Consider the following 70138-nt stretch of genomic DNA (forward strand, 5'->3'; position numbering starts at 1 on the left):
AATGTCCACTGGAGAGAAAATGGGCACGATTTCCTTTTATCCTGTGACATTAAAATGTCACCCAACCTCTTGTTACAGACCACTGCTCATTACCTGTCCCTCACCGCAGGCGAAAAATACAGCTAATCACGTATAGAGCCATCCCCGACGCAAAACACATAATCCTTTCTGCTGTTTTTCAGGCTCCCCTAACCAATGTCAGGCATTTAGCTCGGCACAAACGTTGCCTCAAACTGAATAGAAATAGAAAGACAACGGATAAATAGCTTAACTTTGTTAGGAGAGAACAAAAAACCCCTCCTAAGTTATTACTGTCAGCTTTAACACAAGGCCCGAAAAGCATGTAGACAAAACAGTGCGAGCCCCTGGTAAGTCATTACTGTCAGCTTCTACCAGACGCACAAGGGGCACGGCACACTGAAGGACTACTGTTGCTACACCTGTCAGGAAGCAAGAAAGGAGGCGTGTCGAGACGGGAGGAGAACAGAAGGACGATGATGGCGGGGGAGAACGGCAGGATGCAACGTCAACTCTAAGAAGCCGCTGACGTCACCAGGAGTCGGTTGGTGTGGAAGCCGAATGCAGCGGGGTTCAGCCTTTGATATTGGCCGGGCGCGTTGTTAATGAGGAGCCCCTATTGGGTCACCAGGGGGTCTGAGAAGCTGCCAGTGCACACGCACACACTAAGCAGGTACTGTCTGCTTAGGGTTTTTAATACCAGAGAATGATTCGCTCTGTGGAGGTGCAAGTTTCAACAAATAAAATATAATACTTTAATAATACAACAGGCAGTCTCTGAAGACAAGGTATTTAAAAGAAGGAAATCCACCAGAAGGAAGCGTCACACTGGCATGCTGAGCTGTGACCTGCAGCTTCAATCTGATTGGTGGAAACAACTTGGTGGACAACCTCGCATACCTATTTTTTCTTTAGATGAAACATAAGAAATAGAACGTTTTTTTGTTTTCCCTTTTATCCTGACAACAAAGCAATGTTCCATGTGGTGCTTGTGAGTGCTCAGGTCCCCAGGCTGCAGTGGTGTGCTCTGTAGATGCGTGATCAGACCAAAAACACTTGAACTTAAAGGGGGCTCAATCAACACCCAAAAGGTTTTTTAATTAATTTGTCTGTGTGTGTTTGTCACAGTAGGAGGTCCTAGATGCATTAAAAAAAACTCTGAGAAGAATTTGATAGTAAGAGACTCCAAGGAAGGTGCAATGAGCTGCAGCAATATGCAGTCCACACATGGCTCTGTATCGAAGGAAAAGAGTTATCAAAGAAAGTCCACTGAGAGTGAACCACCACTATCTCTCAATCAGTATCGCTGCTTCAATTATGTCTCTTTCCAGCCATGGGAATAACAGCACTGTGAATCTCCCAGATGATATGTCTTATCGGCCAACAGGCGTCATCTGGCCAAGAGAGATAGATTGATAAACGGAAACCTGAGTCTACTGAAGCAAACCGGCCTCTCACTACAGAAGACAAACAAACCGGCCTCTCACTACAGCAGACAAACAAATGTTTCCCATATGTGCCAAGCCACTGCTCCCGGCTCCTCAATCATACATGAAAGGACCGGAAACTGGCCCTCCAGACTCAACTCCCTGTCAGTCAACCACAGCTCAGTCACAACCAGCATTTGTCATGGGGTCAACTCAAGGTGTCTTGTGCCCGATATGCCAATAATTGCTAAATAGCAACCGCAAGATATCCCGTCAGTTATCAAAACATATCAAGGAACCTATATAGCTAGCAATGTGGTAAGCACCTGACTTCAGATTTTTTTTTGACAGGGAAAGTGAAATGTCGCTAAATGTATCGACAAAGCATGGTTTGGCATCCCCCCGAATATTCAAATCTCGTCAAAATGTCCCCCCCCAATATATTATTATAAAAATATAAATCAAATATAAATCTGCTACGCTACGACAGGCAACCACACACGCTGTTCGAAATCATCATAAAAAATGTATTCATAACTAAACGTAAACAGTTCAGGGGGGGGCCCTCAGACTCCCCAGCAGATTTCGTCCCCCCCAATGTTGACTCCATGGATACGACCTTGCATACGGCCTTGATACAATAGCCCAGTGGTTCTCAACCCTGGTCCTCAAGTACCCCCTGCCCTGCATGTTTTAGCTGTTTCCCTGCTCCAACACACCTGATTCAAATGAATGGGTCGTTATCTAGTTATGCAGAAGCCTGTTAACGACCATTCATTTGAATCCGGGTCGGCTGGGTCATTAGTATTAGGCGAGGGAACGAAGTAGCAAGCGGTTGGTAGAGTACAGACGTTGTTCATCATTTGATGTTTTCTTCTGGCGGCACCTTCCTCAAGGCGAGAATGAGAGCTCACTCCCAGAATAGCAGTTATCCTTCATATGAACTCGAGCTCAACTGAACAGAAAAACATCTCAAACTCTGATAACTCACGCCAGGAACAGTGCAGATTTTGAAGGCCTTTACAAACCCAGCAAGTCTCTCGTCATATAAACTTTCAACGAGTATCAAAGGTTTTACTGAACGAATTAGTGGGTCAAGTCAATTCAAATTAGTCCAATTACAGTTGGACAAATGAATCCCAACTTGTTTCGGTGCTGCAGTCACTTTCCTAGCTATCCTTTTACAGGAAATGTAAGCACTAACATGTAACTGCCCTCATGAAATATTCAGTCTTTTTCCATATAAAAAGGAGAGCTTTTTTATGGCAGACCACCAGAATACTAAAACTCCTTCCCCACAACCTAAGCCTCCAGGGTGAAGAGTGCACTGACTACAGCCTTAGACAGAAAAGTGATTGGGAAGAATGTCTGCACTGCTGGAAATGTTCTTTCACTTGAAGAAGGCACGGGAGACAGCCCCTGGCTACCCCTCCAGCACCCACGCTCCATCCAGCCTGTGATTGCAACCATTAATCTCCTCACAATAGTGCCGATGTCATTCAGCTGACTGAGCTAATCGAAGACGATTAAAACCGGTTGTGGGACTCTGGAGTCCCTTTTCTCCCCAGCTCAACATCTTGACAAACAGACACACTGATGATGAACAGTTAGGGAACGAACACAGGAACTAATTCAGACCTGCCATCAATCGCCATTGTTTGGTAGCTTTAACATACTTTTAATATGCATCCGACTGATTTAAATGCAGTAATGTGTGTATTTAGAGGAAAGTTTGTTTAGCCCCTGAAATTCTAAAATGATAATGGCAAATGGTGCTAACCACTTTTCCAGTGTATGGGGAGAAAATACTATTTAGGTGACAAAGCCAAGAATGATCTAGGATAACCTGGAGAAGGTTAACTCACCGTGTACCGTCGGCCTTCCAGCTGACCTTGTAGGGCTTCTGCTCCAGGAAGCGAAGATTCCGCCTGTCCATAGAAACTGGTTGTGCCCCTGGGAACCCAGACCTGCAACACCAACACACAACATGACAACTGTTTCCATCGACTACCACCTTCATCAAGCATCAGGGACAGGTCAAGCTTAATCAACTACAGGGAGTCAGGTGGCTGAGCGGTTAAGGAATCGGGATACTAATCAGAAGGTTGCTGGTTCGATTCCCAGCTGTGCCAAATAACGTTGTGTCCTTGGGCAAGGCACTTCACCCTACTTGCCTTGGGGGAATTTCCCTGTACTTACTGTAAGTCGCTCTGGATAAGAGCGTCTGCTAAACGACTAAATGTAATGTAAACTACATTCCCCTGTGACATTTGGAAGTTGCGGTAATGCGAAAATGATGCGAACATCTGCAGAATGATCTGGCGGAACATTTTATTTCACTGGAGAAATTACTATTTCATATCCACTCCTATTCTGGACTGGCTTATAAATTCTGAGGGAGCACTTCATGAATGACTCACATATACACACAAGACACGAGTACAGAAACGGCTAATAAATCCTTACTTTTCCCACTCACTGAACTCCTGACACTTGTGTTGAATCGCTCCCAGTTTGGGCTGCGAGGTGACCTGTTTGACACCATTCACTGTAACCCCCTCCAGGAATACAGCACCCTGGTAGGGACACACACACACACACACACAACTTGTTGGAACTTGGCTAACTGTAAAGAAGAAACATTCACAGACTCCTACTCAAACATATTCCTTCAAACACTTTAACAGCATAGATATTACTTTGGGGAAATAACACTGCAAGACTTAGACACGATGCTATCCTTACCAAAGCATTACTGGACTGAATGACTATGTTTCAGTTAAGAGGGCCTATATATTATCATAATTAAAATATTTTGCTCCTCTGGGGATTTAAGCCCATTTGCTTCGTTTTGTTCAGTACGGCAGCTCTATATCCTCCAGGACTAAACATTAGATGCTCATTTGCACAGGCTGTCTGACATCAGAGCAGACCCCACATGGCACACTGCAAGGGCTTAATGTCATACGGAGCGGAACCAATGGAGGAGCAGCCTCCTTCCTGCTTCCTCCTTCCTGCTTCCTCCTTCCTGCTTCCTGTCCCAGTGCTTCCCTCTCTCACCATTTTCAACCTCTCTTTCTTCCGTTTCCCCGGCGCCGACCCGGAAGAGCTGGGGCCCGACTCCTGGCCAATCACGTTCCCGTCGTCGTCCACATCACCATCGTCGTCGTCGAAGCACCACTCGGGCAATGGCGGGGCGGCGGGCGCGTCCTCCACGTCTCCATAGCGACGGAAGAGTTCCTTGAGGTAGTCTCCCTTGTAGATCCCGGGGGCTCTGGCCTGGGAGTACGCAGCCACTGCCGCCTCCACACTGACCAATGGGGAGGAGACGCAGAAAGGAAACACAACTTGGAACAGATATATTCCAACAAAGAAGGTCACCAATGGAGATTTACTCAACATGTTAATTTCCCCCCTTATTTATTTCCTTTTCAATATTCTTATGTCTTAATTTATATTCTTGTTATTATTATTACTACATTTTAGTAAATATCCTTACTGAGGTACTTTATTACTGATTTAAAAATAATATATATACAATTATCGAAATTGACATTCCTAACATCATGAGGCACTCTGACCTCACTGCAGCACCCTACATAGTGTCTGCAGAGCACATCAGTGTGCATGACCTGACTGCATCTCATCAGATTACTGCTGGTAAGGAATGGGGACAAAGGCCATTTCTCTTAGTATGTTTCCAATGTCGATAGTCAAGGACAAGCAATTGGATTTGATATTGTGATTGGGAGGAAATGAAGTTCCCAAAGAGAGGGCAGAGAGGGCTCCATCATTTATCCACAGAGAGATCAGAGAGCTTCTACCTCGAACCTTTCCAGTTCGGAGGATATAAGCTCATTTAGCCCTGCTCTCCTCAGTCAATTATTCAGCCCTTCAGTCTTCACCAACCAAGGAGACTTTAGTGGTACTGACAACATCTGTACGGTGTAGAGAACCAGGCGTGGGCCTGAGTCAGCTGTCCCCACTACACACACCCAGCTTCTCAGGAGACAAGAGGGGGTCAATCTTCTACCAACGAGTGATGATGAAAACTGCTTAGGGATTTACGCCGTGATAATGTTAGGAATCCCTTTAAGACTTTCTGACAGTGGGTGACACACGCAGAGCCCACCTCAAGCAGAAGGCAGCCCCAGAGCTGAGGGGACCTGTCGACCTGGCCTTACCTCCAGTCCATCTTCTCCACCAGGTACGCACAGACCAGAAAGCCTGTCCGATTGAAGCCGTGAGTGCAATGGACACCTGTGGGAGAACAAAGAGAGCTCAGCTGTCTCACTGTGTGTGTGTATGTGTGTTTGTGAGTGTGTGTGTGTGTGTGTGTGTGAGTGTGTGATCAATTAAATAAAAAGAGGCAGAAGAACTCCAATAACCCGGTCAGCTCTATAGCATCTCATTAAGTGTTCTCGTCTGCAGGATCAATATGGTGGAGTCAAGAGGGGTGGAGCAGTGTCCAGTGCAAATAGGGTTGCGGACAGGCACTCAATTGTCTCCCAGGCAGTGCTCTTCTTAGTGAGAGCTTCACAGTTAAAACCAGTTCATCTAGTGTCTGTTGGAGCTTGTCTGGGGAAATACACGACAAAACCAGTCGAACACTGGAGGTGCTGTAGAAGAAGTTTGGTTCTGACCTTTGGTGACAAGGTTTATTACCAAACCTTGGTGAGAATTTTCAAGAAAGCAAAGGTTGGTGGATCAACACATCAGCTCAACAATCAAGTAATCTGAACAAGCGTTGATTTAGCCCTTCTCTAAAAAAATTAATAAACATAGAATGCATTCCATGGCAGTCTGGCACTACACCTCCCACAGCCTACCGTAGACCTCCTCAACCCACTACAAGGAGGATTCCAACATCTCTATATAGCTTATTGCAACAATCATGAGAGAGCAAGTCCTCCCAGTCTCCCTCTCACTGACCTTCAAACCAGGAGAGCGGCAGAGAGAAGGACTGTCCCCTGGTCTCGGACACAGCTGGGAGAGGGCTGCATGTCTCACAACCACCCTTCACTCATCAGCCACAGGCACGACAAAACGCTAGCCGTCTACCAAAACTAATGGAATATGGTGTCTACACCAACAGAGATGGAGGTGATGATAACAGGTGTTGAAAATCACCAGCCCCCATTTCTCATTTCAACGTCTGGACCAATTCAAGATCCGGTCACGAACACGGTTATCAGCAGGAGGTGGCAGGATTGGGGGACATCTTTAAAATGTATAGTCTTACATCTAGAAAGATCCCAACAACAACCCCGCACTAGGAGGTTGGCACCGTTATGTGGTTGGCTTTGAGGCGACAGGCTGAAAACAGGGTTCAGTAGAGCCCCCTGGTGGTCTACACGTGAACTACATGAGTCTCTGTCCTACAGGCTGGTTCTTGTAGGCAAGGTGTTTCCACTGTCATTAGACACAGGTGCAGTGCAGCACAATTCATTAAATATGTATTGATCATTGAATTAGTTATGTTACTATCACAGTCACAAAATATGGTAAGTACCAACAAAACTATCTATGGATGGAGAACCTCCACAAAATACATTATTATACAACTTTAGCTAAGAAATTGTGCCATATATCTCATGCAACAAAGTCAACCAAATGGAACGAAAACAAACGCATATTTTCATCAACATTTTGATGAGTGAAAGTGAAGGGCTGTCAGGAAAAGCCCCTTGTTGATGCAAACCACATTAGGCAACCACGCAAGTGCATCTGTACCCATGTATCCGAGACTAATTCAGCTTGTCATTTCTCATCATTGAGGGCTAATTACCAGGGGTTAACGACAGGGCTTTCTGTCAACTACAAACATGGAAAAAGTTATTTTCTAGCTCCCTCTAGCGTCCCATGCCAACATCAACTTGATACAGTCATGAAATATCCTGCACTGGCTTTGTGAGTTGAACCCATATCTAACTTTATTGAGAAATAGCAGACCAACAAAAAAAAGGAAATACTCTAACCTCACACTCTATCCTACAACTAGTGATGCACCTCAATGAATATTTATTTATCTATTTATTAATTGTTATTTAGCTGTGGCAGTTAATGTCCACAGCACCTTAAGTTTTTAGCTGTCTGTTGCTGCCTCTACTGTTTTGTTGTTTTTGTGACAATGACATATAAAGTACTTTGAACTTACCTATTAATTCTGTAGGATTCTTCTCGATGAAATGCCCACACAGTCTAATAAACATCTCGGTGGTTTCTGTTGAGGGGCACTCTCCATGGCTAAGGACCAAGAACAACAGAATGGAGGATAAATATCTTAGTCACTCTACTAATTCAACCATGCTTTTAAGGGTCTTAGAAACTCAAGTGTCTTACCCTTTACATTGAAGTTTCACATATTTAATGCCCTCTTTTTCGATTTCGTTCCGGTCATAAAAACGTGTAGTGTTTGTTAAGTCGACTAACAACCCCATTTTTACCTGAAAGAGAGCAAGAGTGAGTTGTAGGCCTGTTCTTTGAGGACAGAAACAGATATGTTAGTGCTTTTGTATCGGGACTGGATTTTGGGGTATGCATGCACAGCACAGAGAGAGAACAATTAAAGCCTTTCAAAACATTGCCATCACACTGCAAGATTGTTAAACTTAAAAATACTTTCATAATAATTTTTACTAGAACAGAAAAAAGGAGAAGAGCAACAAAAAAAATGTCTTACCTTGAGACTTTTTAAATAGTTTGATAACATGCTTGGATTAAATCTGTTCTCCTCTGGGACTTTGTCATCATATTTGGGCCCCAGCATTGTTTTCATTGGCAGGAACTTAGCTGAAGGGTATTACAGAAATTGGGTTAGGGGGAATCACATTATAACAAGGTACAGGGGGAGTCAGGTGGCTGAGCGGTTAGAGCTATGGGCTAGTAATCTGAGGGTTGGCTGTTCGATTCCCGGCCGGTGCACATGTCACACATCACCCTACTTGCCTCGGGGAGAATGTCCCTGTACTTACTGTAAGTCGCTCTGGATAAGAGTGTATGCTTAATGACTAAATGTAAATTAAACTGGCTGATTAAATTTAGATTATTTAAATTATTGTCTTATTTGCCAGCTACCGGTGTACAGTTGATGTACACCGATGCTGGAAAACTCTTTCTTGGTCAAATATACTGATTTGTTTTGACACGTGACTCAACCCTGTGTTTAGTCCCCATCATTCACTCGGTGACGATCAGAAACTAGATCTCAGTGTTTCATAGGGGTTTTCTCCACTATATCATGTAGACTGCTATCTAGGTCACAGGGCAAGATAATAACAAGTAAACATTGCCTGTGGCTAGCTGACAATTAAGTATTTTTGTTTTGGTAGCCCAAGACACCCGGCAAAATGCATACGTTTGCAGCTGGTTTCTATCTTTGTAAGTAGCTGGCTGTCCCGTTTTCACCTAATCAACAGAATAAAGTCATGGCAACTGGATACCTTTAATAGCCACAAAAAGTATGATGTAATCATAAACATTATTACTAACGTTAAGTTGTTAAAGTGCAATGGTTACATTTCAAGCACCAAAGAAAGATTATATTATGTTGGCAACTCTACTCTGGGACTGATCTGATTTCAGATAACCAGGTTTACTCCACCGTCACCGTCCTTACGTTGAGCGCGGTCAATTGTATACGAACGTACGTACAACATGCAATGCGACACAAGCTAGGCTACCTAGCACTCTGTGCGAGCAGCTAGCTACGTAGCTAGCTCAATGCTAAATAATATTGCCTTACCTGCAACTGGTTGTCCTCTTCTAGGACAATTCCGCCATCGAGGTGGAGGTTCAGTATGTGACATTATGTCCAGCAAATGAGGCTACTGTAAATTTTCACAAGCCGAGGTTAGGTCGGCTAGCTTAGCATCGGTGTGTACTTCTTTCTCCTCCAGCCCCTGAGATCACTCTTCACCGCGGGCTGACAGGCCTTCGCAATTAGGAGTGAATAAAGAGATTAAGGGGCCTATCTACACCTAAACCGCCTCACCTACAAAGTGAGATAACGGTCCAAATAATAAAAGATTACTTACAATAGGTAAATGTCCCAGAAGAATAATGTTTTGTCTGTCTCAAGCATCTGGTGCACTGCTCATGATTGTGAACTACAACTAAATTCTCCACATTGCTTCCAAAACAGACCAGTGTGCATTGCGCCAAGTCAATTGTTGCAGTTACTTGAAATGGCCAGTAGATGGTAGTATAATTCCAAAATGTCTATATTTTTTATTCTTAGGTTATTATTTTCCTTTGACATAATTATAGACAATGTCATTAATGTATTCAAATAAAACCTTCTCTGGTTAGTTTGTAATGTTGATTGAAGTAGTTCACACAAGATAAATACAACATCATGAAACCTTACTAATCATATTATATAATTATCAAACAAATGACTAAATATTGAGTAGACGGGAAGCAATAAAGAGTAGTGTGCTTATTTGTTTGTATGTGTGTGTGTTTGGGGGGGTCGGGGGGGGTGACGGGTGACAAGTTATTCAGTGACCAATCATATGTTAGGCAGTCTGCACATGTGATGAGATTTTCTCCTAGCAACACCAGAGATGCAGCTGTTGCCTAGCAGATTTGATGCAGCAGATCCAACCACCAGGCGGCTGACAGATGAGCAAATTAAGAGTTCAGCAACAGTTTCACCATATCATGTCTCTCTCTCTCTCTCTCTCTTTCTCTCTGTTAATATAGAGCAGGGACAAACATAAAATGTGTAGCACATTCAAGATCCGGTGAAAATTGGCGCGTGTAATGATATGTAACGATCGAAGAACTGTCTGCTTATCATTTGTAGTGTTTTTTTTCCTCACTAATTCCAACATCTCCAGTTGTGATTTGATAGCAGACATGCATGAGCTGCACGACAACAACGTTTAGAACATCTAATATAGCCTACCGTTTCTGAAAAGGGATTAGATTACATGCGACCAATGACATAATGTTCATGACGTAATTTGAAACGTGAGAACCTGCTAGAACCTGCATTTTCTAGTAGTTGTGTTTAGATAATTTAACTAGCAGGAATAATTGATACACGCATTCAATTCCTTATCGTTGATAAAAATTGTTGATTAGCGTTGATGTTGCCATTCTTTGTAAAGAAACGAGTGGGCGTGTTTCTTCTTCTTTTACAACCAGGAAGTTCCTACGCTGCGCCATTTCCATCGTTTCACGGACAGCAAGCAAGCTGCGCCATCTCGGGACTTCGTGGACCGTGCAGTAAACGGTCGTACATAAAACGGCCGTACATAGTCAGCTATCGGCATATTTAATTAACCGACAACATCAGATCTCAGATCTATCAATGTTCGGTACATACTTCGACTCAAAGTTTGCCAACAACATTGGATGGTATGTCGCTATCTTGTTAACGGGAGTTTCGTGGTGTGTAATTGTTAGCTAGCTAAGTGCTAACTATTAGCTAGTTAGCTTGAAGTTATCTTAAATTTTTACAAGTCGATGTATCCTCCATCGCCGCCTCCACGGGATTTGGAAATCATGCTGGGCGAGTCACTAGGTCATTACATCGAGTCAAACCTTGATAACGTCGAAAATAACAAGCCACAAGCCTTGACCTCTCACAATGCTGGTGCTAACCTAACCAAAACAAGGCAAACCTTGTTAAAGAAAGGGGGTAAGAAAGTGCGTTCGGCGTCGTCGGGGTTGCAGCGTCCCCAGCACCACTGCCAGCAGCCTAACCAGAAACACCAAGTCCTGCTGAGGAACAACCCCACGCGCCTCGCAGACATCAACAACAACAATGTCGCAGTTTCGTCAAAGTCCCAAGCGCAGTCCAACATTGAGCTCGCTAATGGTCGCGCTCAGTCAACAGTGTTGACTCTTCATCACAAACAGGGAACAAAGAAAGAGGTATGTAGATAAATGTGTTCGTAAATGCTATGATCATGGTACTTTTTTACCGTTAATGTGACGTTTGATTTTACATTTCAAATTTGTAGAATGTTTAATAGCTTACTACAGGGCGAGTATACAGTGTAAGAATAACGGCTGGGATGACAAAACGAAACTAGGTTCAGGGTGAAATGTCAGGCATCTTGAAATGTATATAGTGACGTAGGTTGTTCCACAACACAAGGATGTGATCACGTAATATACTAAGCCTAATATTCGACCTACCGATACTGGATCTGTGCAATCCAATCAATCCCATCCTTTTTTTTTTTATTATATCGAAAGTCGTAACTGGCGGACGTGCGTTTTGGAAGCTTGTTTATGAGGCAGTGACATAGCTATATGAAGACCTGGTAAAAAACAATTTTTACAATTTGAGTAAGACAGAACAGTTTCAGAACTGTTACTTTAGTTTCTCTTGAACATATATATATATTGCTATATTTAAAAAATCGTATTATTTAGCATTCATTAATCAGTTTTCTCTCTACTTCCCAGCTGCTGAAGTCGAAAGGCGGAAAAGTTGAGCGATGTACCATTCAGTCCGGAGGCCAGCCCGTTCACAGCTTGAGTAAACATGATCAGCCTGTTCAAAATCTGAATGCTCGGAGTCACCGGGCCAAACACAGCCATGCGCCTGGCAGTACTCAGTCTACTAAGAAGCCAGACAACGTCAACCAGAAGAAACCCATTTCCCCCTTCCAGCACCACCTCAGCGATGTGAAACCCTTCAACTCACCCGACAACATCACGGTGGTCGCCGCCGTTTCAACGCCGTCCGAAGAGGAGTTTAGAGACGGTGAGAAGATTTATGCTGGAGCTAAATTCAGTGAGCCCCCCTCTCCAAGTGTGCTACCAAAACCACCCAGTCACTGGGTCGGGACGAACAGGGCCCAACACCCTAACCCCAGCCGAGAGCAAATGACTTTTCATTTGAAGTCTCTGCTGAAAGTTCAGGATTAGCAGTGATCACATTGTTTAGTTTCTCGAAAACAGCCCCTCTCCTCAGCGCTAAAATTTGGCTTTGAGGTAATCCAGCGTCAGGAGTGTAACTTCCTTCAACAGAATGTATTGAGTTTTGTTCTGTAATACAATTTCAGCAGAAGTGGCCTTGTGTTAATTGGGTTTTTAAATGAACATGTGTAAATGTACATATTGTAAACATGTAATATAATTGTATATGTTTCATGTTATTTTAACTGAAAGTATAGTTTTGTTACTGAAGCCTGCAATCAGATGTTCCCCTTGAACTGGTGCATTTTTGTACAGTTCTGTGAATGGGCTGCAATACCCATTGGGGCACATAGAGTGTAAGAGATTTTCTTACCTATTTGCACAAGACTGAAAACCAACATGGGTCCTGTTAGTAGCAAGCGAAGAGTTGAGAAAGTTAGGGGTTCTGTGAATCTCAGCCCATCGTGGCTGCTATTGCCTGAATGCACTGCAGAGACAACCCACAATCTTCAGGGAACTCTGGAAGGTCCAAGAAGGGAGTGAGAATGTGAAAGTATCAAAAATCAAGGATTTACTCTAGCAGGGACGTTTGCTGTGGGAAACAGACATTCAGCATTGACACTGAGTGTGTTTTCTTTTCCATTTCTAGCACTGACATTATTTCTATTTTTAGATATTTTCAAAAGACTTTGTAACTTTGTTTCACATACCTGTTTTCCCGTTGGTTTCAGTGTTGCGTTTCATTTGAAGCACTGAAAATGTTTACCAAAAGTATGTTTGAAGATGATTCAAGTTCTGTGAATGATCTTTATATTATTATGTAACACACTTTACCCCAGATGCTTTGGAGCAAGGCAGCTTCTAGATCTTTTTTTATGACTCAGTGATGTCACACAAATGGAGAAATTGTATTACTGTACAGAAACCTCATGATACATTTTGTTGAAAGCAAAAAAAAATGTGTCCAGTGACCAAATTGTGATATGTTTAAAGAAATGCATTCCCACGTTGCAATTTGAAAGATATTTTTTTATGATGCATTTCATATCCAAATTAAAATTTACATTAAACTATTGGCAACCCCCAATAAATAGTCTGTGTGCTTATTAGTCCAACATGCTTACTTGATGGCTCAGTTTCTGTCGGTTCAGTGTTACTATTCAGAAGACCAAGCAGTTACACGAGACAGTGGCGTAAACATGTCTTGAGGCGCTCAATCTTAAAGGCCACTGTGAGTGTAGAATCAAGTGTCTCAAGCGTGGACCAATCCGGTTGGGGAAGCGGCAGTGCTGCCCTCTGCCGACCAAAATGTGTCATACAGCATGTTTACTTGCGAGGAAAAGTTTGTGGTCAAAGTTTCAGCACTCTCTTGTGGGGAGGACACGTTATCACGTAATGTGTAAAGTATTATCTCTGAAGAAAGTTAGTGCTGAGAGACAGTTTATATTCATCTTAGGACAATGGCTCAGTCCGTTTCCCCAGACTTGCTCTTAAAGCTTAAACAGCAAGTTGGACGATGTATTGACGATGCAAAAGACAAGCTTTATAGTTTAAGTAATGATATATGGAGTTGCCCAGAACTGGCATATGAAGAGAGAAAGGCTCACGACAGATTGGTAGTCTTTTTCTCAGAGGAAAATGGATGGAAAGTGGAGAAACATTTTAAACTTGAGACGGCATTTCGTGCCACGTGGGGACCCTGTGGTCGTAAGGAAGGACAGCTGATAAACATAGGTTTTTTGTGCGAATACGACGCACTGCCTGGGATAGGACATGCGTGTGGCCACAATCTGATCGCCGAAGTAGGAGCCGCTTCTGCCATTGGTTTAAAGGCAATGATTGAAGGAACGTCCGATTTCCCTGCGCGCGTCCAAGTAAGGTCGTCCATGTCATTTCGCTTCTTGGAACTGCTTTAGAAGCGGATTTGCGTTTCATTAACTGCATATTTTGATCGCGATAGGATGGCAAACATGTATCATATTATCATGCACGGTCTTTTATATAGTTGATATGGATTCTTGTTCTGCTCTCAGGTGACCGTGTTGGGTACCCCGGCTGAGGAGGATGTAGGGGGTAAAGCCGATATGATGAAGCAGGGAGCGTTTGATGGGTTGGATGTTGTGTTTATGGCGCACCCTTCTCAAGAGGATGCCCCGTATCTACCAGATGTTGCTGAACATGAGTACATATTACAGCATTATATCCCACCAACAAGACTTTTACAAACCTGTACATGATTTCCAAAGCCATGCAAATCAATATCCGTAATAGCAGTTTTCGGCACACTACAAACAACAAATGTAAAATGCACCAGAGTTCTATGGCTGTTGCTATAGAAGGCCTTGTGTTGCATTGAAGTGGAGCTATATCAGGCTTACCAGGCCAGTAGCCTGGTATGCCTCTGCCCTGCTCCCAGAATAGACAGACACAGTGTGACAACCAATGCCCTGATCTGGTGTCTGATATCCTGTTCAGTGTGGTGGTAAAGTACCACGGCAAGGCGAGCCATGCAGCCAGTCACCCATGGGCAGGCATCAATGCTCTGGACGCTGCTGTGCTGGCCTACAACAACATCTCTGTGCTCAGACAACAACTGAAACCTGACTGGAGAGTCCATGGTGAGACACTGGTCAGTTAGTCACTAATGTGCACTTTGGTACATCATGGTGATGTATAGTTTTATGGGCTGTTGTGCCAGGATCTCAAAGCTAACGACAATCTAAACCCCCGACTGTGCAGGAGTTATTAAAAATGGAGGGGTAAAACCCAACATCATTCCTGACTACACAGAGCTGGAGTACTATCTGCGTACTCCATCGCGTAAAGATCTACCCACCATCAAGGCCAAAGCTGAGATGTGCTTTAGGTCTGCTGCCATGGCGACTGGCTGCCAAGTAAGTTAAATATTAAATCCCCTGTTTGGATAAGAGATATACGGTTTAGGTAATGTCAAGATTGTTTACTGTTGACAATTATCGCTGTCGTTCAGAAGTGAGACAAGCTGATGAACTCAGATGAATATGCCTTCTTCAGGTTGAAGTTGAGTTTGCGAGAAATGCTTTTGACAATATCCTGAGAAATACCACTCTGGAACACCTGTATGAAACTAACGGAAAGGACTTGGGGATGGAATTTACCACAGATCAGGAGGTTCTCAAAAACTCTTCTGGTGAGAAATGTGAAAGTCACTTCGAAACTAATGTTGGAATGTAAAGTCTGCTACATCTTACTTACACACACAGATATCTGATGTCCTCAGCTGTCCTTAGACTATGTCAAATGATATGTGTTTATGGTTTTATGTTACATCCTATTTATCTTGACCTTTGTAGCCAGAAAGATTGTACTCATTCTCTGTCTGCTGTTCATTATCTCTGTATTCTGCATGCTTGAAACAAAGGCAGATATAACCTACAGCCACTTCTAACTGAGTTATCTCCTAAACATTCACAGTTATTCATCTGGCAGATGCTTAATGCAAATCAACCTATAAATAAGGCATACAGTGCAAAATTCTAACAGTATTACAGTGGTTAATGCTAAGGTATAGTGTGTTTAAGACACTACAAGAACAACATCAAAACTCAAATACAACATTGCACAGTTTTGCAGATGCAGTCTGTAATACAGAAAGTGCATGAACTGAACACCAACACAAACCATCTCTGTTCTTCTTGTAACATGGCCCTCTTGTGGTCAGTTAGAGAAGATTTCACACTTGGAATATTTTCAAAAATTTGCTGATTGTGCAACTGTTGTGATACAACATCATGATGTAAGACTCTTTATGGTGTTTGAAACTGACAGGATCTACAGACTTTGGCAACGTGTCTTTTATCATTCCTGGAATCCATCCCTACTTCTACATCGGTACTGACGCTCTGAATCACACAGAGGAATATACCATCGCTTCTGGTAAGACCAAGACATGGTACCAAGATAGGAAGACAAAGTGTTTAGGTTCAAAAGTCTAAGTATTAGAAATAATCACGTGTTACATTATTGTCTGTAGTACACACGTCCAGATGTCCTCTCTGTGATGTCCTCTCTGTGATGTCCTCTCTGTGATGTCCTCTCTGTGATGTCCTCTCTGTGATGTCCTCTCTGTGATGTCCTCTCTGTGATGTCCTCTCTGTGATGTCCTCTCTGTGATGTCCTCTCTGTGATGTCCTCTCTGTGATGTCCTCTCTGTGATGTCCTCTCTGTGATGTCCTCTCTGTGATGTCCTCTCTGTGATGTCCTCTCTGTGATGTCCTCTCTGTGATGTCCTCTCTGTGATGTCCTCTCTGTGATGTCCTCTCTGTGATGTCCTCTCTGTGATGTCCTCTCTGTGATGTCCTCTCTGTGATGTCCTCTCTGTGATGTCCTCTCTGTGATGTCCTCTCTGTGATGTCCTCTCTGTGATGTCCTCTCTGTGATGTCCTCTCTGTGATGTCCTCTCTGTGATGTCCTCTCTGTGATGTCCTCTCTGTGATGTCCTCTCTGTGATGTCCTCTCTGTGATGTCCTCTCTGTGATGTCCTCTCTGTGATGTCCTCTCTGTGATGTCCTCTCTGTGATGTCCTCTCTGTGATGTCCTCTCTGTGATGTCCTCTCTGTGATGTCCTCTCTGTGATGTCCTCTCTGTGATGTCCTCTCTGTGATGTCCTCTCTGTGATGTCCTCTCTGTGATGTCCTCTCTGTGATTGCGTTTGAACTTGAATTTGAACTGTCTGTGATTGTGTCTTGTGTCCTATTTTGGCTCTTTGGCTAACAGCTGTTATTTTTCAATGCGCTTTATAAATACAACTGATTGACTGACTGACTCCTTCCAGGTGATGAGAAAGCCCAGTTCTACACACTGAGAGCAGCCAAGGCCCTGGCCATGACAGCCCTGGATGTCCTGCTGTGCCCAGAGCTGCTGCACAGGGTCAGGGAGACGTTTACGGAGGAAAAACTGAAGGAGGAGCAGATTCTGAGGGGCAGCCTGCCCTGTGAAGGAGCAGCTGGCCAGCACTGAGAGCACACACACACACACATAGACACACACTGAGCGCACACACACATAGACACACACTGAGCGCACACACACATAGACACACACTGAGAGCACACACACACACATAGACATACACTGAGAGCACACACACACACACATAGACACACACTGAGCGCACACACACATAGACACACACTGAGAGCACACACACACACATAGACATACACTGAGAGCACACACACACACACATAGACACACACTGAGCGCACACACACATAGACACACACTGAGAGCACACACACACACATAGACATACACTGAGAGCACACACACACACACATAGACACACACTGAGCGCACACACACATAGACACACACTGAGAGCACACACACACACATAGACATACACTGAGAGCACACACACACACACATAGACACACACTGAGCGCACACACACATAGACACACACTGAGAGCACACACACACACATAGACATACACTGAGAGCACACACACACACACACACACATAGACACACACTGAGCGCACACACACATAGACACACACTGAGAGCACACACACACACACATAGACACACACTGAGCACACACACACATAGACACACACTGAGAGCACACACACACACATAGACATACACTGAGCGCACACACACATAGACACACACTGAGAGCACACACACACACATAGACACACACTGAGAGCACACACACACACACATAGACATACACTGAGCACACACACACATAGACACACACTGAGAGCACACACACACACATAGACATACACTAAGAGCACACACACACACACATAGACACACACTGAGCGCACACACACATAGACACACACTGAGAGCACACACACACACATAGACATACACTGAGAGCACACACACACACACATAGACACACACTGAGCGCACACACACATAGACACACACTGAGAGCACACACACACACATAGACATACACTGAGAGCACACACACACACACATAGACACACACTGAGCGCACACACACATAGACACACACTGAGAGCACACACACACACATAGACATACACTGAGAGCACACACACACACACACATAGACACACACTGAGCGCACACACACATAGACACACACTGAGCGCACACACACATAGACACACACTGAGCGCACACAAACTCACAAATTATGTGAATCACATAATGTGTGATGTGATGCATTGCCATGTTGTTTCATATATACAATACAATGAACAGTATACAATACAATGAACAGTATACAATACAATGAACAGTATACAAAACAACAACAATTCTACTTTTATCCCACACTAAGGGATTTAGAATGTTATAAACCATGGTAAACATGTAGGTTGCATCGTTGAAAAAATAAAAAACTGTACTCTGATAGTATGCCAAAAAATAAAGTAATCCCAATATAGTTTGATGAATATCTTGATATTTTTCATTGGTAGATATATCCCTATCCCAGGCTTTAGTAGAAATGACGTTTAATCCTCAACAGATGCCACGTCTATATTGCATAAATCTATAAGTGGCTTACAAAGGAAGGTTTCTATAGTATAATTAGAGTAATCTGATCCTGTTCTATTCACTAAGGTCAAAACACCTACACACAAATGACCCCCACACATTGAGTCATTCACTGAACAGGTTTGAGAAGAAAACATTTTTTTTATTTGATTAAAATATATATATATATTTATATATATATATTCGAGGTACAGAGCAACAGATGGAATGATAAAAAAAATCCTGATTATTTCCTACGAAGAGGATTTCTGAAGAGTTGAAGGAAAGGTTAACTGAGAAGTGCAAGAGTAGGGTCATCAAAAAAAGATATTTAAATGCATTCTAATAATGTCTCTTACGTTTTCCACACAGGTGGTGGAAACCAGTGTTCAATATTATTCCCCCAAAAAATATAAATGAAGAAATATAATATTAGCAAAATTCACGCCTTTTAGGATTTTTACACACATAAATCACAGTTTGCACACTGATTACATTGCATCTGAACAAAATGTACTGTAAACTTCTTAGCTGGCACACCACATCATGCAGACTTAAGTCTGTCATTAATGTACTAGTTGACTTGAATGTATAGACATAGTCTTATTATGTTATCATAAATTATTGATAGAAAATAAATGCACAACAACAAACTATGCCCACAATAACACAATTATCCAAACAATAATGAACTTATTATTACATTAAGTATTTGGTATAGCTTCATTTTATATGCTTTTAGATGTTTCTAGCACCTGTACTGTACGTATTTACAAAAGAAGAATGCCAGATGATTTAGTGACCTACAGATACTTTGTATCAAAAATATATCCTCTAATAAGAGTCAAATATATGAACCAAAACTGTGTATGAGTTGATATAATAGCCCTGTGGTATGATGCAAACATTTATCCCAGTTTTGTAAAGGTTTTATGGCCTTGTCGTAATACGGCAACACTTACCTGGAACAGCTGGTACCCTCAAACAGATCCCTAAACCTCAATTCAGTATCATTTTTTATATTGTTAGAAAACACACATTTGGATTCTTAATAATGACACGATTTCCAAGTGCTTCGGTGGCCGCGCGCGTGGATTGCCCTCCACAACCCGCGACCAACTACACAAGCCAGGCCCTGACGTTAGTGGATATCGTCCAGCATAACTTCCTCCGCAATGAGAGTGGCTACACCAGACGCGGAAACCGATTTTCCGCGAGGTTTGCGTGAAAATGATCATATATTTTGCTGTAAATAATGAAGGAAGCAATAAATAGTAAGTAGATAAATTCAAGTGTTGAATAGTAAGTAAGATAGTTGACAGTGTTTATAAAATAAATAAACAATGACAGCAAAACTGATTTATCTTCAACGCATCCAGTGTAGCAGGCTAAACAAAATATCCGCTCCGTGAACGTTCTCCGCACGGCAAAATGTCCGCGTGTAACGGGTAAGCAACGGACGTGGTCTTGCTCCACCAGGGCCATCGGGAGTCGAACCTGCCACCTCTGGACTGCCAAGCGCAACCACTACAAAGAAAAGCTAGCTATTCATTTACGCGGGTGGCCCATCACATACCTGAGGAGTGAGTTTCACCGATTCACATCGGTTACACGCGCTTGGTGTAGCCGTAGCGTTAGGAGTAAATGGACCAGTAGATGACGTTGAAGAGTGTGTAAGCTCCAGGAAAGATGACGCGTGAGTATTTGTCTATGGCGTGCGTGTCGATCCACATGCTGTTGTAGGGGCTGGAGCTGACGTGCCCTGTGATCTGGTCGCTCTCCAGCGCCAGCTGCACCAGCATCCTCTCCCTCTTCACGCCGTTCTGCTCCGGCATGCCGTAGTTCCCGGTGTTGTTGACGTCCACCTCGCTGTAGCTGCACAGCATGTCAGGATGGGTCATGCCACAGGTGCAAGGCAGCTGCAAACAGGATCAACAATCAAACTGCATGTATTCTTCCCAAAGCAAGGCTGGTCGCCAAGGTAATCTGATTTGGAACAGAAGGTTCTGGATGCCTAAGCTACGTCCCCTGGATTCGTTTTGGGGACTTGGGAAGGGAGTGAAATGTGTTCAAAGTGTTGTAATGGTACTCACTCTTTCCCGCAGCTTCCTTTCCTTCCGCTCCTGGACTGTGGACAGGTAGTTCACGGCTGCGTACTCTATCACTGACAGGAACACAAACACAAAACTGACCCAGAGGTAAATGTCCACAGCTTTGATGTAGGAGACTCTGGGCATGGACGCGTTCACTCCAGTGATGATGGTGGACATGGTGAGCACCGTGGTGATACCTGGAAGACATAGGCCAGCACATTATGATCAGACTGATGCCGACTGGGGGAAAATATTGATTATTAAGATGTTCTTGGCATCACAGGTAACCACTGCAAACTTGTTTTGGACCGTGAGAGAAGATTGTCACTTGCCCAGCGGGACTCTGGCAGGTACGGCCCGTCGGTCGATCCAGAAGGACACCCAGGACAGCATGACCATCAGGGTGGCAGGGAAGTAGGTCTGGAGCAGGAAAAAGAAGATGTGGCGCCGCAGGGTGAAGTTGATGTACAGACGGTTGTACCAGCCTGGGGGGGGGGGAGAGAAACAAAGGAACGTTGATATAGCAATAAGGTAAAACCAGATAAAAAACGATATCTACTCAGTTTTAACGTAGCTCCTAGTACCGGTGCTGCTGTAGAAAGCCAGCTTGGTGGTGGTGTGGAACTCCTGGATGAGGAACTGGGAGAGGGAGATCTTCTCATCCGTGTTCAAGGACTCGTTCCCTTTCTTCCAGTAGAGCATCAGGTCATCGTCTGTGTAAGCGTCTGAGGAGAGAGGGGGGGCCACACACAGTATAGCAGGGGTGTTCAAGCCTGGTCCCCTGGGTCAGCAGGGGTGATCAATCCTGGTAACTGGGGTCCACTGTCCTGCATGTTGTAGATGTTTCCCTGCTCCTGCACACCTGGTTCAAATGAACCAGGCTTCCACGGAGCCTGATAACCCATTCATTTGAATCAGGTGTGTTGGAGTAGGGAAACATCTCCAACATACAGGACAGTGGACCCCAGTTACCAGGATTGAATACCCCTACAATATAGTAACATGGTCGTTTTAAGGACACAGTACGTTTCTGTCAAAGTTCACAAGTAAGTACGGTTTCAACTGCAAAGAACATGGTGTCCGTTTCAGAAACCTACAGCTCTCGATCTCCAAGGAGCAGGTCTGTGTGTCCAAAGGGAAGCGACTCAAATCCATGCTACACATGGCAGTGACTGTGACTCTGCATAGGAGAGAGAAAACAACCTGGTGAGTCCAACACACACACTGAGCTGACGGGACTGGACTTTGTGTAGGTTAACACACTTTCACGTCATCTTTCATCTGGACAAGCTACGTTCAAAACATGTGCTGCCAGGCATGTGAAGGGATGCAGGGATGTGGTGCAGATATTATCCAGATGGCTGGATGAGAGAAAACTCCACAGCATAGTCTGGAACAGTCTGCAACCAGCCTCACCTCCATAATCTGCTTGTGTCTGGAAAATCTCCCGTTCTGAACCCAGAGATTTACCCTGTAGATTGACATGAGTGGAATACGGAGTCTGACGTGCACAGCCCTGCATCTCCGCCCACCCCCACCTCTAACCATAGACATTTGTGAGGATGAAAAAAATCCTATAATCCATACCAAGATCAGGATTACGATTGACTTTGAAAGAGTATAAGAAAGAAACTCCATATCCCAGAGGGTAGGTGAAGGATCCCTGGCCACCCTCACAGGTCTCTGGGCATGATCTGTAACCCCCATCCAGTAGGACTAATGCCCGTGTTCTGTGTTGGTGGAGGTGAAGGTGGAGGGCTTGCATGCACAATGTGCTGGTGGTTCCAGGACGAAGCTGTTGTCTGAGTCTGTTCAGCCATTGCTGCAACCAGCTGCCAAACGATCTCATGTGGATTAGCAAATCTGCCGCTTGGCCCCTGTATTTTACTTACTCACCCACTTGACATACTCTATACCAGAGGTTTTAGCAGGACTTTATTGACAAATAGTTTCTCACGTCATAAACATTAAATCAATGAAGGTAATCAAAGGAGGATTATATAAGTATATTTGGTGACAAAACAAAGAGGTTTCCAGTAGGATTCTGACCTGCATGGCGTTTTGTGTTGTTACATTTGCAATTTAGTCTATGGAGAGTGGTGGAATAAAAAGCATGTCCAATTTCAAAGAGATATAATACATGTTTTGCTGAATTGTGTCAATCAACAAACCTTGACGGCTGTTGTCCCTCAACTATTGAAGAGGTTTGAGTTGGGATGCACCAGTACTAGTATGTCAGTTACCTCAGGCTGTAGAGAACCTTGCCATCTGGGTAGACACGTAGCATCACATTATCGGTGGTGGTGTCGTGGGTGAAGGACCTTTTGGAGTGGACGAAGAACATGTCTGGCACCCAGATCTTCTTCACCAGGCGACCGTCGAATGTCATGCTCAGGTTGTTGTTACTGTGGAAGGACAGGCGCTCATCCTTCCAGTAGTGTCTCAGATACAGGGTCATGGTGAAGTCCTGCCACACAGACACAACTGATGTTCCTCTCATTTTATTACAGCTTTCTCCCTACTGACTGCTGCACAGAAGGATTTTAACTATTTTAATGACTGTATATATATATACAGTGCCCTCCAAAAGTATTGGAACAGTGAGGCCAATTCCTTTATTTTTGCTGTAGACTGAAAACATTTGGGCTTGACATCAAACGATGAATATGAAACCAGAGATCAACGTTTCAGCTTTTATTTCCAGGTATTTACATCAGGATCTGATGCACAAATTAGAAAATATCACCTTTTTGTTCGAACCCACCCATTTGTCACGTGAGCAAAAGTATTGGAACATATGACTGACAGGTGTGTTTTGTTGCCCAGGTGTGTCCTATTACATACATTATTCAATCAATGCTTAAGAGGAGACTGAAGGGAGGAACCCCACAAAACAAACAACAACTGAAAGAGGCTGCAGTGAAAGCCTGGGAAAGCATCAAAAAGGAAGAATGCAAAAGTTTGGTGACGTCAATGGGTCACAGACTTGCTGCAGTTATTGAAAGCAAAGGATTTGCAACTAAATATTAAGTCTTATTCACTTAAATATGTTTTAAGTATATCTGTTCCAATACTTTTGCTCACATGACAAATGGGTGGATTCAAACAAAATGTGATATTTTCTTAGTTGTGCATCAGATCCTGATGTAAATACCTGGAAATAAAAGCTGAAACGTTGATCTCTGGTCTCACGTTCATTATTTGATGTCAAGCCCAAATGTTTTCAGTCTACAGCAAAAATAAAGGAATTCGCCTCACTGTTCCAATACTTTTGGAGGGCACTGTATATATGTAAGAATTCTACTCTTATTTTGCGTAAAAAGATGTACAGAACTATAGAAGATTGGTTAAACTGCAAATGCTTTTACACAGGTCACATATACCATGTCCACTTCTGAAATTGTGTCTAGACTTTCAACCTGGACATCAACTCCAACTGGAACAGCAGGTCCTGCAAAGCCACAGAAAAGCCATGTTTACTTTAACTGCACAACTTAACAACGTTTAGTATACATTGGGCTGTAAAACAACAAATATATTAAAGGTTTGACATATCCAAGATTAACTCATTATTAAGAAATGTTGTTTTGCAAAGCAGACTGGATTATGTTAATAGGTTGTTGACTCAAGTTTTCTGTGACTATTTAAAACCATGAGCTTTTGCTCCCTAAAACCAAATGCATGAGACCACATCACAATTAGACTGCATTACAATTCCCATGGAATTTGGATGGAATTTTCCGAACTAGATATTTCATTCACTCAGTTCTAACTTCATACTGAAGGAGGCTAAAAGAGACCTATTTCATATTCGTGTATTCATTGCAGCAATAAATTATATCATGTTCATGCCTCAATATTGTATAAAAACACACAGCAAAAAACATTAGAGGTTATTGAATAAATCATCAAACAACTAGACGATTATCTCTGAAACAGAACGCAACAGCCAAGCAACGTCTACCATCTAAAAACATTTTTTTTTTAAACTTTAATTGATTTGTAGTCTATTAACCGACATATAAACCATTTTCTGAATATGGATTTTTTTTCCCCCCAAAATGAAAATAGTTTCATTGCGACGGGAAAACGTATTGCTGAGTAAACAGATGGGTTCTGAAAATGGGAAGATTAGAGAAGTCACTGTGGGGCTATGGAAACGTGAAACCCGACACTTGAGCTGTTTGTGTAGTAATTATTCATCGGGCAAAAGCAGAGCTTAATCCTACACCCAGTCTAGTTATGTCAACTACTGAATGCCCTGACTGCATTAGACACCCCACACCAGAATTAGATGAATCTTTTTACTTTTAGATTAAAAACGGAATATTGACACTTTTATTTTTTTATGTTGAATTACATGAGAAAGCATTGATTGGATGATGATCAAAGCATCTTTAAATATGCTAAATGATATTTTGGTTTGGATAGATTTAACTCAAAGTCACACTAAAAAGGGAGTGTCTCACCTCCAAAGCCAGGTCTCATGGTGAAGTCGTGGTCGTCTATCCTGAGGAGCTGTTCTGACTTCGTCATGAAGGACTTTGTCATGTCAGGACTCCTTTTAAAAATTGGACTGCGGAGTTAGAAAGAACAGAGGAGAGGAAGAGCAGTTATTCCTCAACAGGAAGTGTGGTGGGTGTGTATGCTTAAAGAGAGATTTATTGTCTAAACAAGTGATCTACACATATACCAGACTCGTAAGTAAAGAAGATTTTGTCAGAATTCATATCAAAGCACACAATACCCATCACTGAGACGGGTGTGTCTCAGTGATGTTTAAAGCCGACTGTTTCAAAGACGCTTTGACGGAATCATCCTCATTCATGTCATGAATAAATGTGTTCAAAATCCACAGCAGATTTTGCTCTCCGTCTATATGTCCCAACCTTCTGTTTAATCTAACACTGATGATGACAGGTGGCTGCAGAATTAGATTTAAACCCAAAATACCTGCCAATTTTCTGCCGTCCAACTGTCAATGGAATCCCTACTTCTCTTTTGGATCTGAGAAAAAAGTAATTTAGGTTAGGAGTGTGGTTGACATTTGCATTAGGATAATGCCTAACTGAGATTAGGAAGGCTAACTCTAACTGTAAGCCCTACTGAAAACTAAACAACAAGAAGCACCATCCAGACCACACGCCAGAAACCATCTGTCATAAGTCTTCATGTTTTATGGTGTGCGTGCGTGAATGATATATCAAACGGATCTATGCAGATGAACAGATCAAAGCACTGGTAGAAAACTGAGGGATACAGGGGAGCGGCGGTTGACCTTCAGATTTCAACTCACAACACAGCATGTTTCACAAATCAAAGGTCAGTTGGTCATCTCTACAATGTTTCATTCCACTGAGCTCAATTTAAACACCTCAGATGGTCAGAGCAGATTACTGTTAAATTCCTCTGGGTAACAGATGAGGCGAAGGTGGGATTCTTGAAATAAGCCTCAGGCCGCAACTTAACTGAACTCTCTTAGCAGATGCCTTTTGGGACATTACCTAACATGTACCACTGTCCTTGGTTAGATTTGTTATGTAGATGCAGATTGGATTGCTTAACTTGTAGTTTTTTAGAGGGATGGTCACGGCATTCCACTGAACTAATACAGTGTCTTCAGTGTACATACGGACATGGTGGATTAATGCAATATTTTGTATCTGACAGACAAATCATAGATCAGTCCGATTAGAGCACTTATCTAGCGTGTTTAGAACTGATCACAAAACAGAACAACATATGGGATGCTGCCAAGGATCAAACATGTTTTGCCATAGGAATGGGCTGAGGTCATTTTGAAGTGTTCTGATGCCACCAGGGCCATTTCGAGACATGATAGCTCACTGTCTCTTGATGTGAATGAACCGCTTGATGACGAACGGACACAAAAAAGTCCAAATTTAAAGAGCTGTCTAAGCAGTATATAAGCTCTGTTTTTGAGCAATGGCAAAGCTTTCACATGCTGCTAACCTAGTTCATTTGAGCATGATAATTGCAACAGCTTTGGACTGTAATGACAGCAACTGCTTGCCCCTAAACAACAGCATGCAGGTAGATAAGCCTTTGTGAAGGGATTAACAATGACCTCATTGTTTTGGACTTGGTTGTAATGAACAAGAGTGCTCTGAAGAGACTGTACTGTAAATCAGATGTGTACCCTGATGCACATACAGTTTTGAATGTTACCCAAAAAGAATACATTTCCCATCTGTAAAAGAAAAGGAATTCCATTTAGGAATATTAAAAATCACTTTTAATTATGTTGGGATTTTGACGTTCGGCATTCCCATTGGATAACCAGCCATAACAATAAATGAAATAGCACATTAACGCACTCAGATTACAGGTTACATAATCTGAGTAAGTGATTTTTTCGAACCGTCACTTTATGCCTGTGTCTGATAAATAAAAACTTTTCTTTTTTCCAGTAAGTTGCACATAAGTATTTGATCCAATATGGTACTGAGCACTCACTGGTACCAAATTTCTAAGTAAAAATACTTTCACGCTGTAATCGTATTCATTGCATACCTTTAACCAAGGTTAGTGTGCACTGTGTGTGCACCTCCCACACTCCCACAAACAGCCAGATATCATACCGGCCCGCATACACACACACACACACACACACACAGCAGAACTGTTCCTTTTATATTTAATCCCTAAAGTAATATTACATCATTGAAGCTAATATAACACAAAGTGGGAAAAAATCTGTGTTTTGGGGAATGATACAGTTTCTGAAGTAAAAGGACAAAGTTCCAATAGGTTAATAATCTGAAAACATAAAGCAGTGCTCTATTACTTGTGGACATTTTCACCAGATGACAAACGTCATTTTTCTCACCACGCCGACACACTGGGTGCATAACATCTGGGGAAAGGGGAAAGGGCCTTCACTTATTAATGGATCTCGTTTATTGGTAACATTTTGAATTCCACGGTTTACGATATGAAATTTAATGAACTGACGAGAAAAGACATGATGGTAAATGGTACGCTACAATAAAGACAGAAGAAATTAAATTCCTAAATATTCAAGGCGCAATATCCGTGCAGATCTCCATTACGCACAGGCTGTGCGTAATGGAAACATGCATTTGATCAAACAAGTGTGGATGATGATGCCCTCATTTAATTAAAATGTCAATACCTTACCTGACTTGACTGTAGGTCTGAAGGGTTTGGCATCTAGAACGAGTCCTTCGTCCAGACGCACCTACCATCCAAACAAGGAGTAAGATATAAAGCAGGAGTAGAACGTCCGTGTGCATGATGTCCCAACTGCGTCTGCCGCGAGACTGATTGGTTCTTTACTGACGCTTCAATGAAGACTACATTGATAACAATCTCCGCTCCTCTCACGTAGGTTATCTAGGCATAATGCTTTACACCCAACCACAGACTCTGCAGGGTCGATAAGCAGAGAGTGGAGAAAGCAATTCCCGACTAAACCTATAAATCTGTCCACGTCAGATTTGTCGGATTTTCTCCTCGTGGGTTGATGTGAGCATGGTCAGGTTTTCCGGATGTAAGTGAGGATTCAGTGACACAGGTTAAAGGTGAGCTGAAACGCAGATTTCAGCGACATTAAAATGGGTGGTTCTCTCAAAAACAACAAAAAATCACCAGATTAATGTTCTCACAGGCGTCCAGGATTGGCCGGATCCATTTCCTGAAGAGTGGACTCATAAAGACCAAGATCTTTCCAAAGTAGAAAAAATATATAAATCTTTTTGCAAAACAGAATGTTTTGACAGGGGTTGATATCTAATATTCTGTGATTTCAGCCCATATGCTCGTTAAATCTGTTGGTTTATTGTGGATGGTCTGAGTGTTCCATGACCGCAGGGCTTGGCCTGGTCTGTTTTGGTGTCAAAGCTGCTTGTGATCCCCAAAACGGATTTTGCCCCTAAAACGATTCCCACGAGGAACATCCTTTCATGCTACCATCTCGCCTGCGAACGCAAGATTAATTCATGTAATGGTATAGCCTATCATGTTTAGGTAGATTGGGACGCTGAATGCGTGTCAAGGGATGAGAAAGGTCTCTGTTGGGAGACCTCTGTTCACACAATAATAATCACGATAATGGCTGGACGTTAGCCTTGATCCACTTGTGATGATCTATTATTTAAATCATGAGTGGCAATACACCTTTTCATGATTAAAGGGACGGGTAGTCTTTTGCCGAATTCCCAAAATTAAGGTCGCAATCAATGTCGCAAAAATGGTGTTGTTTGTGTTTTCGTGTGACTTGAACTGTCCCTCAGCTTCACAGCACGTATCCTACCTGCTGTCCCTCAGCTTCACAGCACGTATCCTACCTGCAAATAAAGTCAGATCTGCCTGCCGGCCAAAAGTGGGAGAGGCTAATATCTGTACCAGACTGAAATAGGAGATTAGCACACAAAGGATCACCCATCAGGCACAACGAAAGGCCAGCATCTGGCTGGGCACTCCAGAGACAGACAAGGCTTAGTGAATCGTTGTCATTTCTAAATTTAGTAAATTGCAGTCACATGGTTGAGAACGCCACTGGCACAAAATAAAATCGTATGAAATAAAGAAAATAACTGAATGTTTTTTTATTTTTAGAAGAACATCATGTTCGTGTGCAGCCGTGACTAAGTGTGACTCATGTTGTAATGTAATCTAGCATCAGCAGAATGTGTGCTTTTCAGCAAGATATTACTAACCAATTTTACTGTGAAATTACATATGGTGATCACCTCGAGGTCATTTCCCAAAGTAGATCAGAATAAAACGGACCCGAGGACAAGTTTGCAAAGATTTTTTGAAATGCAGATGGAAATGCACCCACCATGTAATTTCTGTTCTGTATATCCCAGAATCAAACAATTTTGACTGTAGATTGAGGGGGCTAGTATGAATAACCAGAGTAAGATTCATGTACATGACACGTTCCTAGTCAGAGTTAGCAGGGGGTGCATTTCATGGCAAGTCACAATACAGCCCTGCCCCTAAATGCACGCCTTTTTAACCTGTGAGAACAAAGTTCTCGATGTGGATACATAGAGGTTTTAGTACTTTAGTATTTTGTAGGCTACAGGCATGTGAACCTTTGGTCCGTTTTCAGGACAGCTGATATTCTGGATCAGAAGGCTGTTGTTTTCGACCTGTCTGAGTAGCCTACCTTACCAGGCATTAAAAGTGCATGAACCTATAAATTAGTAACAAGATCCATGTGAATTACTTTGAACCTGCTAAACAAAAGACATTTCATTTTGTAATCATAGCGGGGGAATATTTCCTCAGAATGCAATGCCGTGAATCAAGAAGGGTGTTCGTGTTCCTTACTATACGTTTTTGAATAAGGAGTTTTAAGGATTTTGTGTTGAGAACATAAGTTATACGGAAAGAACCGACGTTCTTCTCTTCTATTTTCTCAACAAAAAAAAACACTATGTGAGATAGCTGTCTCCCCTCCATTTGTTTGCGATATCAAGACGAAACTTTCCCTTTTTGCACTTTTTGATTCGATTGGTTGGTGCACGCGCTCCCGCGAGATGGTGCTTTTCCAGGCGTTGGTGGATCTGAGGTCATTTGATCACCGGTCATTTGACCGCAGTGAAAATCTTCGCACTCGATCACATCCAGAACCCTGCTTTCTTGACCTTTTCTATTTGTTCGGCCACCCAGTATTTTTTTTTTCGTTCTAGTTTAAAGCTATTTTGCTCCGATATCCCGGATGTTGCAATCTGAATTTTCGGCTATATAATTTTTGGTATTTTACTGTTAAAATTTGAGTAACCAGAATGTCCGAACCTTGAATATTTGGAGCAGGATTTTTTTTATAAATTAATAAAATTAATAAACATAAATTAATATTTCAATTTTAAAGAGGTGAATTCAAAACAAACAAAAAAAGCATTTCACAAATGTGGATGTGAGTTTTCAGTAGTATGAATGTTTGTGAACGTTTCACATGTGTTTCATATGAGTTTGTGTAAGGACAGTCTGAATTATATCCTAAACGGTCCCTTATAATCATCTGTTTTCTTAACTCCAAATATGAAACGTGGGTTACTCTTAAGCAGGTCCCTGCGCTACACCCTAACATCCAACAGATGGCAGCATCATCTATTGGATCGAATGGCTGAATAGTCAGAGGCATGTGGATCAGCCGTGATGTTCAGAGTCAAATGTTTTAAGGCCCATTGTGTTCTTGAGATTTCAGGTGAGTTTTACATTTCTACATTAAACAGAAGACCAGTGGCTATGTGTCTTACACTATCTTCATTCATCACCTTAACGTCATATATGTGCATTGAAGGTCTACTGTGTCCAAGTCAAATAAAGATTTAGTATCTACGAATATTGCCTTTTCCTGTGTCAAAAACCTTTATAAATAACAGGGTCATGTGAAATGTGATAGTTTTTCTTTAGCACTCACAGATTTTCCCCCCACCTCCCAATCACTTTTCCCCACACAGAATTAATCTGGATTTGGTGGGTGGAAGATTGCTGCACTTGATGCAAAGCCAACTCCATGACATTACATAAAGCTTTTTTTTTTTCAATCTCTCTTCATTAGAAGTTAATCTGTACTAACCAACTGTCAACTGATGATAATGTTTCAGTTGAATATAGAAGGCTACATATCAGTGTGAATATGTCACACAAAAAATACAATAGTTTGTGTCTTGGATTCTGTAGAAACTCCCATCAAGGGATCAAATGAGTGTGTATCTTGCCATTTGATTACAGTAAAGCACACTTAATCTGATTTCATAAAGTTGTATAAATTGTAAAGTACAATTGTATTGACAAAGCAGAGCGAGAGAGAGAGGGGGGGTGGGGTGATGATGAGACTGAGGATGAGCTAGTGAACAGAATTGGTAGTTTATCTTCTGAAATAAAAGTGAAGGGAGTCCTATAATCTGACACCCACTTTGCTTCAACAACAGCCACACACTACATACTCTGGAGTCACTACATACTCTGGAGTCAATACATACTCTGGAGTCACTACATACTCTGGAGTCAATACATACTCTGGAGTCAATACATACTCTGGAGTCACTACATACTCTGGAGTCACTACATACTCTGGAGTCATTACATACTCTGGAGTCACTACATACTATGGAGTACCTACATACTCTGGAGTCAATACATACTCTGGAGTCAATACATACTCTGGAGTCACGCTCACTCACGGACAAGAAGCTGGCAGAGTGTTAAGGTCAGTTGTAACAAATACACTCAAGAAGTGTGTGTGTAGGGAGTGTGTGTGTAAGGAGTGTGTGTGTATCGGAGAAAAACTGTTTAGTTTCAGGGAAGGTTCAGCGGGTTCTCGGAAAATATAGATAATAAATACATATAATAATTATATATAATAAATATATATTATAAATTAAAGTGTTGATGTTTTGTTGACACACACAATCCTGTGCTAACAGTTTTTTCAATGTTAACCTAAATAAATATCACTAATTCTGAATCAGGTCAGAGTTTAGTGGTGACACATGTCACACAGGAAAGTATTCTGTGAAATCCATAGTTCTATCTCAGTCATACCCTCTCTGGAGTATTCTCTTTACGCTTGGAAATCAAACATTCTAAAAGATCCTCCATTTTCAAACATTCTTCACATAGCACGACTTAAAACACTCATAAATCACTCTCAAACACATTTATACAGTACATGCTTTAAAAAAAAACTTTTATTTAGGAAATCTGCTTCAGAAGCATACATTCTGAACATTTTGTAATGAAACAACAATTCTCTGTGTTGGTTCGGAAGCTGGTATAGCTAGCATGTCTTTTTGAGGTGGTTTGGCTGAGTTGATTTCCACACGCTTACATGAGCAGACCACAGCAACAGTGACAAAGTAACGTTGCACATTCTAAAGAGTGAGATCACCTGCTCAATCCAGCACATGCTTGAGGCTAACTACAACATTATTTATCATTTGCACTAATACGGTATGAATGGATCGATGTATAGAGAAATACTACAGAAGAATAAGCAGTCAGATAATCCAAGAAATCAACAACTAAAAATATACAACCTCATAGGCTGTATAAAACCACAGTTGACTTTAAGGCTGTATCTTTATCTTACTGATAAAGCTTTATTATGACTTTAAAACCCTTTCTCAGCAACACTGTCCCAAAAAACAACAGATCACAATAAACTTCACATTGGTAATGCCGCCATGATGATGGTACCAATAGATTGTCACATCTTTTCAGACAAGTAACCATCACAGTAAACATGTCCCATCAGGTCTCCTTATCTTTCCAATTTAAGGTAAAATGGCATATCTATCAGTGCACTAAAAAGTAATAAATAGAATTAGATAAAAACTAACAAACAAAAACAGTGCATAATGTAATTTCACATTTGTGAGTGGGTTGCTAGAGCAGATAGATTATAACAAATGGAAACACTGTTCAATACATTACAGCAAACTACCCTTGTATTCCATGACAATTTACACTCTCCTTCCAATCCACATGGTCAAAACACAATAGCCCAATTTAGCAATCATCTGATTCTCATGTTAAAGGATGCCTTTAATTACTCCAAAATAGTCCACTCCAACAAAGTGTCTGCAATGTAGACACATACTTTCTGGTTTGACAGTATCACTATGTTAAAATATAGAAGATAAAATTACGATGATATTAAAAGAGTCTGTTGCATGGACCTGCATGTAATATGGTACAGGGGGGACACATGGTATGAAAATATGCCGTACAGAAAGCTGGTGTTCAAAACCCCTCCTGTCACTGTACAAGAGCCATGACTGCTCAGCTCAGGGTTCATAAAAACAAACAAACAAACAACAGTAGTTTATCTGGATGAGACGGGGTCTCAGCAGTACACAGACCAGTAGATTAAGTTAAAGATGATGTAGGCGCCAGGGAAGATCATGCGGGAGTACGTGTCTATGGCATGGGTGTTCTGGATGATCCGGAAGCCTCTTCTCTTCTTCTTAGTTCCTGTGGACTCGCTGTCCAGGGACAGGTGGACTACCATGCGCTCCTGCTTCTCGGGAGGGTCCTCGGGCACCATGGGAGCCCTGGTGTAGCCTGCCAGGCTGTTGGTGTCGGCCTCGCTGTAGGTCCCATCCAGCATCATGGTCCTGGTGTGGGACATGCCACAGGTACATGGCAGGGCCTGGGGGAGAGAGAGAGAGAGAGGCAGAGAGAGAGAGAGAGAGAGAGAGAGAGAGGCAGAGAGGCAGAGAGAGAAAGAGAAATGTAAACACAGAGAGAACAGATCAGAGCATGTGATGGACTCAGAAGAGATTATCTCTGTCATTAGCATGAACAAGCCATGATCAATAATCCCCAGCATAATCATTAGTGTAACCATGTCTCCTCACTTGCTCTCTTGCCTTCTCCCTGAGCTTCCGATCTTTCCCGTCTCTCACCGTCGTCAGGTAATTCACGGCAGCGTATTCCAACACCGACAGGAACACAAACACAAAACTGACCCAGAGGTAAATGTCCACAGCTTTGATGTAGGAGACTCTGGGCATGGACGCGTTCACTCCAGTGATGATGGTGGACATAGTGAGCACCGTGGTGATACCTGGAAGACACAGGCCAGCATGTCATTCAAGCACCTTAAGCCTCACAGGCAAAGAGATAAACAACAACGTCAGTGTGGGCTAGGTATGGGCTAGCGTACCTAATGAGACTCTGGCAGGTACGGCCCGTCGGTCGATCCAGAAGGACACCCAGGACAGCATGACCATCAGGGTGGCAGGGAAGTAGGTCTGGAGCAGGAAAAAGAAGATGTGGCGCCGCAGGGTGAAGTTGATGTACAGACGGTTGTACCAGCCTGGGGGGGGAGAGAGGAGATGGAAGACTCAAGAATTCCCCTCACAGTAAGTAACATAATGCATGAGTTTTGCATGATGCAAATCATTTTTTCACAGACGACTCTAGTGTATATTGTATACACAAAGATATGCTACAATTAAAAGTTTAACTCTCTTTTACCGGATTGAGGCAGAATTCTTTATTGAAGACTTGAGCATCTACCTGTGCTGCTGTAGAAAGCCAGTCTAGAGGAAGTGTGAAACTTCTGGATGAGGAACTGGGAGAGGGAAATTCTGTCGTCCGTGCTTAGGGACTCATCCCCGCTTTTCCAGTACAGCATGAGGTCCTCATCCGTGTAAGCGTCTGAGGACAAATGTTTCAAAACCGTCACACTCCCTTCATGCCAACCAGACGTAGAGAGCAGTTGTTGATAACTCACAGCTTTCCAGCTCCAAAGTACAGGTTTGGGAGTCCAGTGGAAAACGACTGAAGTCCATGTTACAGGCTGCAGTCACTGTGACCCTGGGGATGGAAAAAACATGAAACGTTACATTATTATACAGACTACTAGAAACGCCTGCTGGACCCATTTCCCTCCAGTCCACTACTGTGGACAGAGCACCATACTTCAGGGAACTGTGAAGGTCAAAGGTCATGGTGACAAAGATGGTCGTCCTCACCTCAGGCTGTAGAGAACATGTCCGTCTGGGAAGACCCTTAGCATGATGTTCTCCGTGGTGGTGTCATGGATGAAAGACCTCTTGGAGTGGACGAAGAACACATCAGGCACCCAGATCTTTTTCACCAGGCGACCGTCGAATGTCATGCTCTTATTGGTGGAGCTGGGGAATGACAGGCGCTCATCCTTCCAGTAGTGTCTCAGATACAGGGTCATGGTGAAGTCCTGAGGGAAAAGCACACAGCAAATCCTCATGCTGAATCTCTTCCCTTTTTAAAGCTCTGTCTTTTGCTGTTTACGCTCCATGTTTTCATCCATTGATTGTATGCTGGGATTATCAGGGTGTGTGTGTCTATGGATTACATGGTGTGTTGATGAATAAACATATGTCCTATGATTGGTCCACAGCACAGCAGTGTTGTCATCTCACATGAGGTATATCATTATGGTGGATGTATTATTTGCATTGGCCACTGTCACTTCTATCCCCTCTCCCTCTCCGTGCCCTGTCCTGCTATGACTGCACTCTGCCTGCTACATCCCTCTCCTTTGTCATTGTGATAACAAAGGATCATCCTCTGACCTATTCTGCTCATATTATTACATCATATAAAATAAAATACCCAATCCAGCTTGGAATAATGGCTCCAAAGACGGCTGCTCACAAGCACTTGTTGTTGTTGCATAAGATTGTGGTAAAAATATCAATTTTGGGCACTTTTGTACAAATGTAGTCTGTAACAATCATATCATTTCATTTGAGAATGCCATTTTTTTTTGCTGTACTGTGATTCAATGATCTGGCACTATCATATCATACCAGGACTGAAATTATAAAAAAAAAAAATTGCGTGTCTGTTTTAATAAATTACTTTCATGTACTGGGAATCAAACAAAATGTAATACTTGGTTGTGTTCCCATTTAAAGGCCTAAAAAACATCAGGATGGCAGTTTACCGTCCAAATTAGAGCTTAGAACAGAACGGCTATTTAATTACATTACTACAAAAAATATACTTGAACCTTGGTCTAGCAAAAAAATCTATTTATACCATCACTGTGTAATTTAGAATATACTGAGAATGATGAAGTGAATATCTTGATCTTTGCTTCACTAGGAAGTGTTAGATAAGGAAGTAAAATACAGACCCTTGATCTGACTTTTTATATAATGTCAAATCAAATAATCAAATCAAATAATATGCCTTTTTTATGATCTCTTGGGAGGCCTGTAAAGTTGGTGAGCAGAAAACAAACTTGGTAATAACTTTGTCCTTGTTAATTACATTTAGGGTGTTGCTGTATGACGTGAAAGCTTTGAAGCCCGAAGCATTAAAGTGACGCTATTGTTTTACAGTCATTACTAAACACATTGTGCTCAGATACAGTGGTCAGTGCTGCTTACCATGTCAACCTCTGATATGCTGTCCAAACTCTCCACCTGCACATCAACACCTACAGGAACAGCTGGGCCTGAAGACAAACAGGCACAGTATGAACCATAGAACAGTATGAACCATAGAACAGTATGAACCATAGAACATTATGAACCATAGAACAGTATGAACCATAGAACAGTATGAACCATAGAACATTATGAACCATAGAACAGTATGAACATTATTAGCCATTATAATCCTCCCCCCGTTTCTATGGAACCTCAGGGTAAAACCGACACAAATGGTCTCATATCCTTTGATTCAGCATCCGGATGATTGATGAGGATTAGTTATATTTGAAAGTTCATGTCATGTTTATTTTCCATCTCATCCAATTGAAATATTTACTCGCACCGGTTTGTATATATATTAGCCTACGTATTGGTAGCCGCCATATCGTCTGCTATAGTTAATCTGCTCTGCAGCAGTGACTGGTCCTGTTGCATAACTCGTGGCAAAGCTATTACCTGGAAGCCAGGATATGGACTCGTAGCCTTGCGCCAGCTGCGTAGCCCCTTATCCTCCCCTCCCACCATATGTCATCTAATCGATCTCTGACTACTTTAGTAGGACAACTGTGGATGACACACCTGGCAGCAGCCAGCAGCGGCCCTACCTCCAGATTAGAGCGGGGATTGGGCTGTTATTTAAGAAAAGATTTCTATGACATTCAGTGATTACTGGTTGTGTCCATCTGCTGCTGGCTGACCGGTGCACAGGAGGGCGCGATGCTAGGCTGCACCCGGCTGAGGTCAAGCACGCAAATACGGTAATATATAGCCTACTGTACATAAACACACAACCACACTCTTATAGACATTTACATTTAGTCATTTAGCAGACGCTCTTATCCAAAGCGACTTACAGTAAGTACAGGGACATTCTCCCCGAGGCAAGAGGGGTGAAGTGCCTTGCCCAAGGACACAACGTCATGTGCACCGATAATCTTTCGCTTTGCTATTTTAAAGTACAGGCGTATTTTTCATCACTATAGTTTTCGATGTTTGCGTGACTCATTAATTTGAGAGTCACGCAAATATTCTATATTTCCTTCCATAGAGTGTAGCTCTTTACTGTAGTCTACTTGGCTGGCAAGCAACGTTAAATCAGCAGAAAATGCAGTGTTCCTCAAGTGTTTGTCCAGCCAGTTTGAAATAATGTTCTGTAGCCACCTCACATCAACATGTCAGCACAGTTGAGCTGCATTGGTTTCAGAATGTGGATAAACAACCCACCGGACCAGTTTGTGTGTGGCTACTGAATGTAGTCAGGGGTGCTGTGTAGGGGGGAAAGTTAGGACAATTCCAAGGGCCCCTGACTGAGAGGGGCCCCCAAAAAATTGAAAAAAATACAATTATGGGGCCCTAAATTCCTGGCAGCGTCCCCACACACACACACGCCAAGGTTAGACACCTGCTGAACGTCCTCTAAAACAGTCACTGAATATTGAAAATAACCTGTCAGGGAAAGTTTTACAAGATCTGCATTCTGCAAGTATGTCATGAAGAGTTCCTTTAATATACAGAAAATCCAAACGTCCCTGGTCACATGGCACTAAGAGCTGCAGGTGTGTTAGGGTTAATGAGTGAACGTATCAACAGCTGTAAGAAGGTAAGAAAAGAGCCTTCTCCATTTAACCCAGCGGTGCTAGAGTGCACTCCTGTTCTTGGATTAGCAACTCTAAATCCACCATTGGTTAGCACTGTCCAGATTAGGGCTAGCTAGGCCCATGCATTAGACACAGCTGGTCCCTCCAGAGGGAAATCCCATGGGGTCCATGTTCCTGGAAATCACAGGAGCTAGAATGGGGGGGGGGGGGGGGGGGGTATGCAAATATGATTAAGCCAAAACAGGCCTTTCTACTCTCTCTCCTCAAGTGACTTCTAAAGCTGAGGATATCGTTTTTTTGTTGTTGTTGCTAATGGTCTATTTCAGGGGTGGCCAATCCTGGTCCTCGAGGGCCACTGTCCTGCATGTTTTAGATGTTTCCCTGCTCCAGCACACCTGATTCAAATGAATGGTCATTACCCGGCTTCCACAGAGCTTGATAACAACCCATTCATTTAAATCAGGTGTGCTGGAGCAGGGAAACATCTAAAACATGCAGGACAGTGGCCCTCGAGGACCAGGATTGGCCACCCCTGGTCTATTTGAAGCCTTCAAGCAGAGAATGTTGATTTGTTATGAAGCGCCAACAGAATATTGGCTGTTGTCCACATAGAACTGCATGAATTTTCATCCTGAGAATGTGAAAATATTGTTCCCATCATGGCCTTTACAACAGGGAACAGCTGGGCCTGTTGAACATGCAAACCTCAAACTGTGTCTGCAACATCCACAGATACCATGCACATGAGGAAAGAACACAGTCCTACAGGAAACCCCTTTTTTCCCCCTCCGCAAACACCTCATGCACGTTGTGATAAGGACTCTCCAGAAAGTGGCTGTGGCTACGATATACACAATTGGACAATGCCGGAATTCACCGGTAGGATTTGTCTGATTCTATTTGGACTGATCAACCGCCTGTGTTGAGGCCCCCTGTTGGCACGTCACAAGGCCGTCTGTGATAAAGTCTTTCCAGCTAGCAGGCAGCGTTTGTGTAAGAGGCTTTCATTAGCAACACTGCCTGGGAACTCCTTTTGAAGCTGGGAAGATTCACAGCCATTGCTACACACAAATGAATTGAGACAGTTTGGGAGGCGAAGCTTACACAAGTCAGCATTTCGTAACGTTTGAATAAGACGGGCAAGAACAATCTGGAAGGCGTTTCTATTCCAGGAAATGACGGGGTGTCCCACTTACAAACAACACAACACAGACAGGGGTCCCCACATCTTTGTCCTGGACTCTGTTGTCTGCTGAAGCTTAGTAAACCTGTTTTATTCAACAGGAGGTATCCCTTTAGGCATGTTGCTTACACAATAAGCATTTTTTACCCATTTGGGGAGATCTACCCAAGGCATAAATGTGAAATTTACATAGAATATTACTGGGTTATCATCAATTGTTTTTTATTCATGTCCCATATAGTTAGTTCATTGTTTTAATCACAACATGAATATAAGCTTCACATAGGCTCGTTCACAGCAGTCATCTTAGGCTCGTTCACAGCAGTCATCTTAGTCTGCCATGTCTTCCCACTAAAGAAGTTAAACCAGAGATAAACAACCCCAGTCTTGCAGACCCTAGCAACCATCACCACCGGACTGTTGGATTAATGTTTCGACAGCTCAAAGAGGGGTGGTTGTGCGATAGCCTAATGAAGGGAGACTGGCGTTTTGGAACGGAAGGAGAAAACAGGAGAGAGTAACACGGCGGCAGGTGTGTTTTGCTGAGGCGGCCGCCTTAACTGTAAAGTGCGGCGGAAAACCCTGGAGATGCTAGAGGCTGAGCACATGTAACAGGGGGGGACATGCTGAGCACATGTAACAGGAGGGGCATGCTGAGCACATGTAACAGGAGGGGACATGCTGAGCACATGTAACAGGAGGGGACATGCTGAGCACATGTAACAGGGGGGGACATGCTGAGCACATGTAACAGGAGGGGACATGCTGAGCACATGTAACAGGAGAGGACATGCTGAGCACATGTAACAGGAGGGGACATGCTGAGCACATGTAACAGGAGGGGACATGCTGAGCACATGTAACAGGAGGGGACATGCTGAGCACATGTAACAGGAGGGGACATGCTGAGCACATGTAACAGGAGAGGACATGCTGAGCACATGTAACAGGGGGGGACATGCTGAGCACATGTAACAGGAGGGGACATGCTGAGCACATGTAACAGGAGGGGACATGCTGAGCACATGTAACAGGAGGGGACATGCTGAGCACATGTAACAGGAGGGGACATGCTGAGCACATGTAACAGGAGGGGACATGCTGAGCACATGTAACAGGAGGGGACATGCTGAGCACATGTAACAGGAGGGGACATGCTGAGCACATGTAACAGGAGGGGACATGCTGAGCACATGTAACAGGAGGGGACATGCTGAGCACATGTAACAGGAGGGGACATGCTGAGCACATGTAACAGGAGGGGACATGCTGAGCACATGTAACAGGAGGGGACATGCTGAGCACATGTAACAGGAGGGGACATGCTGAGCACATGTAACAGGAGGGGACATGCTGAGCACATGTAACAGGAGGGAGGCGCCCACTTCTCCCGATCTTTCCTCTCGCCGGTACTCGATCCTGGGACCTCTGACTCTCCACGTCTGTTACAAGTGCATGCCTTCTGGCCTGGACACAGAGCTCCAAGGGACTTTACAGGATAGAGACCTCTAAAGGGCACAGCTAGCTGCCCAGTATGAACATGGCCTGGACGCTGACTGGATTCAGATGATGACTGCTAGAGCTTACCTGCAAATGCTGGTCTCATAGTGAAATCATGATCATCCACGCGCAGCAGGTGGTCTGTCTTCACCTTGCGAGTTTTAGTTCCATCTACCAACTTTTTGAGGGGACTGCAATAAAGAGGAGTGACCAATGAGGGCTTACAGAAAATGTTGAAATGTGATGTTATAAAAATTGTGCTACTGCAGCAATGTTCAGAAGAAAACATCAAATGTATGCGTTGTGTGTGCGTGTGCATGGGTAGCCTATGTCTGTGTGTGTGCGCGTTTGTGACATGAGCTAGCTAACTAGATCGGCGTGTATACTGGTTGGTTACTAAACGTATGCATGAGTTCCTAGGTAGGTGTGTTTTCTTGAGTATAGCTCATTTAACATGAGGGTCATCCGCTACAATACGTCATTGCATGAAACCAGGCAAGGAGTAATGAAAGCTCAATGATGAAACAACATTTTGATTAAAACAGCAGCAGATTGATGGGGGGCAGCTGTGTGTATTTGAACAGCACGCGGGAGCATCGTGTTTACGCACGTATTAGCCAGTTAAACAAAACAAAGAGGTTACTTTAAACGTTATATGACCCAACCGAATAAGCGGCAGCGAGATACCGCTTCCTAGCGAGCAGAACTGTATGGATGTTAACCTATACTGTCCGTTAGACGCTTGGAATTCACAAATGTGCGCACTAGACCTTTTACGCGCGGCTCAATCCCTGTTGCGCATTCGATGTAAAACGGAAAGCATGCACAAACGAGTCTATCATAAATAATATGATCCAAATGTCTACATGCATAAAAAGCTGCCTACAAGTAAACGTATAACAATGAATGATTTGAATATTTGTGTTAAATTGCAACAAACACACGTTACGCACGGATTGATAAACGCAGATTTCACCAAGGCAAGGTCGCGTAATTTAAAGTAGACTGAAAATCGAGTTGACCATTATATTGCTCTTCTGACAGAAATAACATTCTAGACGTGAATGCGGGTACTCACGTGCCATGTTTTTGAGATTCCACTGTTCCAGACCACCGCCTTTTCCTACTTTTGTGTTTTCGGCACTCTCCGACAAGGATCAAGCAGAAGAGTACAAACAAGAACCTTGTATAATATGGCATCATGTGTTTAAGCTTTAAAGTCCTCTGATGAGTGGAGTAGCTCCTTTAGTCCACGTCCGCAACGAGTTGAGCATTGTACCATCTTTTAACAAGAAGCACAACGTCTTTGACGGCGAGCATTGTAATGATGAAGTGAGTCGGCTGATTAGAGACCAATGACTGATAACGCGGCAGAGCGGTTTGTCTCGCACACCGATTGGTCAACTGGCTCCAGCGGTTTTCACGCTCTGGACCACGGCTCCGCGCAGCTCCAGATTAGTGTGACCGCATCCAGGGCATCCTCGATCAACTGACGTAACACGTTCTTATATTTACACAGCTGTCTACAGGCCTACTCTTTTGTAAAATAATTAATATATTCAGCTTGTTGTCTCATTTTATATGATCTACAGCAGGTGGTATTTTTATTTCAAGTTTTCAGAATATAACCTAGTACAATTGAAGATCAGAGTTGGTAGATAAGGTTAGGTTAAATAATGTATTAAGTCAGACAGGCTCCCTGGCAACATACTGTTGATTGGTAACTAACCCACTGCTAATTCTTGCTCAAATAAACTTAAAATTAGAGAATTTGAGAGAACTGGAGAGACCAATTATTAAGAGTGACACAACACTAGCAAAGTATCAGTATTTTTATTCAAAGAATTTATTTCCATTACAGTGTCCATATTTAGGGTTTAGCCATGGTAACTGAGGATGTGAACAGATGCATTATATCATCTTAAAAACAATATGGTTCTTGGTCAATGGACTCATTCCACCCTGAGGTAGTCTATCCGATCACATTGACCATGAACGTCATGAGAACAGTACTAAGAGAGAACTTATCTGTTCTGGTCCAAAAATGCTCCGAGAGAACAATGTCTCCACCCACACAAGTCCTGCATCAGCTCCCAGACAGATAGATAACAGCGCATTCATCTGTCACTCTGTGTACAGGACCTGAGCTAAACCAAGACAATGTCAGGTCAATAGGTTTTTTCCCTTGCTCAACAGACATCTGAATCATTGATAAACTAAATACTTGTAAAAGCAGGAAAGCTTGAAATGTAAGCAATCTCAGTTTTTCAAAATGGCTGTGTCACAGGAAGCTATGATAACTAATGTGCAGGTTGGCATTTTACTTCAAATGGAACAATTACATAAAGTATCAAGAGACCAACACAAGCCTTCATAGTTTAGACGAGTTAAAACCATTGACTTTAAATATTGAGAGCGAGCAACAAACCCCAAAAATTAAGATGAAATAAAAACCAAAAGGAAGTCTTCGTTTGTTGACGTCGAGGTTGGACACCAGACTCACCTTAAAAACACATTCTACAGAGAGCAGTTATAACCCCTGGGGAGGTGTTGTGGTGAGGGAACCATGACCTCCACAGGAATGCAGCACACCCAGACTGTGAACCCAGTGGTCTGTCCTGGGGAGAGCACCGCACCAGGCCAGCAGGAGCCCTCTGCACACAGAGCTGACCACCACGCATCTCCAGGTCCCTGGGCCGTCACCGTTTGTCCAGCCAGGGGTAGGAGGGGGGAGGGGTAGGAGGGGGGAGGGGTAGGAGGCAGGGGGGGGGGGTGGCAGTGGGTGCGTGTGTTAGCAGCGTTGTTACAGCTCATAGTCAAACTTGTACTCTTGTGTCAGGTAGACCCTACGGAAGATGAGCGCGGCCAGGGCCAGGGTGAGCAGCAGGATGAGCACCACGGAGCCTGTGTGGCTGCCGTCCTGAGGGGGGGGTGGGGCCACGGGGAAGGCAGGGAAGATGGGCCGGCTAGGGGGCTCCCTCTGGGCCTGGGCCTGGCCCTGCTGCTGGGCTCTGCGCTGCCGGGGGCTGAGGGAGCGGGGGCCGGCGGCAGGGGGGCCGGCGGCAGGGGGGCCGGCGGGAGGGGGGCCGGCCTGATCCTCTGCTGGAGCTGATTCTGACTGGAGGGATAAGATCACACACACCGGAACAGAACACACACACACCGGATCAGAACACACACACACACACCGGATCAGAACACACACACACACACCGGATCAGAACACACACACACACACCGGATCAGAACACACACACACACGCTCGCACACACAAATGCTCGCACACACACACACACGCTCGCACACACACACACACGCTCGCACACAAACACACGCTCGCACACACACACACACGCTCGCACACACACACACACCCACCCACACACACACGCTCGCACACTCAGTGTCGTGTTGATGGCGTGGGGCCATCACAACTGGGCTTCTTCCACTAATAGATCAGTGTTTCTGCTCTCACGCCATTTCAAAGTGTGTCGAATTTAAGAGCTTTTTTAGATTAACACATTAGCAAGACTTAGAAATACCCTTTCCTTTCAAACATTGCTTTTCAAGTTTGTGAAAAGAGTCAAATCAATTACGTCCATTAAAAAACCTCAAAAAGCTAGTGCAGTACCTATAAAAAGCTCAAACTGGTGAAGGAGTAGATGGTTTTTTTCAGAGTATTCCTTGGGTTGATGAATACACATGAGCACTGTGGCAGCAGGCAGGTTATTTTACAGAATGACACGTTCCACTAAGTGAGGACCCGGCTGGAGGGAGGCTGTCAAGCAGGTATGTTGGGAAAGGAAACAGTGATCATTGAACAGTGACAGTGAACAGTGATCCATTATCTGCTGTAAATAAGGACAGCAAAATAACACTGCTGAAACCATGTGTGATTACTTGAGTGTGTTTGATGGTGCTGTCTGGTAGCCCTGTCCTGTGACAGGCTGTCTGGTAGCCCTCTGTCCTGTGATAGGCTGTCTGGTAGCCCTGTCCTGTGATAGGCTGTCTGGTGGCCCTCTGTCCTGTGACAGGCTGTCTGGTAGCCCTGTCCTGTGACAGGCTGTCTGGTAGCCCTGTCCTGTGACAGGCTGTCTGGTGGCCCTCTGTCCTGTGACAGGCTGTCTGGTAGCCCTCTGTCCTGTGATAGGCTATCTGGTAGCCCTGTCCTGTGACAGGCTGTCTGGTGGCCCTCTGTCCTGTGACAGGCTGTCTGGTAGCCCTCTGTCCTGTGATAGGCTGTCTGGTAGCCCTCTGTCCTGTGATAGGATGTCTGGTAGCCCTGTCCTGTGACAGGCTGTCTGGTAGCCCTCTGTCCTGTGACAGGCTGTCTGGTAGCCCTGTCCTGTGACAGGCTGTCTGGTAGCCCTGTCCTGTGACAGGCTGTCTGGTAGCCCTGTTCTGTGACAGGCTGTCTGGTAGCCCTGTCCTGTGACAGGCTGTCTGGTAGCCCTCTGTCCTGTGACAGGCTGTCTGGTAGCCCTCTGTCCTGTGACAGGCTGTCTGGTAGCCCTGTCCTGTGACAGGCTGTCTGGTAGCCCTCTGTCCTGTGACAGGCTGTCTTGTAGCCCTCTGTCCTGTGACAGGCTGTCTGGTAGCCCTCTGTCCTGTGACAGGCTGTCTTGTAGCCCTCTGTCCTGTGACAGGCTGTCTGGTAGCCCTCTGTCCTGTGACAAACTCTGTCTGGTAGCCCTCTGTCCTGTGACAGGCTGTCTGGTAGCCCTCTGTCCTGTGACAGGCTGTCTTGTAGCCCTCTGTCCTGTGACAGGCTGTCTGGTAGCCCTCTGTCCTGTGACAGGCTGTCTTGTAGCCCTCTGTCCTGTGACAGGCTGTCTGGTAGCCCTCTGTCCTGTGATAGGCTTACGTCAGCGTGTTGTCACCCCCACAACAGATGGTGAGTCCTTGACCATTCCCCTACAGCCCACACACTTGATTTCAGATTGGACTGAGGGCCAAATCCCTGACTCTGCCCCCTCTCTGTCAATCAACAGCCCCTTCACTCTGCCTTCCTCACTGGATATAGATTATCCACCAATCCATCCATTTATCTTCCTGAAATCATATAAATCATAAGTATATGAACCTTAAAACAGCGCAAACACAGCTCTACACTAAAGCCTAGATATCCAGATATGAAAGCCCTTCTCATGTTCCCCCCTGGTGCAGCGCGTGGTGAGAGGGTACGGTCAGGGCCTGAGTACAGCCGTGTCACCGTGCGCTGCCATTACTTCTGAAGCCATTAGGCGTGATTTCCTGTTGGCGGCGTGCTGTGGCAACACGGTGCGAGCCAGCCGTTACATAAAGCACTATCAGAGATGAGGGATCATTTACAGAACAACCACAACCACAACAGAGCCATACTCTGCTCTTAATCCCTGACCCCCCAGGGAGGGGCACATAGACCCCCCACAGCTCAGTCTCATAGCTCACATAATGAGCCTTTAATGGGGTTGGAATCTAATACCTCGGAATCAACGAGATAACAGACTCCAGGACTTGCTGATGAGGGGGTGTAATCATGTCTCACCGTCCCATTCCTCTGGAAAGGAGGGAACATAACCAAGTGGTAGAAGATGCAGCTAATCCCCTCGGCGTGGCGAATTTCCCCCAACGGTTTTTCTTCCCACATTGGTGACAAACATAGCGTGCTGTGGGGGTTTGTGGGTGCTGGGTTGGCCGTGTCTCCTACCTGCTCCCCCAGGCCCTCAGAGGACCCCTGTTCCTCCAGACCTAAGCTTTGTCCCTGGGAGCTGGCGGAGGTATCGCTGGACGCTCCGGCGCTCTCGCTGGAGAGGCTGGACGAGCTGGACTCTGCCTGCAGACACACACAGTCACACAAGCATGAATGCAAGTACACACACACACACACACAACTGCTGTCAAATACAATGTACTCCAGTGTATTTGAGAATGCTGAGCAAGTCTTCAAATGTAAAATCCCAGGTTTTTTACTACGACTTCTAGATGTAGACTGAGGTTAAGACACAGAAACATATTTCCATATTGGCAGCTAAGGAGTTCTGGAAGAAAAGAAAAAAACTCACTTCACAAGAATTTCAACCAGCAGGAAGTAATAATATTACGTTTGATTTTTATAGTGCCTTGCTGGAGCTCAAGGACGCTTAGAATACACCATCCAGTAGACGATCACAGTACCTTGAATTTGATCTGCTGGGCGAGTTCTTTGGCCTTGGCATCGGCAGGGCTGTGCGTGCTGTTGGGGGAGAGGGACAGCAGGGCCGTCCGAGTGGAGCATTCACAGGCCTCACAGCAGAAGTCCAGGGATCTATCGCAGGGTCACAACACTAAGCGTTAGAGCCTGGACACGCATGTGAGGCTCTGAGGCTGGGGGTTTGACAGAACATGTGTTTGCTCACGCATCAGATGAGTCAGATGGCTGAGCGGTTAGGGAGTCGGGCTATTACTCAGAAGGTTGCCGGTTTGATTACCGGCCGTGCCAATCGACGTTGTGTCCTTGGGCAAGGCACTTCACCCTACCCAGTGAGGGGAAAGATGACTGAAAGAGGACCGACGAGCAGCACAAAGAGGACCGACGAGCAGCGCAAAGAGGACCGTTGAGCAGCGCGAAGAGGACCGACGAACAGCGCAAAGAGGACCGACGAGAAGCACAAAGAGGACTGACGAGCAGCGCAAAGAGGACTGACGTGCAGCGCGAAGAGGACCGACGAGCAGTGTGATTTCTCCCATAACACCTGCAAGTGTCTACAGACGCACGTCAATCTTCATCACTCCTCGGTGAGTCAAACTCCCACCAGACGGTCAGACATACCTGTCCTGCACGTCTCCTGCCAGTCCAGTCCTCACTCACTCACACATCTACCACAGAACCCTCTGCTGCACGCCTTACTGAAGTATCACATCAACACCAGCTGAGCATCTGGACAAATCCATTTTCACAGGCGTTTACTAGAAAACCACAACAATGTCCATGCAGTCAATGGATTGATGTAAGAAGCTAGGTGTAGAGGAGCACGGTTTAGCTCAGTGTGTAAACCCAGCGGGTGTCTGAGGCCACATCATTTTACTCATAGCGTCCCATAAAGCCAAAAGATGGACTGGATGGATTTGGCTGCATTAGGGAGCATTAAGGGAGTCGATGCTTTCCTCTGGTGTCACGCTGGTCTGAGACCTCTTTTCCACCTGGGCAGTTTGAGTGCCGGGCAGGTGCCGGTGCCTAATCTCAAATCACTTCTTTGCATATTGGCGACAAAAGAACTAACTCTGAACCCGGAAAACTGGTTCCAAAGTAGCACCAAAACTCTGCTTTACTAAACTCTACGAATAAGAACCGCTTACGTCAGGGGCGGAGTTGCCGTGAACAACAAACTGTCATTTCAAACCGCACACTATGGACTGTCTCCTTGCACTCTGGTCCTCGCCAGGAGTTCAGAGCAAACCAGAAGGAGACCAGGAAGTGCATCCAGGTTGGGGAGCCATGGAAACCAGGTTGTGAAGAACTGGCTCACATGACAGAGAGCTCACTGAGACACGACATGAGCCTGTAGTTCTTCACAGGACATGTCAGCGTAGCGCTGAAGCTTAAGACATCTCCACCCTGTGTGGAGGCACCATGCTGAGAGGAACCCGAGCCGGCTGCTCATCAAGTCTGCTGGGGGAGTCTGGAGCTTCGGAGACTGGCTGGCTCTCCCCCTCGCTCCCCCTCACTCCCTCTGAACATCCATCATCTAACACTTTGAAACGTCTGCAATGTGGTCTGTCGACTGAGTCTCCTCGCTCAGATTGAACCAGATGATGACAAGCCAGACGATTAAGAAGAATACTTTAGTAGTCGTGAGTCACATGCCAACTGAAAGCCCTAGGTTCCCCACCCGAACATGGACTAGGCCCCATCTGTCCAGGAGGCACAGGCTGGCAAGCCCTGATACCCAAAACACACAGATAGCCAAACCAAATCCATGACAATCCGACTGATCTCGCAGTGCAGCAGTTTTTTTTCTTTCTTCTTCCCCCCATTATTGTATTTTGACCGGCAGATAAAAAACCCTCTGCAATGTGGGTAAGCCTGTGTGTTATGTACCCGACTTTAGCATGAATACCGTGTGACATAACAGCAGCCAAGAAACTTCTTGTACAGTTTACTTTCATGAAGCCGCTGTGTTCGTTTGCTGGGGGGGGGGTTGAAGCTCCCATTGACTGACAACTCTCACAATTACCGGGAGCGCAGCGACAGGAGATGAGAATCAAAGCGAAGTGCTGTCTCACCCACAGCCTCAGCCTTTGTGGAATAACAGTCTTTTCATCAGAGAGAGATGCCTGGGTGTATTTATAGACGGGTGGTTTGTGCTTCTGTCACTTCTCATCTGCGTGTGATAATGAAACGGCCAGTCGCTAAAGACCCCATCCTTATGTGTTAATGGAGGAGTTAGTCATCTGGACTCTCTTCAACATGTCTTCAACATGCCCACATCTTTGTTAGGTCCCTCGGTGGAAACAGACTACAAAAGAGCAAGAATAAACTACAACAGGTCCCAACATGTGGAGGGCAAACCTCATCTTCCTGGGGGGGGGCGTGGAGGAAACTGTCAGATCACCCCCTAGTGGTCCATGTAATGAGACAGCTCTTTGTCCATGGTCCAGGTGTTAATCACATGACATGCTCGCACAAGCAATGTTTTCTGCTTGAGTGTGTTCGATAACCTCCTCCCCCCCCCCCCCCCCCCCCCCCCCCCCCCCCCCCCGCCAGAACCTATGAACCCAGAACATATGTTCTCTTAAGCTCAGCTAGAACGATCTAGGATGTCAAAACTGGTTCATGGTGAAGGTATTACTTATATTAGGTGCATGTGTTTAATAATATGCAAGGTTACATTGACCCCAACAAATGCTAACAGCTAACAGAGATTGGAACTACTACTGCTACACACACTTTATTGATCAGCGCTCATCCATAGCCGTGGTGTGGAATGGGAGGGCTCTGGTCGGATCAATCTTACTTTTTGGCCAGGGCTCTTCTCTCTTCCGGGGTGTAATCAAGGGATCCTATCGCCCCCTCTCCTTTGGTCGGCATGAATCCGATTATAGCTATTAGTGCCGTTCTTACTGGAACAGAAACGGGGGGGGGGGGGGGGGGGGGGGGAATGAGAAACGTGAAAAGAGGTAAAACTAAAAAACAAGCTGTGCTGCCGCTGTGAATGAAGAGAGTTGGTTAAATCACAGGAAAGACAGCACATTCTGTCAAGTTGAGCCCCCGGGTTACGTAAGCGGGAGTAATGCTTTGTTTTCCAGCGTAAGCCTGGATTTACAGCCTCGCTGAGGACACTGGCCGGCCAGCCTCACAGCCTCCAGCTGACATGAACACCTTCCTCACTGAGGACGAGGGCCAACAACAGGACCGGCCCACTTCACCTGGGCCCTCTGACCTCACTGCTCTGGGCTTCACCTGGGCCCTCTGACCTCACTGCTCTGGGCTTCACCTGGGCCCTCTGACCTCACCGCTCTGGGCCTCACCTGGGCCCTCTGACCTCACCGCTCTGGGCCTCACCTGCGCCCTCTGACCTCACTGCTCTGGGCTTCACCTGGGCCCTCTGACCTCACTGCTCTGGGCCTCACCTGGGCCCTCTGACCTCACTGCTCTGGGCCTCACCTGGGCCCTCTGACCTCACCCTCTGGGTTCCACCTGGGCCCTCTGAACTCACTAACTTGCAAGTCACTGATAAACTAAAATAAAATATATAAAACTCTCAGAATGAAAAGAGCACCAATCAGAGATGACAAGTGTACATGAAAAAAGTCAGGGGAAAAATACTTTGAGGCCAGGGTGAGGCCACACTGAGGCCAGGGTGAGGCCAGGAGGAGGCCAGACTGAGGCCAGGAGGAGACCAGACTGAGACCAGACTGAGGCCAGGAGGAGGCCAGACTGAGGCCAGGAGGAGACCAGACTGAGACCAGACTGAGGCCAGGAGGAGGCCAGACTGAGGCCAGGAGGAGGCCAGGGTGAGGCCAGACTGAGGCCAGACTGAGGCCAGGAGGAGACCAGACTGAGGCCAGGGTGAGGCCAGACTGAGGCCAGGAGGAGACCAGACTGAGGCCAGACTGAGGCCAGACTGAGGCCAGGAGGAGACCAGACTGAGGCCAGGGTGAGGCCAGACTGAGGCCAGACTGAGGCCAGACTGAGGCCAGGAGGAGGACAGGGTGTGGGAGGCTACATGAGACACCAGGGGGCCCAGCGGGGGAGATAACATGTGTGAGTCACAGCCCGCCTTCACAGCTCCATTACAACCCTTTGTTTGTCACCATGGGATCCCATTGTGTTATTAATCCCTCGCTTTAATGAGAGCTAAGCTTATATTTGGTCAAAACAAACGAGAAGAAATGGAGATAAATGCAATGCAGGGGATCTACAGACAATTCTCCCTTTGAATTTTCTACTCTAATTACATGTTCATGTTTTATGATTGAAAGTAACGTGGACGGATGAATGATGCCTGAAAACAGGCCAAGGGAGAGGGACATGTTGGCAGTACAGAAGTAATGTGGATGGATGGATCTTCGTCTGCTAACATAAGACACGCCCAGCTCAACTGTCAGGGACCCATTCATCCAAAGGTCCGCAGTCATCCACCATTTTGACTCCATTCCAGTAGTCGACTCATTGAAGTCGCTAAAACTGACTAGAGAACAGCATCTAGAACAACAAAAGCACCCCGTCAAAATAGCATCATGTATATATTCTTCATTTTAATGGAAAAGTCTTACTTCCTTGTTTGTTTTACTGTTTGGGTTGTGCCAGTCAGTGAGCAGAGATGGGTTGGTATGAGCACTAGCGCAGCATCTGGAGGACTGGAGGACTGGGGGACTGGAGGACTGGGGGACTGGAGAATTGGGGAACTGGAGGACTGGGGGACTGGAGGATTGGGGAACTGGAGGACTGGGAGACTGGGGGACTGGAGGACTGGAGGACTGGGGGACTGGAGGACTGGAGGACTGAGGGACTGGGGGACTGGAGGTCTGGGGGACTGGAGGACTGGGGGACTGGAGGACTGGGGGACTGGAGGACTGAGGGACTGGGGGACTGGAGGACTGGAGGACTGGGGGACTGAGGGACTGGGGGACTGGAGGACTGGAGGACAGGAGGACTGAGGGACTGGGGGACTGGAGGACTGGGGGACTGGAGGACAGGAGGACTGGGGGACTGGAGGACTGAGGGACTGGGGGACTGGAGGACTGGGGGACTGAGGGACTGGGGGACTGGAGGACTGGGGGACTGGAGGACAGGAGGACAGGAGGACTGAGGGACTGGGGGACTGGAGGACAGGAGGGAGAGATTGGAGGACTGACAGGAGGGTGGGGGCTGGAGGTGGTGGAGGGGAGCAGGGGTGGGTGTGTGTCTGGTAGCAGACGGGGTCTGGCTACAGGGATACCTACTGCTCCAGGATGGCTGCCAGGTTTCCGGATGGTGCCCAGAAATACTCAGACAGATCTTCTTCCCCACCTCGAACCTCCCGTTGGGCTGAAAGACAAGCACATCCACAGTGAGGGGCAGGCGCCGGCTTAACAGGCCCAGATCAAGAGGACGGTCTTCAGAGTGAGACAAGGGAGGGGAGATGGTAAGGAGAAGAAAGAGAGAGCCTTCAAAGGAGCTGGTCCAACCTGCCACAAGACTGCTAACAGGGAGGGAGGAACAGCACCGGACGTATAAACAAAAAGAAACAAAAACTTCTTCTGTGATCTACAAGCTCAGCCTGTCATTTGTGCAGATTTTCTAAGGCCAGAGCAAGGAATTCAAAATAAGGAACCTTTCCATTTGTTCACACGAAACCCAGAGAAATCCTCCCTGACGACGCAAAGGCAACAGTGTCTTTGTTCTGACACCAGTCACTCCGTGTGAAGCACCCTGAAACAGGCATCTTCCCACCTCGCTTTGATCTTTTGATTAGCTGCCTTTCAGCGGTACTGTGGAGCCCGTGACTGGATATGACGGAAGGAGGATTGGGGGGAGACTTACTGTGAGGAGGATGATGCTGGGGGGCTTCATGGGGTACTCTGGGGGGAGGACAATCCTGCCATGGTAGACCCCCCCATCAAAGTCTGAGTCAGAGGGGCCGCGGACTGAGAAGTGCCACTCAAACAGATTATCCTGCAGGTGAGAGAGAGAGAGAGGTAGGGAGGGGAGAGAGAGAAGGAGGGAGAGAGAAGCACATCTTAACACATGCCTGGCCTGTGTGTGGGTAATGAGTCGTACAGGGACTGGTTGTAGTGAACATAAAGTGTGTGTGTCAGTGTGTGCTCATTTTGGAGGAAGACATTTCCGATAACCGACGCTCATCAACGACCATCATCCCTCAACCAACATGAAAAATTTAGAATGGACACGTGTCTGTGACCCATAAAAATAAGACTTACAATACAATAAAGCTATTTAGCTGCTGCTCAACAACGAAAACGGAGATTGCCAAAGCAGCAGAAAGTCGCTAGATTTGTTGCTAGTCGCTAGATGCGACTTTTTGTCACTTGGAAAAGTGAAAGATTGCTACATCCAGTGACACTGTCATTAAATTGGAAACACTGTTTAACCGATAGTATTAACCAGTAAACATTCGTATTGTCGGTTAACTGTTACTTGGTTAATCCCTAGTGTATGAGTGTGTGCCTGAGCGAGCATGGTGTGTGTGTGTGTGCGGGGCTGCGAGGGGGTCTCACCTCCAGTGGCTGGGCGTGGTAGTGCTCTGTAGGCTCCCTCAGCTCAGCAGCCTCCTTCATCAGCCTCTTCACCGCTGTAAACAAACAAACACACTCATTAGCGCCACTTGGAGAAGCAGCCGACAGCCCCCCCCGGCTCCCGCGTGACGACCTGGAGCTGGCAGGCCACATCCTCTCCTGTCTAACTACCCTGTCGGCACACATTCCCATCACACTGGGCTGCTGCTCTGAGAGATGCATGGAGTCCTGGGAGACAGCTGAAGACCAGACCAGGAACACCCACACAGAGATATGGCATGCTGGGCAGGAAAACAGGTCTTCCATGGTTAGGGGAGTAGCTTGCAGGTACTGCTCAACTTGTCTGTCGTACAGAAATAATATCTGTTTTCCTCAGTGGAGAGAAACGGCTCCATGAGAGAACCGCTTCCTCGAAAAATCAAATCACGAACAAAGAAGCTCTAAAAGCAAATACCTGCAAAAACGTTTCTGTTTTGAAAAGACTTAGGAAGAGGAGGCGTAGGAGAACAGGTATTAATGGCAGCAGCTGAAGTCGCCTCAGCTGATGGCTCAGAGGGGAGGGGGGGATTTGAACCCTGGGGACTTACAGCTTCACACACAGCAGGAATCATCTGCTTGTATTCAGGCCTGAGAGACAGCTCGGTGGTGCACAACGGGGCAGGGGGCTAGTGCCACAGCTCCCAGGACCAGTCTCTTGCCTGGCTACTCACTGGATCTCTCTCACCATAAAGGACACATGGAGGCTTCAGCTTGACATGACAGTGACCAGCTCAGTGCGCTCCTGGCTGCCTGTTCCTGTGGCTCCTGCTGGCCAGGCTGGTGGGGAGAGTTAGGACGTGATGTCACTCCAATCAAACGTCAACCCATCAGTAATGCTTCTGTACAGGGTCGCCGGGGCAACACAACAGGTGCCAGTGTTCCAGTGGACAACACTGCGCCAACTGGGCCCCGCAATTCAGGAGTCCAGAAGTCATTAGAGGGCAGGGCCATTTACCCCCGTGTCACTGCTCTGTTATCCCAGCGTTACAGCCATCCCAACAGGCCACTGAGGAGGAATCGAGATGGTGCTGGAATTGGAAAGTAATTGGAAAAGGATGTGGAACTAAGAGGTATTGAGAGGGACGGAATTGGTTTGGAATCCAATCGAGTGAGGCCTGCTATGGTTTGGGGGAGGTTGGATGTAGGGGGGGGCTAGACGGAGGGGGGCTGGACGGAGGGGGGCTGGACGGAGGGGGGCTGAGGAGGGGTGGGGAGATGAGAGGAGGATCCATCTGATCCAACCCCCAGGAGTGTCAGGCAGAGAGGATGGAGATATCAGGAGCCATGCACTGGGAAGACGGAGAAAGGATGGTGACAAGTGAGCTCTGATTCAGCCCTTTCACCCTCTACTCCACCTTCCCTCCCTCTCCTCCACCTCTCCTCTCCCTTCCTTCTCTCCTTTACCTCTCATTTCCTCTCCTCCACCTTCCCCCTCTCTCCTCCACCTCTCCTCTCCCTTCCTTCTCTCCTTTACCTCTCATTTCCTCTCCTCTCCTCCACTTTCCCTCTCCTCCACCTCTCCTCTTGCCACCTTGACCTCTCACTTCCTCTCCTTCCTTTTTACTGAAACTTAAACTAGGGCGGACAGGGTTGTGGAGAGGGTACTGGCCTGAACAAGGCTGTTGGGACTAAACCGTCCTGTGGTCGACAGGCCCATCAGCACTTAATAGAAGCCTAAAGGCCCAGCCAACCAGATTCATTTTTATTAGCTGGTGGAATTTGTTTTTCCAGTTATTAACGAAACAGATTTTTTACTTCTGGCTGATGCCGTTCGTTGGAGTAGACAGATGGATCTCTGTTGCATCCCCAATCTACAAGAAATCTAAACTTCCCAATCACTCTGGAACTTCCAAAATAGTATTTTGGAATGTTCAGCTCCAACAGAGAACATCAAACCAGTAAAGCTGATGAGCCTTGTGATTGAAGCTCCAGTGAAACGGCAGCTCAGGGTACAGCACGAGAACTGGAGTAGAAACCTCATCACAGCTTCCTCCTCCTCATCATGAACATCTCAGCCCCTTCCTGTCAAACTGCTCTGGTTTTCCACTCACTAACATCAACTATGTCCCCTGTTAGTTGGAAATCATGTTTAAAACATGTCACAATTGATCAGGTCTATCTCAGAATGTCAAAATCGGCTGTTACGACCACATACGCTTCAACTCAAGATGGTTTCGTCCAGAGAGATAGAGTTCTACAGGAGCAGGCAGCTGTACTGAACTGTAGGAAACTAAAAGGTTACAGCATATAGAGAGAGGGAGGGAGAGAGAGGATAGGAGGGAGAGAGAAAGAGGCAGAGAGAGATGGAGAGAGCAAGCGAGCAAGAGTTAGAGAGGATGTGTGTGTGTGTTTGTAACTTGCAGCGTTTTAAACCCATATTCAGTCCACACCGCGAGTAGCCGTGGTCCGGAGGTGACAGTGAGGGTGATGGGTGGTATAAGCTGTCCTGACAGCCGCTGGAAGTTTACAGTGCTCTGTCCAAAGTGGGGCACGCCTCCCCAGCAGGCCCCCTCACACACACACATACACACAGGCATACACACACATACACACAGGCATACACACACACACACAGGCATACACACACACATACACACACACACACACAGGCATACACACACATACACACAGGCATACACACACACATACACACACACAGGCATACACACACATACACACAGCCTGGCGGCAGAATTAAGCATTCACACACTAGGGCTCTGTGGGGGAAGATGGGAACATCCCTGGAGTATGATTATAAGCAGAAAACAGTCTGTGTTTCTTCCCTGCCTATAAATAAGAATGTGGGAGTGGGACTATATAGTGGTGGGTAGCGGTGTGGAGAAAGAGGTACAGGGTAGAGAGCTGCACAGCTGTAAGCCCCTCCAGTGAGCTCCTACCCCCTCTCCCCCCTGCTGTGTACAGCAGCAGCAGCCTGCCGTATCTCTCTGCCGCTTGGGAAGCCGACCTGCAGGGAGCGGCAGGGGAGGGGAGCGTGACGGAGGGGAGATGGATGGACTATCAGAAGAGAGCAGACACACACGGTGAGAGCACCTTGGAAGTGTCATCCATCCTGATTAGGAAACAGCTTCTCAGACGGAGGCCGACGGCTGCTCACACTCTGACCTGCGTTGAGCCACTAAGCCATCCAGTCACACGCCTCATCCCCTGGGCAAGGCAGATGCCAGCAGAAGCCAGGCTGGCTGGCTGGCATCTTGTTGGGTAACGTTCAGTCTCTGCTCCATCTCTCCAGTCCTCCTCGTGTCAGCGGCTGCCAGACTCATTTGGTTAAGCTCGCCCTGATTGACACTCAAGGCTGGATATTACCAAAACCCGACCTTGACCATTACTAAGATGGGAGTTACATGTATCATTGCACTTAAACATATCGCCCTGTACAGATGGATCACTTTAAAATATGTTACATCCATTACATCTATAGAACCACATATCAGGCTATAGGCCTAACAGGAGCGTAGTCTACCATGCTACCTCCAGAGTTTGGTGTTGCCCTGGCGATGTGTGATGGCTGTGGCCATGTGACACCTCGGTCCAGAGTAGAATGTAACCCCGAGTATCACTGAGCACTCCAAGAACCATCGTCCTCAAGTGCAATTCATTTGGTTTGGGTATTAGGCTAGACTCTGGTCTGCTCCAGCTGAAGGACCTGCAGGAGGCACTCATAACATTGGCCTCTCTCCACAGTGCTGGGCAAAGACAGGGGAAGCAAATGGAAAATAAGCTTGATGTGGGTCGTGCTGCTGCCTTAGAATCCACCCCCATGTGAACTGAGGGAAGGGACAGACAGTGCTATTCTTCATCCTGAGAATTAAACCTTATGTAAACATCTCACCATATCCCCCTGACCTGAGTGTTTACTGTACATCAATAGCCACAACTGTTCAGGGGAGAAAACAAAAACCTATTATCAAGACCGATTTCCTAACTCTGTCAATCAAGACGGCCTTCATCATCAACCACAGCCCAAAAACAAACCAATGAGGTTTAGTGTGTCTCAGCTAGATCGATACGGTTGCACTGCTTCCTTCAGAACCGATCTTTGGCATGTGAGAAACCCCTCTGGAGACGCCCGTCACATCATCACCACTCAAGGGCCAGGCGTGGAGGGCAGCGGCCAGCAGTGACAGCAGTGACAGCTGGACCCGAGCCCCTCATGCTGCCGTCAGAGGGAACGCCAGGACACTCTCTAACAGCAGCCCCCCTGCTGAGAGCTCCACGTTAGTCTCTTTCGATCTCCCCTCTCGTAATGAGGGTGAGTGGGAGTGAGGAGAGAAGCTGCTGCCTGGACGTGCCCCTCCTGACTCAGACGGAGGGCGGGCAGGCATGGGCTCGGTCAGCCGGCCTATGGGGATAGGATTATAGTCCTGCACACAAAATCGAGTTATGTAACACATTTTAGTGTCTGCCCGGGATGATTCACTGTTGAGCTCGCCGTAGGGTGGGGGGACCACTATTACGTAACAAACCGAAACTTGTAAGACACAATACCTAGGTGAGTCCAGAGACCTTTGATTGTGTCCTGGGAGCACCTTTCCTGACTAGCACAGTCTGGGGGACAATTTCCATTCCTTTTCACTGCATTTTTCTGTTCTAAAATCAAAGGTGTATTCTAATCTCTATATAAGTTATGGGTGTTGGCTATCCCCGAGGAAAGTGATACAGCTTTTGGCATAGATCTCCTATTACATTTTTCCAAACAAGGAAAACATTGGTTTCAGATCAGATCAGATTCAACTTTATTGTCATTACACAAGTACAGGTACAAGGCAACGAAATGCAGAAGTGCAATAGCAGCAAATGCAGGATATACAGTGTAGTGCAATAAAGTATGGACAGAAGCTATCCGAAAAAAGTGTATAAGTGCAGTGGAAAGTGATTGCATATTACAGTTAGAAAGACGGTGAAAAATGCAAATGTAAACAGTTGGTACTGTAAATAACAGTTGGCAGTGCAAATGAGCATAATCCAGTTAAGGTATTGTAGTCCAAGATGCATATTAATAGTTGTTACTGTAATACACAGTCAGCAGTGCAAATTGACATTCCAGTAGTGCGAATAACAAAGTGAAGGCAGATGTGAGGTAGGAGAGGAGAGTTAGCAGTATATGAGGGGAGTGGATCAACAGGGGTTTGAGTTCAGTAAAGAGACAGCTCTCAAATCTGGCTGGTTTGGCTGTAAAATCACGACCAATGCAAAAAGAAAGATCCAGAACCACTTCACAAAACCCACAGGAAACCAAATCTACATTGACCTTTCAGAACCTATGGAACATGTAATTAAAGTACTTTATATGCTTGTTTGACCACTGGGTATGTAACAGGTAGTTGTAGGGGAATTCTACCAGGCATTTTTAGGGGAATTCTAGGAGTGTGTACATGAGTGTGTGTGTGTGTGTGTGTGTGTGTGGGTGTCTGTCCTTGGCCAATGCAAATCTTTCGAAAAACAAACAGTGGCCCTCACTTTCGGATACGTGGCATAACCAAAACCAACTGGTCTAGTTGCACTATTTTGAAGAGAAAAGGGGGGGGGGGGGGGGGGGGGGATTGCGATGTTGTCTATATCAAACCAGAATAATACAACAAATGTTTACAACAGCAAGTTATAGTTATACTTAATCGGCGTGTAAACTATCAAATGCTAACACGTCACCTGCTAATGCTGACCAGATCAAACAATATTAAACATAGCAGTAGCTAGTTAGATAGAATTAACAAGTTTGCATTCATCTTCGCTGATATCTATACAGATAATTTAACACTTGCCAACCTCTATAGCAAATTGTCTTGGCAATGACATCCAAAAGGGCAGACGGTGTCGTAGTACAAGTTAGCTACATAATCTACTCGCTACTATAGTAGCCGCTACCTGCAGAATGACTGTAAATTCGGCATTGGTTAATCTCAGCTAGACTAGAGCTAACTTTGTTTTGTCTCACTTACCCGGACTCTTGAGGTTGTACTTGTTCTCCATGTTACGAGACACAGCGACACAAAAAATATTTTCGTTGACTTTAGTTAGCTAGCAGCCCTCAGAATTATGATGATCGGCCGAAACTGCTATTTTTTATATAGCTAGCTATAGCCAGCTATAAAATAATCCAAACGTGTTCCAGTTCACAATAAACCTCTGTCATATGAATTCATTTGAAAGTTGGTGAGCTAGTTTTAGTCCTTATGTAACACAAGCTATTTGTTTTGCCCAAGTTTAGCTAAAAGTAAGGCGACGACTTGTTCGAAACTATACAAATGTCAGTCCAATGGTTGTCAAAAACGTAAACAGGAAGTGCACTTGTCGAAAAGGTCCCTCGTTTTACGCGTCGGAATTTGCCGAAAGATGTCGACGGCTCAGGAGGAGTTCTACCGTTCTATCGCTCGTAACACAGAATTTAGGTTGAGTTATTTGTTGTCATTCTCCAGGGAATGGCTCTAGCAAGAGGGACATTCTGTGGAGGCTACTTTGTGGAGGCAAAAATCGACCAATCATTGCGTATTTTACTGTATGGGTCCCCGTGGTACCATGTATAAAATAACTAGGCCTTCCTGAAAAATAGCGCAGATAAATGGATTAACTCTGAAGTAACAACGTGGGGGAGTTATTAATACAGTTGTGATCAGATAGCAGTACATCCCATAAAAAAGTATAATGTTTCCATGTTTACAGAAAAACTTTTGAATTGAATGTCAGGGCTTCATACATGAAACAGGATTCAACAGAGAGCTTTGCAGCAATGGCCTCACTCCTGCCTCCAGAGAATGTGGACTTTCTCTTTGCCCTCTAGCGATGCCTGTAACACCAGCTGTCTCCCACCACACTGCCAACCAGGGGAATGGGAATATGTTGAGGACACTGGATTATAAAGTAATTTAATCTTTATTTAATTAAATATGCCTTTTAATAATACACACTGCTGAAATAACATTTTGAAAATGATGTGTGTGTCCACGCAATATGGGCATCCGTGTCTTTCTGCCAACGTGAGGTAATTCATGAGATCACCACGTTTTTGTTTTCTTTAAATATCTACCACTAAAAGGGCCATATATGGAGACTATAGTCTATATGACTAATCCATACTGAAGAAGCAAAGTTGTTATTCTGCCTCACTGCTTGTGTTCCCATACATATTTCAGTCTAGATGTTATTAGTCATAGAGTCAGGGGGCATTTTAACATTCCCCTTGTCGTGCCACAATAGAGAGCTGATGTAGTGCATCTGAACTGGACCTAGGGATCTGTATTTACATTTACATTTAGCGGACGCTGACTTACAGTAAGTACAGGGACATTCCCCCCGAGGCAAGTAGGGTGAAGTGCCTTGCCCAAGGACACAACGTCATTTGGCTTAGTGGGGAATCGATCCGGCAACCTTCTGATTACTAGTCCGACTCCCTCACCGCTCAGCCATCTGACCTAGGGATCTCTGCTCTTTCATCTCAGCAGTGCCTTTACAGTACAGTCTCCCCAGGGAGCACTCTGTGGGGAACCCTGTCGCCTTCACACAATATCTGACTATCTCAGTAAGTCTTGCAGCTAGAGGTGTTCCTAATTGAAAGAACTGTGTGACCTAAATGACCTTAAACATGTCTTTGTGAAATCTTCTAGAACAAGGCAGCTTTGATAGAAATTCAGATGTCTAATCTAGCCTGATTTTAAATAAAAAATACCAGAAACCTTGGTCATTACATAATGTAAGGCACCAGTGCAAGTAACTCCTTTGCAGGAGGAAATGTCGAGCTAAACAAGCCTGCTGCTTTAAAATCAACCGTCGCTCTTCGTTTGTTTTGTGTTTTGCTGACATCTGCTGGTTGAGGTTTAAAACACTACGACTTGATAAATCGCCAAGGCGCTTCAGTTTGCACGGATTTGCCATCAATTTTACAATTTACATTTTCTCGAACAGGTCTATAGGCTATTGAAAGTGAGGTTGGAGTTTCTTTGTTAGATAGTGTCTTTATTGAGAATATGTATTTTAATTGGAATGGGTAGAAGAGACTGTACCTACATGGCTGCAGATTTGGGCAACCGTTTCCGAGCATTGGGAAATATTTAGGAGGACAAGCAGAACTCACAGTTCTTCCTATTTCCGTCACGCCCTTTTTAAAAGTCACTGATGTCTCGTGATTGATTTCAGTTGAAAACACCACATGACATATCAACGCCTGATGTGTTTACTATATTTTACATGAACTGTTTGAGGATATAAATCAGGGAAATAAAAGACATTTCGTCCCAGGACAGTAGGCTACATCACCACCTGATGGAGCTCTCGGGTAGTCATAAGGTCTTCCCTAATGCTTTCTCGACGAAATGTCACTCTAATCGTGTGTGACTCGTTGACAAACAGAAACTGGAAATATTTCACCGTATTGGTAAGTTTTTCTTTTTATCGTGAAACATTGACGAATATACTTCTTTACAGGATCGATCCGGTAAAGTTATTTTTTGATTTCATCTTAAAAAAGTGAAGAACCTAGCTTTGTGCGTCAACTAGATGCTAGTAGTGCTGCTCAAAGTGACCTTACTGATTGTTGCAATTAATAACAGTGAATGTTAATTGTAATGTTTTATTACAAATATCGATAAGTTAGCCCTTCTTAGGAATAGAATGGTAATGGTTTTGGACAATTAGGTTACCAGAATGGCGCCCTTGATTGTAGTGATGCTGCAGTAGGTACTGGATGTACCGCCTTAAGGCGTTCTCTGAAATTCTGTTAGTGTTATCGCAGATCGGATCATGATTCTTCCGCAGTCACAGGTTAGTTTTCGTTACTTTCATATGGACTTCTGGTCAGTGGTTCACTGTGTTGATGGCATATTCATGAGAGCCTCTTATGTGGGATTAGTTGTTTAATGAAACTTGACACTTTTTATGGCTGTGCATTTGCAAGTTTGGTTGTATCCAGATCCTACCAGTTACTTGTCTTCAAAGAGCCTCTGCTTGAGGGGTCTCTGTGGTCGATTATTAAAAGACATGCCCGTCTGAACGGCCTGCGTCAAGTTACCAACAGTCAGGAAACTAAAGGATAGGTGGTGATTGACACTCTTCAGACCTTAGATACTATTATTGACACGTTGCTCCTCACATATCCAAACTGAGAGTTTCAACATACCATGGTCACAAAGACCACCGTGGATGACCCAGGGCATAACTGAGGAGGGAAGCAGTGGGTTGCAATGTGGTAATGCAGATCATGTTTCTTCCTTAGAGGAGGAGACCTAGTGAAGCCTATCAAGGCTTCACTTTGTTTTTCGAGAGCAATTCATGTATAAAGCAGAGATAGACACAAGTTTATTCCAGCCTGCCTGCCACAACAATCTCCTTGGTCTCTGGTAGTTCATCCAAGCAGCAGGTGACAAATAAATACATAAGACACAATTCATGTTAAGACATCCTGAGGGCTGTCTGAAGATGTTTGAGCAGTACTGTATGCATGGACTGCACTGATGGCCTGACTGTGTTGAAGGCAGCAGGAGAGAGAGGGCTCATGCCACTGCCTCATCCATCTCCTGTGGAGTGTTGGGGTTGGAGTGTTGGGGTTGGAGTGTTGGGGTTGGAGTGTTGGGGTTGGAGTGTTGGGGTTGGAAAGTCACCTGATATGTGTAGGTTGTGTTCACAACGCGCTGAGGAGTTTGTCATCGAAGAAGACAGATCTTGGCTCACATCTCTTTACAGCCATGGTTGCCCGATCAGATGAGATGGTTACGTTTAACTGACAGGTTTGATTATTTCTTAGAATTGTGGCATTGGATTTGGCACAAGTTGACCAGTATGACAAGTCTTGCTTTATTCTGCTATTAGGGGGAAACACACTGTTCTGTATCTCAGTTAACCTCAGAAAGTTAGACTGACACTGCCCATGGATGCTAAAGTAATATAAAACACAAGAAATTAATGTCCAGCTTATCCTTACATTTTGAGAGCGTTTGAATGGCCGCATGTCAACGTAAAAGTGGTTTCACCTCCTGAAATAGTCCACCTCACCTGAAATAGCTTATTTTTATATTTTGCTTTGTGAGCTTTGTATATTGAACTTCAGTAACTGAGAGAAATGAGGTGCTTGACAGTTCAGTGTATCAGGTTGTGCTGTGGCTCATTGCTTTGTGGTTAGATCAGATGAGATCAGGCCTTAAGGGTAGTTTTATTGTTCGGTCTGTTCAGACACACAATACTGCCCCTCAAATTCACTGGGTGAGGTATACTATAAATGCTTAAATAGATATATTTTCTGTGGATGTAATCATCAAGTCATTACCATCATGTGGTGTGTCCTAAGCATTTGGTTACCTATTGAAATGCAATCAATTAAAAACACCCTCATTAGTACATCAAAAACTATAGCATTTACATTTCCATTCTTAAAGATTCTAATGGAATTCTCTAATATTGACCAGCACTGTATATGAAATGTATGTATAAATCTCCTTGCATTTGAAGGAGGAACAAAGCGAGTTTGAGTGAGACATGGCATTTCTCAGTCACACCCTTCCACCCCTGGATGGGCCCCTCTATAGTCTCCATACCTTGGGGGCAGGAAGATGCCAAGAGAGCTAGATAACCAGGAGAGCAAAGAACATGTACTTAGGTCATCATACTGGATGTCTGTTTTCCATGATGGAAATGGAGGGATTGACTACCTGAATGTGTCACACCAGTGGGATATAACCAATGTTTCCCTCACTGACTGCATTGGGCTATATGCTTGTAGTCAAATGTTCCTCAAAGCTTTACATGATCTTAAATAGATAGTTGATGTTTTTGGTCGCTCTATTTGTTGACCAGCAACTGCTAAGCTTCAAAGAAGAGTCATATAAAAGCCGGATTAGCGAATCCTGACTGGAAGACAGAGATTGCAGAGGGGGATTCCTTCCAAAGCCATAATGACAGAGGGACAGTGCAGGAACGGGAGAACCTAACCTGGTCAAGCATGCTCGTTTACTGCAACCTCTCTGTGACCCCAGCAGGGGTCATGCCCCCCCCCCCCTACTAGGTACCTTATGTTGATGACTGGCTGGAAGACAGAGATTGCAGAGGGGGATTCCTTCCAAAGCCATAATGACAGAGGGACAGTGCAGGAACGGGAGAACCTAACCTGGTCAAGCATGCTCGTTTACTGCAACCTCTCTGTGACCCCAGCAGGGGTCATGCCCCCCCCCCCCCCCCTACTAGGTACCTTATTGATCCCCAAGGGCAGGCTTTCATGTTGCAGCAGGCAAGAAGGCAAGAAAAAGGAAATATACAATATATATATATATATACACCAGAAAATACATCTACATGGACCTGTGTATTCAATTTGAGTTTTTAGTATTTCAAAACGTGTATGAAATTGTCATTTTCAATCAGGCATGAATGAAAGGACACAATTATAATTAAATTAATACTTGGTCTTATTTAAGATACCTGATGGATTTTTCAAGATTACTGTTAGTTATTAAATAGCAGTTCCATTGCGAAAAGAACACACGACGTCTGTTGACACATAGCCCATCATCTTGGAAAGTTGAACAGTATGCGCTCCTCTATTTAATTTATTTTCAATTCAGTTTTAGAGCTTTTGGCAGCCTATATCCTTATTGGTTGCAAGCGCCATTGAAATGGTAATAGGGCAGAGCGGGTGGCGGTAGAGAAGAGCGTAGTAGGCTACATGTCCATGCCACACCGTCACCGCCCAAAGTGTTTTTACTTTCTTCACTCTTTCCCGACAAACGCAGCAATCAAGACTCTCCTGGGAAGTAATACAGCTTCAGTTTTTTGTTGTGATTCTTTTACATTTATGATCTGGTGAGATCCCTCCCCACCACGCCACATTTAGCTCCTGGAATTATATCTTCGAGGATTTACTATCGGTCTGAAAGTTCATCAGGCGATTTTAAACGCGCATTTTGGTATGAGCTTTTGCTTTTAAAACACCTTATTGCATATGTTGTGTTTTTAACTTTTTCTTAATTTATTGTTTAGCTGTTAAATGCTTCTTTTTATTGGCCTATTTCAAGCGTCAGAATTTTTAACCTTGTGTGTCGTACATCAAATGTTTGAGCTTTTGAGTTAAACTTGAGGCTTTTCAAGCTACAAGGCATTGCCAGTTGAAGCGTTTGGCGGTCCAATTTGTTCTGAATATGTTATAACTGTTTAAAATATTATACATGTTATCAAAAGAAAAACGATAACGAGTGTCTCCCAGTGTAATGTAGTGAAGCTTCAATTACAGGTGTACAGTATAATTAACTTGGTAAGAGAACGTGAAACGACAACTTCATACAGTGCTTCTTGGGTGGTTGTAGATTAAATTCATTTCTTACTTCATGGGCAATTAATGATGTATTTGGGGAGAAAGGCGGAGAAGAGAATTTGGGAAAAATGTTTTGTAGGCCTACTGTAGCTGCACGATTGTTTTATTTGCTGTAAACTGTAACTGGAGACTATCCCTCACCAGCCCAGTACAACTAGCAGGTTTCATATGCAGTTAAAGTCCCTGGAAAAGTTATGAATTAGTGGCAAATCGTGTTGATAGCCTACTCCTTACCTCGGGTAGACCTTGTGATGTCAGTTGAATTCCTTTTTGTGCAACAAAACTATTGAGGGATTGCATTAAGCAAGAACCATCACAAGAGAGAACAATGGGCAATAATGAGGCATGGGTCAATTGATTTGATCACTACCATCGTGTCCAATCGGATCTTTTGAGGTGTTAGGCATTGTTTTACCATGGCAGTAGTGCCCTGGACTAGCATGTGTTGGTGGTGAATGCGTCCATGCATGCAGCGTGTTGTGAGGGCCCCTCCCACTCGTATGCCCGTCTGCTAGCGTCCCTGGGGAACTGATTAGCGAAGCAGTGTGATGGAGAGGTCAGGGGGCACCAGGTGTGTAATGGACAAATTATGAATCTTAATTGGTGTCTGGGGCAGGGGGGCATTGTAACCTCATAAAACACAATGGGAACTAGATACGCTGTGTGGATTAGAGAAGTTTGTATTGATTCCTAATTTTACTCCCAGGTGGTTAGACAATGCCTGTTCTGGGCTTATTAGAGCAAGACAAGTGGAAGGGGAGGGGCTTACTGAAGAAGCTTTCAACTACAACTTTCTTTCATTGTTGTTGACAATGTGGAAAAAACAATGGTGGAGTTAACAATGTAAAGGTACTTTTAGACATAAATCAAAGTTTAAAATCAGTCTCAATTGGATATTTAATTGGTAAAATTCACAGGCTTATTGGGCTGTAAGTCACGACCAAACTGCCTATAGGGCCTTTGTAGTGATGTGAATAGCTTAGTGGTATAATAAAATAGCTTTCTGTAGTCTTTTGCTGTGCAGGGTCAGAGACCTCTCCATGGGTACCTTGAAACAATAAACGCTTTTGGTTCTCTGCTTCTTCCTGCTCTTTCAGTACAACCACACCTGCTGTCATTAATTGTCTTAGCAAAGGGGATTAAAACAATTCTAAAATATTGATGTTTGGTACTTCTTTTGAGAAGCGGTCTGAAAGAAGGTTCCCCCAGACAAAGCAGTGTAAGGAGGGGGGTCTCTCCCAGGGGAGAGGATGGCCCTTCAGCAGGCTCTGCTGTTTGTTTGTCCTCCAGCTGGAGACAGCCTGGCACCTCCACCCTGCCCTCCCTCCTCCACCCTGCCCTCCCTCCCTCCTCCACCTGTCCTCCACCCTGCCCTCCTGTCCTCCACCCTGCCCTCCTGCCCTCCACCCTGCCCTCCCTCCCTCCTCCACCCTGCCCTCCCTCCTCCACCCTGCCCTCCTGTCCTCCACCCTGCCCTCCCTCCCTCCTCCACCCTGCCCTCCCTCCTCCACCCTGCCCTCCTGTCCTCCACCCTGCCCTCCCTCCCTCCTCCACCCTGCCCTCCCTCCTCCACCCTGCCCTCCCTTCCTCCTCCACCCTGCCCTCCTGTCCTCCACCCTGCCCTCCTGTCCTCCACCCTGCCCTCCTGTCCTCCACCCTGCCCTCCCTTCCTCCTCCACCCTGCCCTCCTGTCCTCCACCCTGCCCTTCCTCCTCCACCCTGCCCTCCCTCCTCCACCCTGCCCTTCTGTCCTCCACCCTGCCCTCATGTCCTCCTCCACCCTGCCCTCCTGTCCTCCTGGTTGTGTGTGTGTGTGTGTGGGGGGGGGGGGGGATGGAGAGGAGCAAACGTGCCCCGGTGAGGTTAATGGAGTGTAGATGTAGTATGTGGGTGGTTGAAAGTGTGTGTCCATGGATGAATGGAGACGGTCATTGTAGGACACTAATAAAAGGCAGCTCTTTTGAAGGGAACACAAGGGGCCTTTCTGCTCTGTGGCCTTCGACAATGAATGCAAAGCAGATGATTATGATAACTAGATTGACCAGGCTCTTGGTACAGAACAGTAAGATGGAAAGCTACCAGAGTCAGCAGTCTGTGAGGATCCTCCTAACAGTTCAGACAGATAGAACAGGTCTTGTGACACTGTCACTTTATCTGTGATTCATAGTTTTGTGCACATGGCAGCAATTGAAACCACTGCCTTTCCATCAGCTTTTGGTTTGATATCGGGAATCTTTGTATTACAGAGATATGATGACAACAACCACTTGACCCTCCTTTCCTCTAGATCTGCATCTTTTGGCCATCAGATATTTGTTTTGCTCCAGTCTTTTGGCAAGCAGGCTATGAGTGCTGATATGGATTTTGGGATTAGTGAAGAGGTGGGTCAAAGTTTGGTTTTAATCTGCTTTTGGCCCTCTCCCTCTGTGTGCTGGATGTGTGGTGAGGATGAAGACAGATGGCTTGAGGGAAACCCAAGGTTACTGGACCAATCCCTTTCTTCACTGACCATACCTCGCTGGCCTCATCCAATCGTTTGACGGGTTCCGTATCCCAAACCGGTTTGGGACCCGCCCCTCTGTTCGGGGGAAAAGGCACCATTACCCCCCCCCCCCCCCCCCCCCCCCCCCCTCACGCACACGCTTATGAAGGATAAAGGCTGGTTCTCCTTCAGGAAGCTGTGGGGCAGTCTCTGGGGAAGACTCTCCCTTCTCTGGTATCTTCATCAGAGGAAGCTGTGGGGCAGTCTCTGGGGAAGTCTCTCCCTTCTCGTCTCTGGTATCTTCATCAGAGGAAACGCCAGATTTCCCCTGAGCAAGCCAGAGTGGGGCACTGAGCAGGCCGGAGTGGGGCACTGAGCAGGCCGGAGTGGGGCACTGAGCAGGCCAGAGTGGGGCACTGAGCAGGCCGGAGTGGGGCACTGAGCAGGCCAGAGTGGGGCACTGAGCAGGCCGGAGTAGGGCACTGAGCAGGCCAGAGTGGGGCACTGAGCAGGCCGGAGTGGGGCACTGAGCAGGCCAGAGTGGGGCACTGAGCAGGCCGGAGTGGGGCACTGAGCAGGCCAGAGTGGGGCACTGAGCAGGCCGGAGTGGGGCACTGAGCAGGCCAGAGTGGGGCACTGAGCAGGCCGGAGTAGGGCACTGAGCAGGCCAGAGTGGGGCACTGAGCAGGCCGGAGTGGGGCACTGAGCAGGCCAGAGTGGGGCACTGAGCAGGCCGGAGTGGGGCACTGAGCAGGCCAGAGTGGGGCACTGAGCAGGCCGGAGTGGGGCACTGAGCAGGCCGGAGTGGGGCACTGAGCAGGCCGGAGTGGGGCACTGAGCAGGCCAGAGTGGGGCACTGAGCAGGCCGGAGTAGGGCACTGAGCAGGCCGGAGTGGGGCACTGAGCAGGCCGGAGTGGGGCACTGAGCAGGCCGGAGTGGGGCACTGAGCAGGCCGGAGTGAGTGCTCCAGCTGAGACAGAGACAGAGACAGAGACAGAGAGAGAGACAGAGACAGAGACAGAGACAGAGACAGAGACAGAGACAGAGACAGAGACAGAGACAGAGAGAGAGAGAGACAGAGACAGAGACAGAGACAGAGACAGAGACAGAGACAGAGACAGAGACAGAGACAGAGACAGAGACAGAGAGAGAGAGAGACAGAGACAGAGACAGAGACAGAGACAGAGACAGAGACAGAGACAGAGACAGAGACAGAGACAGAGACAGAGACAGAGACAGAGAAACACAAGGCTCCGCCTCTCCTCTGCACCCTAATCTTGCCGTGGCTACGTTTCTTATATAACTACTCTGCTGGCACAGTTGTTCTGGGAGGTTTATGTAAGAGAGATCACCTCTGGTGGAGTTGCAGCTGGTTCACAAGAGGTTAAATCTGTGTGTGTGTGTGTTTTCCCAGAGCACAGCGAAGCAAACGTGCTTTCTTTGTAGTCAGGGACAACACGG

At 45.3% G+C, this 70138-nt stretch overlaps 6 protein-coding genes across 7 annotated transcripts in view; 2 read left to right on the plus strand and 4 right to left on the minus strand.

Annotated features, from left to right (window-relative positions):
• rngtt (RNA guanylyltransferase and 5'-phosphatase) overlaps window positions 1-9603 on the minus strand; it is a 68736-nt gene extending 59133 nt beyond the window's left edge. The window contains exons 1-9 of one of the 2 annotated variants that reach the window (XM_047021057.1): window positions 9482-9603; window positions 9190-9274; window positions 8128-8237; window positions 7788-7891; window positions 7603-7691; window positions 5630-5705; window positions 4506-4755; window positions 3912-4021; window positions 3311-3412 (exon numbers count right to left, since the gene is read on the minus strand). In XM_047021057.1, the coding sequence (XP_046877013.1) occupies window positions 3311-3412; window positions 3912-4021; window positions 4506-4755; window positions 5630-5705; window positions 7603-7691; window positions 7788-7891; window positions 8128-8237; window positions 9190-9253 (905 nt within the window). In that variant the 5' untranslated portion in view covers window positions 9254-9274; window positions 9482-9603. Of the gene's footprint in view, window positions 1-3310; window positions 3413-3911; window positions 4022-4505; window positions 4756-5629; window positions 5706-7602; window positions 7692-7787; window positions 7892-8127; window positions 8238-9189; window positions 9379-9481 lie in introns of both variants that reach the window. The other variant, XM_047021056.1, reaches the window with a different exon arrangement.
• Window positions 9604-10620: 1017 nt separating this feature from the next.
• pnrc1 (proline-rich nuclear receptor coactivator 1) lies at window positions 10621-13413 on the plus strand. Its single transcript, XM_047022199.1, has 2 exons — window positions 10621-11330; window positions 11871-13413. Exons 1-2 carry the CDS (start codon window positions 10920-10922, stop codon window positions 12333-12335), a joined length of 876 nt encoding a protein of 291 aa, XP_046878155.1. The 5' UTR covers window positions 10621-10919; the 3' UTR covers window positions 12336-13413.
• A 262-nt stretch (window positions 13414-13675) lies between these two features.
• On the plus strand, window positions 13676-17406 carry LOC124468770 (xaa-Arg dipeptidase-like). The gene is made up of 7 exons (XM_047021715.1): window positions 13676-14200; window positions 14360-14508; window positions 14802-14944; window positions 15066-15220; window positions 15360-15495; window positions 16134-16241; window positions 17140-17406. Exons 1-7 carry the CDS (start codon window positions 13787-13789, stop codon window positions 17322-17324), a joined length of 1290 nt encoding a protein of 429 aa, XP_046877671.1. The 5' UTR covers window positions 13676-13786; the 3' UTR covers window positions 17325-17406.
• Window positions 17407-20419: 3013 nt separating this feature from the next.
• On the minus strand, window positions 20420-25939 carry LOC124468843 (gamma-aminobutyric acid receptor subunit rho-1-like). Its single transcript, XM_047021817.1, has 9 exons — window positions 25886-25939; window positions 25402-25508; window positions 24316-24383; window positions 23176-23399; window positions 22030-22112; window positions 21517-21657; window positions 21265-21417; window positions 20933-21129; window positions 20420-20758 (listed from the first exon to the last, which is right to left on the minus strand). The coding sequence occupies exons 2-9, from the start codon at window positions 25481-25483 to the stop codon at window positions 20474-20476; spliced, it is 1233 nt and encodes a 410-aa protein (XP_046877773.1). The 5' UTR covers window positions 25484-25508; window positions 25886-25939; the 3' UTR covers window positions 20420-20473.
• A 6788-nt stretch (window positions 25940-32727) lies between these two features.
• LOC124468811 (gamma-aminobutyric acid receptor subunit rho-2-like) lies at window positions 32728-42490 on the minus strand. Its single transcript, XM_047021781.1, has 9 exons — window positions 42227-42490; window positions 41236-41339; window positions 36823-36890; window positions 35419-35642; window positions 35178-35260; window positions 34961-35101; window positions 34605-34757; window positions 34297-34505; window positions 32728-34088 (listed from the first exon to the last, which is right to left on the minus strand). Exons 1-9 carry the CDS (start codon window positions 42349-42351, stop codon window positions 33783-33785), a joined length of 1413 nt encoding a protein of 470 aa, XP_046877737.1. The 5' UTR covers window positions 42352-42490; the 3' UTR covers window positions 32728-33782.
• Window positions 42491-42967: 477 nt separating this feature from the next.
• Window positions 42968-60204, minus strand: ube2j1 (ubiquitin-conjugating enzyme E2, J1). The gene is made up of 8 exons (XM_047021526.1): window positions 59845-60204; window positions 53831-53904; window positions 53136-53267; window positions 52556-52640; window positions 50125-50230; window positions 47306-47435; window positions 46839-46964; window positions 42968-44266 (listed from the first exon to the last, which is right to left on the minus strand). Exons 1-8 carry the CDS (start codon window positions 59873-59875, stop codon window positions 43952-43954), a joined length of 999 nt encoding a protein of 332 aa, XP_046877482.1. The 5' UTR covers window positions 59876-60204; the 3' UTR covers window positions 42968-43951.
• Between the last annotated feature and the right edge of the window lie 9934 nt (window positions 60205-70138).

Source organism: Hypomesus transpacificus, chromosome 6 (assembly GCF_021917145.1).
Source record: "Hypomesus transpacificus isolate Combined female chromosome 6, fHypTra1, whole genome shotgun sequence".
Lineage (NCBI taxonomy): Eukaryota > Metazoa > Chordata > Actinopteri > Osmeriformes > Osmeridae > Hypomesus > Hypomesus transpacificus.

What these genes read in the sequence shown, in the direction of transcription:
- LOC124468811 (XM_047021781.1), bottom strand. Translation starts at nt 42,351, where the DNA reads ATGATGCCATATTATACAAGGTTCTTGTTTGTACTCTTCTGCTTGATC. An exon ending in GCATATCAGAGGTTGACATG is followed by an intron (nt 35,643 to 36,822) that starts GTAAGCAGCACT and finishes CTTTTCCCTCAG; the next exon opens with GACTTCACCATGACCCTGTA. An exon ending in ACCTGCCAGAGTCTCATTAG is followed by an intron (nt 34,506 to 34,604) that starts GTACGCTAGCCC and finishes TGTGTCTTCCAG; the next exon opens with GTATCACCACGGTGCTCACT.
- ube2j1 (XM_047021526.1), bottom strand. Translation starts at nt 59,875, where the DNA reads ATGGAGAACAAGTACAACCTCAAGAGTCCGG. An exon ending in CTGGCAGCCATCCTGGAGCA is followed by an intron (nt 50,231 to 52,555) that starts GTAGGTATCCCT and finishes TTTCTGTTCCAG; the next exon opens with TAAGAACGGCACTAATAGCT. An exon ending in CTGAGGGCCTGGGGGAGCAG is followed by an intron (nt 44,267 to 46,838) that starts GTAGGAGACACG and finishes TTATCCCTCCAG; the next exon opens with TCAGAATCAGCTCCAGCAGA.
- pnrc1 (XM_047022199.1), top strand. Translation starts at nt 10,920, where the DNA reads ATGTATCCTCCATCGCCGCCTCCACGGGATTTGGAAATCATGCTGGGC. An exon ending in AACAGGGAACAAAGAAAGAG is followed by an intron (nt 11,331 to 11,870) that starts GTATGTAGATAA and finishes TCTACTTCCCAG; the next exon opens with CTGCTGAAGTCGAAAGGCGG.
- LOC124468843 (XM_047021817.1), bottom strand. Translation starts at nt 25,483, where the DNA reads ATGACAAAGTCCTTCATGACGAAGTCAGAACAGCTCCTCAGGATAGAC. An exon ending in CATGAGACCTGGCTTTGGAG is followed by an intron (nt 24,384 to 25,401) that starts GTGAGACACTCC and finishes GTGGCTTTGCAG; the next exon opens with GACCTGCTGTTCCAGTTGGA. An exon ending in ACCTGCCAGAGTCCCGCTGG is followed by an intron (nt 21,130 to 21,264) that starts GCAAGTGACAAT and finishes TATGTCTTCCAG; the next exon opens with GTATCACCACGGTGCTCACC.
- LOC124468770 (XM_047021715.1), top strand. Translation starts at nt 13,787, where the DNA reads ATGGCTCAGTCCGTTTCCCCAGACTTGCTCTTAAAGCTTAAACAGCAA. An exon ending in ACCTGACTGGAGAGTCCATG is followed by an intron (nt 14,945 to 15,065) that starts GTGAGACACTGG and finishes CCGACTGTGCAG; the next exon opens with GAGTTATTAAAAATGGAGGG. An exon ending in GGAATATACCATCGCTTCTG is followed by an intron (nt 16,242 to 17,139) that starts GTAAGACCAAGA and finishes GACTCCTTCCAG; the next exon opens with GTGATGAGAAAGCCCAGTTC.